This window comes from Plectropomus leopardus, chromosome 1 (assembly GCF_008729295.1).
Source record: "Plectropomus leopardus isolate mb chromosome 1, YSFRI_Pleo_2.0, whole genome shotgun sequence".
Lineage (NCBI taxonomy): Eukaryota > Metazoa > Chordata > Actinopteri > Perciformes > Serranidae > Plectropomus > Plectropomus leopardus.
In genome coordinates this window covers 41,453,154-41,525,242 of record NC_056463.1, presented here as the reverse complement: position 1 = coordinate 41,525,242, position 72,089 = coordinate 41,453,154, and the positions used below count along the sequence as shown (strand labels likewise).

At 41.4% G+C, this 72,089-nt stretch overlaps 1 pseudogene; it reads right to left on the bottom strand.

Annotated features, from left to right (window-relative positions):
* Positions 1-31,094: 31,094 nt before the first annotated feature.
* LOC121942458 lies at positions 31,095-31,948 on the bottom strand (annotated as a pseudogene).
* Positions 31,949-72,089: the final 40,141 nt, after the last annotated feature.

Below are 72,089 nucleotides of genomic sequence, written 5' to 3'. Positions count from 1 at the left end.
GCAAAAAGCTTCATCCTGATGTTTGTGATGTTCTGTTTTTTATATATGCTTTGATTAGCTTTTTTATGTATACCCTGGGAAGAACAGCTGCTTTGTGATGGAGATCTAACATAAAACTACAAAGATTGGTGCACTGCGTTTATTCGCTTGGGATATCCTGCTGATGGTTCATCTGATCAGCAGTTGGTGGAGGTAACAACTGTGAGAAATTCTAACAAACAAACATGGATGTAAACAGTTCAAGTTTCAGGTTCTGCAAATGTTTTATGGGACTAGAAATGCATTCAACATGTCTATAAGGTTTGTTTTTTTGTCATGGTGGACACCGTGACAGCAGGTTTTTGTATTTGTATTTTCCCTGTTATCTTTCCTACCTGTCTCTCTCCCTCCCTTTTTCCTTTCACCTTTCTCCTGCCCCGTGTGTGTGTATGTGAGTGGGCATGCCCTTTCCGCTGCAGGAGGGAGACGCACCTGTTTTTCATCAACTCATCAACCAGCAGATACTTAAGCCTGCTCTCTCCACCACTCCGGTGCCACATTATTCCGACGTCTTCAGTGAATCTCTGCTCTCAGTTTGTGTATTCACGTTGCCGATCTTTTTCTGGTATTTTGGCTCAACCTGTTCTCTTTGTTCACTGCCACGTGTAGCCATCTCTAGCGTCTCCATGCTCAGCTACCACTCAGTCTCCCGATTCCATTCACCTGTTTGCTTCCACCTTTCATGGAGGAACTCAGTGGGACCAGAACACTCAGCCAGCTCCACTCCCTCGTCTCACTCTCCATGTGTTGAATAAATCCTTTTCCTTAATCTCAACTCCCTCGTTTGTCTCTGCTTTTGGGTCTGCCAGCACAGCAAATGTAACAGAATAATCTGGCCAGGATGGACCCAGCACACAATGAGCAGTTGCTTCAAGCTCTCTCCTCCCAAGGACTCATGGTGGGCCGCTATGAACAAGCTCACTCTCCCGCCAGTTCAACCTCAGTAAGGAAGACACTTCCGCTGAGCCCATTCTTCCACCTACCTGAATCATAGCGGCTACTGGCTGGGAGATTGAACACATGATCCAGGAGGCCCAGCACACTCAACCTTCCCCAACAGATTGTCCCCTTGGTCATCTGTTCGCACCTGTCTCCATCAGAGCCCAAGTGCTTCAGTGGGGGCACTCCTCCAAGTTGGCCTGTCACCTGGGATTCAATAAAACCCTTTCCCTCATTCGGCAGCGTTTCTGGTGGCCCACTATCCGCCAGGACAGGAAGGAATTTGTCTCCCCTCTTCCCTATCTTTCCCCCTCCCTTTTTCCCTTCACCTCGCTCCAGCCCCATGTGTGTGTCAGTGGGCGTGCCCTTTCCTCTGCAGTAGAAATCTACCTACAAATACTTCTGCCTGCTCTCTCCACCACTCCGGTGCCAGATTATTCTAACATCTTTGGTGAAAGTCAACACTCTCAGTTTGTATATTCGTGTTGTCGATCTTGTTATGCTTTTTCTGGTATTTTGGCTTAACCTGTTCTCTTTGTTCTCTGCCACGTGTAGCCATCTCCAGCATCTCCCTGCTCGGCTACCACTCAATCTCCCAATTCCATTCACCTGTTTGCCATCACCTTTCACGGAGGAACTCAGTGGGACTAGAACACTCAGCTAGCTCCACACCCTTGTCCCACCTGCCTGCCCTCATCTAAATCTCATTCTCCACATATTAAATAAATCCTTTTCCTTAGTCTCAACTCCCTCGTTTACCTCTACATTTGGGTCCGCCAGCATAGCAAGCGCAACAGTTTTTGCTCCCATTTTCACACCTTTAAAGATTTAAAACTTTTCAGTGCACTTTTAGATTTATTTATCTCAAGTTGTGGTCACAAAATTGTTTGAAATGATAACTTCTTCAAGATTATCCATCTACCTGACAGGAGGGAAATACCAACATGCTGATTAAACAGCATCATTACTACACAGGTGTGCCTCAGGATGATCACAATAAAAGGACACTCTTAAATGTGCAGTTCGATCACACAACACAATGCCACAGGTGTCAAAAGTTTTTAGGGAGTATGTCATTGGCATTCTGAGTGCAAGGATGTTCACCATAGCTGTTGCCTGTAAATTAAGCCATCCTCAAAGCTTTTTCCATTAATTTGTGAATACATTGCAGACCATGTCTAACCACACCAGCCCAAGACCTCCACATGGACGTGCTTCGATGGGGGGGGGGGCGTTGACAGGGCCTTGACCTGACAGCAGTTCATCATCGAAGCCAAGGAAGTGATACTGGAGAAGTCTTTTCACAGGCAACAGGTCTTTTCACATCGCTTGTGTGGCACACCTAAAGGAATGTGACCACATTTATGAGATTTGAGAGTGATTTTGTGCCAATTATTTGGGTTAATTTGCATGTTTATATTTGCATTTAATTTATATTTATTATGTGAATATAGTATGGTTGCAGTGGGGCGGAACGTTTGTGTTCGCTCCTGTTGCTCTGGGGGGGTCGACGAGAGAGCACCCCTCCCGCTGCTTCCTCAGAGGCAATTTGGAGGGAAACAGATCGCACCTTGTCCTCATTGCTCCTGCTTTTACCTGCTTTATACAGGTTGGTAAATTGTCAAACCCTAACTATCTTGTTGAGAAAGCTAAGCTTAACTTTTGTGACTGTTTGTTTACAGTTTAATGTGTGTGTGAGACGACTCTTTAATGAGTTAACGAGCGAGAGAAAAGTCGGACTTACAGGAGTTTTCAGTGATGACGTCATACGACGCATGTGATTATCCCGACGTTATAGTTCGAGTGGTAATGTGTAAAGGGCTCCTGCACACTAAATGTTTGGCTAATTGTGTTCATTCTGACGAGTTTTAATGCATATGCACTGTTCAAAGTAAAGCCTGTAAATGTAATGTTGAATATAGTAGCTGTTTGGAGGTAGTTTCTGTCAAAAGAAATGGTTAACATGTAATACAGCACTTTCTGATCAATATGCCTTACAGGTCTGTGAAAAGGGTGCAGCTTAATGTCAGGGTTGACACATATAAAGGAGCGATTCGCCTTATTTTGATTTAGACTAAGTATGAACAAGAGTGTTGATACCAGTTGTATACTGTGAGCAAGAGCGATTTATTTGCTCATGTTTGTTGAAATGGATGCCAATTGAAATGTGTTTACAATAACAGGGACTGGTTACCGGGGAAAAATGTGTGTTTTATGGAAACTGAATGTTGTGAATGTCACACAAGAAGAAGATGTATTGATTAGAAATGTTTGTGTATATGATTTGAATTTGTTAATTAAAACAGCCAGAGAGGCAATTTGGAGGGAAACAGATTGCACCTTGTCCTCATTGCTCCTGCTTTTACCTGCTTTATACAGGTCACATAATTGTTACTGTGGTCTTCATTCCTGAGACGCGTAACACTTGCATAACATGCCTATGTGGCCTTGGATTGGAAATAATGATGGCTAGCGCGATAGCTGCAATATAAATCAACCTGCTGATGTTTTAAACATCCATTGCCATGCTTCTTGGGATGTTATCACCAGAGGAGAAGTTGCAGAACATCACTCAATGGAAACGCAGTCATCTCACAATTTTGTCACTCACCTAATCACTTAAGTTTTGTGCTTATCTGTAATGGAAACCTGCCTAATGACATGCTCCCTCAAAACACAGGACGTCTGTGGCATTGTGTTGTTTAATTAAACTAAGTGGCCTTTAATCAGTCTCTCAAGGATTTTTTTAATGTTTGGTCAATCCCTGTGAATACAACACAACCTTGCAATTTTGTCTAACCACTGCAATTTTATCACAAATTTGACTCATTGCATTGTGCAGTTGCGCACAGTGTATTGATCTGCTCAGCCTTCTCCTTCTTGCTGTTTATCATGGGACCACTGCACATGTGACAGAGACGTACACAGTGACAGGGAGAACTTTTAGCAGCACAAGGTTAATGTTACTCAGTGATTATTAATGTTTTGCTAAGTCGAGACATCTCAGTGTCAGTGTGAGCTGCACGGAAACGCAAAGGCATAAGCCTCCCCACAGCTAACCCTGAGTGGGGTCGTTTCGTGCAGCACAGAGCAGATGAACTTCTTTGATAGTGATGACCTATCACTTCAGACCCACAACAACACTGAGAACAGTGGACACAGGTTATTGTATTGACCTTGCTGTTTCTAAATTTTTCTCGATTGGCTCTGACATTTATGACAAAAAAACTTTGGACCAACTGAGATTTGTTTAAATATTCATTTATATATTTCATTTTTTGCCAGTATTATCTCTGAAAATGTAGCATATTATGATGTGATTAAGGTTACAATGCCTTAATAAATTAGTACTCTTATAATAATAATAAAAATAAATTGAAAAAAAGCCTAAAACTATCACATCTTGCATCAAGCTGCAATGATCACAAAGAAGCCCACAAAATCCTGGAGGGACTGTTTAAGTGTAATCATCCCAAGGCAAACCTGCATAGTAATGATGCTGTTTAACAACATCTTGATGTGCCACACCTGCCAGGCAGATAGATTATCCTCAAAAAGGAGAAGTGCTCATTGACTTGGATTTTAACAAATGCCAAAACTTGAGAGAAATACATACACTACATGAAAGAAAATCTTTAGGTAAAACCTGCAGGAAATGGGAGCAAACACAAAAGTGTTTAAATTTGTCTTCAGTGTATATATACACGAGGAGGCTGTAGATAAGTCATATTCAGAGATTTATAGCATTGGATTTAAACATTTTGTTGGAAATAACTTGCATTTAAAAGGGTTTTTTTTTTTTTACTTTCTCATTGAAATTCCTTTTAGAAATATCCAAAAATGTGTATTACTGTTTATTATCTTAATTGGTTCATGCATTTATTCAGATTTTCTGGATGAGATTCAGTCACCGAAACAAATGTACAAAGTGGTTTAATATGCAGCATATGGAGGTAAATTATGTTGTAAATCCACAAAATCATCTGCTAACTCTGATGTCGAATGCCTGCTACAGTGAATGAGATCATAATGCTTGACCATATTGTGTGTGTGTGTGTGTGTGTGTGTGTGAGGCTTATGTAGCTCAGATTAATGCTGGTTTAAAATTCAGCCTTGGATGTTGATAATGCTGGAAAAGGGTGCTTCAGGGAGCAATTGTTTGTTGTTTGAGAGGATTTCCATAATCTAAAGGCTAATTATGATGTTGTTGTGGATTCATCTGTGTCTGACTGCTTAATACGGCTGATGGAAGGAAAGCGCTAAGGTATTGATCTGGGACTGTGAAGGTTTCCACCATCAATCAGGTGGTGCGCTGCTCCCTGTTCCTGTGCCAACCGGTCCATTTAACCAAAGCTTGTGTCCACTTTGGCTGCAACTCAAGGCTTCCTTTTCTTTTTAAATGCACTCAGGGATTACTCTACCTCCCCTCCGCATCTCCTGCAGAGAGCACAGCAAGACAAGGTGAGGCCTATTCTGGTGCCTCCTGGGACTCCCTGCCTGGCACTGCTCCACACCTTCCCTCAGGGACTAAAGATCTGGAGCCAGCCCACGAGAAAATTCAACTGTTAACCCTGGGAATACTACAGGCTGTAGGCTAATGGAGACACCTTGGGGATCTCAAGGTCCATCTAGTCCCAGAGGAGGAGGACTTAATGCAAGGAATGTCAAGAACATGCTCTCACAGGCTCAGCCCCCGCAGTCCTGTAGTTACAGGATTAACTCACAAACTGGGACACCTTGTGGTAAAAAATAAAAAATTAAAAATAAAAAAAAAAAAAATATATATATAATATATATATATATATATATATATATATATATATATATATATATATATATATATATATTAGTGCTGGGCATAGATTAATTTTTTTAATCTAGATTAATCTCACTGCAATCCTGTAGTTAATCTAGATTAATCTAGATTAAAATTATAGATTTGAATTTTGCCAAAGACATTCAAAATAATATCTATCTATCTAAATGATGAAAATGCATCACAAAATGCTTGAGAAAGCTGTTCTACTATAATATTTGGTAAAGAAAAATAATGTTCCATAAGATTTACTTTGGTGTTTAACTTTTTTTATTTTGTTAAAAACACAGACATTTAGGAACACAGGCTCTGTCTCCATGTGGAAAAAGCTTTTTCCTGCTAACTGGAATGAACAGCAGAGGGCGCAGCCTCTGATAACATGACCCTAACTGAACTGTGGGCCTACATTAGAGGTCATGAAGAAGACCATTAACAGTCAGTAGCTTTGTGACACGGCTTGAGCCAATCACTCCAGTCATTCAGGCAGACCAGCTTCCGCCTTGTTCACGCCCCCTCCACGTAATTCGACCAGGTATACATCCGCGCTTAAACAACAAAGTGAAATTGGTGCCTTGCTCACTGTATAGACCCAACTTAGTGAATAGTTTATCGCGCGATAATTTTCTTATCGCGCGATAAGAATCCCGCGTTAACGCAGCACGTTAACGCCGTTAACGGCCCAGCTAATATATATATTTAGGCTGGAAGAATCTAGCAAGGTGTTGCTGTGCATCTCTACCTCTTTCTCTCCCTCCCTCTCTTTCCTATGTGTAATTCTGTCATTTGCCTTTGTATTTTGATTGTTCTTTACGGCATCTCTTGCATGTCTGTCTGTTGTGGAAGAGAGATCCCTCATCAGTTGCTCTTCCTGAGGTTTCTACCATTTTTCCCCCGTTAAAGTTTTTTTTTCAGGGGGTTTTGGAGAATACCTTAAAAGTATGGACATATTGTGACATCTGTGGCAATGTGCTTTGTTCTGTTGCGGCCTTTTATTGTGAACATCCAGCACATTCTCATTCCAAAGTTGTCAAATACTGCTGATTTGCAGTGATTTGGTGTAGGATACCAACGCCAAAAGCCACCTCTTGTGTCTGTATGATACTCCATACAGGGGTCAGGTTGAAACGCTGCTAGTAATGATGTTATGTAAGGAGCACAAAGGTCCCTATAGGGCACGGACACACCGTGTGTGTGTGTGTGTAAGTGTGCATGTTTAAGTGTGTGTTTACATGGCTCTGTGTGTTTCCAGAGGCAAATGGCTGCGGGGGATGCTAATGCAACATTCGTACCTATTGCATGTATGCGTGTCAACATGCGTGTGTGCCTTGGGATCATTGGCAGGGAAGTTTGCAGAGGCGTAAAGGGAGGTTCTGTCTGTTTGTTTGATAATGGAGTGACAGGAAGCTCAGGAGAGTTGTGCCTCGCTAGTTCAGATGGCGCCACAGGGCTTCAAGGTTGACAGGATTAGCATTTTAAAACCTCTGCTGAGGCAGTGGAGTGGCAGCAACCTAGCTGATTCAAAATCGGATTTTCTTCTGACTTTCAGCTCCTACTCATCCCTTTGAAATGTGTGGTGTAGATCCAGAGCGTAAGTTTACCTGTCTCATTACATCACATCACACAGTGGATACAGGATAGCTCCCACTAACAGGAAGCAGTTACGTTCTGGAGTCTTCTCTGCTACACCTTGCTAGATTCTTCCAGCCTAAGCAGGGAAGCCCAGACTTCCTTTTCACCGGCCACTTCGTCTAGCTTTTCCCAGGGGATCCCGAGGCATTCCTAGGCCAGCTGACAGACATAGTCTCTCTCCAGCGTGTCCTGGGTCTCATACCGGTGGGACGTGCCCTGAAAACCTCACCAGAGAGGCGTCCGGGAGGCATCCTAATTAGATGCCCAAGCCACCTCATCTGATGCATAGTCCGCATTACTGTAGATGCTGCACCGATCCGCCTGTCGATCTCCTGCTCCATCCTTCCCTCACTCGTGAACAAGACGCCGAGATACTTAAACTCCTCCACTTGGGGCAGGATCTCATCCCCGATCTAGAGAGGGCACTCCACCCTTTTCTGGCTGAGAACTATGGCCTTGGATTTGGAGGTGCTGATTCGCATCCTGGCTGCGTCATACTTGGCTGTGAACCAATCCAGTGAGAGCTGGAGTTCACGGCCTGCTGAAGCCAACAGGACCACATCAACTGCAAAAAGCAGGGACCCAATCCTGAGGTTGCCAAACCGGACCCTCTCAACACCCTGGCTGTGCCTAGAAATTCTGTCCATAAAAATTATGAACAGAATCAGTGACAAAGGGAAGCCCTGGCAGAGTCCAACCCTCACCAGAAACGAGCCCGACTTACTGCCGGCAATGCATACCAAGCTCTGGCTCCGGTTGTACAAGGAACAGACGGCCCGTATCATGGGGTCTGATACCCCATATTCTCAGAGTACCCCCCACAGGATTCCCCAAGGGACATGGTCGAATGCCTTCTCCCAGTCCACAAAGCACATGTGGACTGGTTGGGCAAACTCCCATGCACCCTCAAGGATCCTGCCGAGGGTCCAGAGCTGGTCCACAGTTCCACGACCAGAACAAAAAAATGCATTGCTTCTCCTGAATCAGGGATTCGACTGTCAGGGGACCCTCCTTTCCAGTACCCCTGAATAGACCTTACCAGGGAGGCTGTGGCGTGTGATCCCCCTATAGTTGGAACACACCCTTTGGTCCCCATTCTTAAAAAGAAGGACTACCCCCCCAGTCTGCTAATCCAGAGGCACTGTCCCCGATGTCCATGCAATGTTGCAGAGTCGTGTCAACCATGACAGCCCCACAACATCCAGGGCCCTAAGGAGCTCCGGGTGGACCTCATCCACCCCGGGACCCTGCCACCGAGGAGCTTGTTGATCACCTTGGCAATCTTAGCCCCAGAGATGGAAGAACCCACCCCCGAGTCCCCAGGCCCTGCTTCCTCACTGGAAGGCTTGTCTATGGGATTGTGGAGGTCTTCCAAGTGTTCCTTCCACTGATCCACAACGTCCTGAGTTGAGGTCAGCAATGGCCCATTCCGACCATACACAGTGTTGACAGAGCACCGCTTACCCCTCAGATGCCGGATGGCCTCACTGAACTCCCCCCATGCCCGGGTTTTTGCCTTGGCGACTGCTGTAGCTGCACTCTGTTTGGACTGCCGGTACCTGTCTGCTGCCTCCGGAGTCCCGCAGGCCAAGAAGGCCCGATAGGACCTTTCTTCAGCTTGACGGCATCCCTCACAGCCGGTGTCCACCAACGGGTTCGGGTGTTGCCACCCCGCCAGGGCAGCCACTGGCCACAGCACTGGTCGGCCGCTTCAACAATGGAGGCACGGAAGATGGCCCACTCTGACTTAATGTCTCCGCCCCTCTCTTTATCCGAGTGTCCAAGACATGCAGCCGCAAGACATGACTACAAAGTCAATCATCGAACTGCAGCCTAGGGTGTCCTGATGCCAAGTGCGCATATGGACATCCTTATGCTTGAACATGGTGTTTGTTATGGACAATCTGTGGCGAGCATAGAAGTACAATAACAAAACACCACTCTAGTTCAGATCAGGGGGGCCATTCCTCCCGATCACACCCCTCCAGGTCTCACTGTCATTGCCAACGTGAGTGTCGAAGTCCCCCAGCAGAACGAGGGAGTCCCCAGAAGGAGCACTCTCCAGCACCCCCTCTAAGGACGCCAAAAAGGGTGGATACTCTGAACTGCCGTTTGGACCATAGGCACAAACAACAGTCAGGATCCCCGCCTTCGGCTGCCGCCCAACTCACACAGCACCCCCTTTGGCCCCTCCTGTGGGTGGTGAGCCCACGGGAAAGAGGTCCCAAGTCGCCTCTTCAGGCTGTGCCCAGCCGGGCCCCATGAGTAAAGGCCCGGCCATCAGGCACTCGCCATCAAGTTTTTAATATTTGCTTAAATTGTCACTATATTCACACAGCACTAACTGAGAGGGCTAAGTTAAGGACAAGTAAGTAGTAAGTATCTGCTGCCGAACCACCAAACTATGGAGTAGCTTCTTCCCCCAGGCTGTGAGACTTCTCAACTCCTCCTTCGGCGCCAAAAAGATGTGGCAGGATTAAGGATCAACTTTAATTTATTTTTTTCTTAAACCATGTTAAAGAAAAATGACAATAAATCTACCTTGTACTTGTACCTTGTACCTTGTACCTTGTCAACTGTGAAAAAATAAAATCATATCCCTCACCGACTCTATTGTCATAGCATTTCCAACACATTCTCATCCCAAGTCATGACTTGTTGCTGCTTTGTCAGTGGACATCTGTGTCTACATATTACGCTCTAGATATCCTTCTGGATCTGCTGTTGATGTTCTGGGATGCTGCTACCATGATGTCAACACAAGCACATGGTGGGATTGTGCTACAAATGGGCTACAAAAGCGCATGTTCATGGGATTAAGCAACAAGGGCACAGATGGTTAGGTTTAGGTGAAAGAGCGTGTGGAAAGATGTGGAATAAAAAAACATCACATTCGGACTGAAGCGAACACCAGATTCCCACATAAGAATCAGGGGTTTGTTGGATCCATCCACCACCCCTCCCACCCGCCCTTTTGAAACCTTCATGCTCTTCATATTACATCTTTACCAACAGTGTTTCAACCTGATGCCTGACGCCACCTGTCCTTGTATCATGCTGCCTTGGCTGTTACCATCCAGCAGCATATTGTATGACTGCAACCGGTTATGTGTGGCTGCATTCTCAGCTGATGCCTACTGGCAGCCCCTCTGTGTGGAGTTTGCATATTCTCCCCATGTCTGCATGGTTCTCTGGGTTCTCCAGCTTCCCCCAACATTCCAAAGACATGCAGGTCAGGTTAACTGGTGACTCTAAATTGCCTGTAGGTGTGAATGCTGGCGTGAATTGTTGTCTGTCTCTATGTGTCAGCCCTGCGATAGTCTGATGACCTGTCTAGGGTGTACCCTGCCTCACACACACACAGCCACACAGCAAGCGAGCTCTGGACATCCACACAAAAGTCAGTTGTATGTGGGAACCATCCACCTCCCCACCTGCCCACCACCTGACATTGTTGGTCTGTTTATTGCACCCCCCCCCCCCCCCCCAGCTTTTCATAGCCAACTAACTGTACTTTTAATATAACAGAGAAAGGCGGTTGATTTTTCAAAATTCTTTCAGGGGTTGTTTTGATCAGATAGAGAGCGATGCTGTACAACCAAGGTGCCGGACACCAAAAGGTGAGTATCAGAGTAATTTATGACAAATGTTTAGAGTTCTATGTTTATCACAGTCTGATAAAACCACTGAAAACCCAGGAACACTTGCCCTTAACCCTCTACAAATAAGAGGAATATTTAAAATGTCAGTGTTCCAAATATATCCTAAATCAGTCTATGTTTAAATTAATTTAAAGTTTAAAGACATTAAAATCTCCTTAAATAGACAAGGTGAAACAGTCTTACAAATAATACAAAATTAAAGTCCTCATTTGTGAGGTGCTCAAGAGACGTGGCTGTGACACCGAGCCTCAGTGGCCAAGCTTGTGTATATAACAGCTTAACTCATCGAGTGCCAGCCCTATTATATAATGGAAAGTGGCTTGTGCCAGCTTTTCTGGCCATTTTGAGTCATCTTTCAAGACCAACACAATATTTTGTACTAAGACTCTGAAAACACTGAATAGCTCAAATGAAAGAAGAAACTCTCCTTTTCGTCATGGAAAAAAACATTTGTTTGCGCCTTGTTCCATTCTTGATTTATCTGAAGTTGAATAGAGGCTAGTTTCATCAAAAATACCACTTTTTTCAAGAAAAAAGTTCAAAAAATGCATTTCTGTGAAAGGGAGTCTCTCAAGCAAAACACTGATTTGAGTGTTATAATTTTGCCTTCAATGACATAAAAGACATCAGAAAATTGTATTACAAGTGTGTGTAAAAGTGTAAATATGGAAAGTACAGCACAATGCAACAAACTATGGCCCCAGTTCAGAGAGAGAAAACCCACAAAATAGAACCGGAGTCCTATACCATAATCCTACCTGCAGTATTCGGGCGACTGGGCCTGCTTTGAACGCTCTAATTTTTTTAAAGTTATGCCGATATTAAATTGATTTAGCTTCGTTGCTGTAGTTTCGAATCACCTCCGTACAGATCACTCTGCTCTCTGATCCCGGCTTTTGTACTACAACTATGAATCCCAGCAGCCCCAAAATTACACACAGGGAGCGTGACAGCGCCCCCTTGTGCCACCTGCCAAAAACACACTTTGGTGTATATGGCACTCAAGTGTAGGTTTTTGAATGACGTATATATATGTCAATGGCACTCAATGAGTTAAGAAGCGGCACACAGCTAAGTAAACAGCTTCATGTTGACATGATTGTATTTGAAGTTGTTGCGGCTCATATAGACTGCTGACGTGTTAACGAAATAAAATAGTTCTCTAAAGAACGGCCGTTGTGGCATGGCACGCTGCTAAATCTTGCCGCAGCAAGGAATTCTCTCCTCCTCTGGTAAAGATGGTCCAGTGTATCCTCTGCTACAGGGGATTGTAAAGGAAGCATTGAAGCATCTTTCCTTAATATTAGGAGAATTTGAACAGCTCTTATAATGGCAGCTGGGTCATTTCTCTGAGTTAGGAACCTTCCTAAGCAAAAAGGAATATTAAATAGTAGCTTATGTTCTATTTCTCTCCCTTAGTGTTTCCCACCTCCCTCTGTTCCTGCTGCTGTCTACTGTTTTCCTGTTGTCCAGCCTATCCAGTGATGTCATAAGGACACACCAACTAAACAACCCTCATACACACACACACACACACACACAAACACACAAGTTGACAGAGAAGCAGACTCATCTACTGCAGTGCTGTGTTTACAGGTCTGCTACTGACAGAGAGAATGCAGTCTATTACCTATATTGAGCTGGTTTACCCATTTTAGCTGTTTGGAAAAATGCATGTGTGCACTAATTTTGGTGGGAAAGGAGTTTCAAGATGTTTCACCTCTTATCCAAGAGGTTTCTTCTGTTCTAGCTGACTGGTGGGGTGTCTCAGGCTTTAAATCCTGTGTGGGTGTGAACCCTTACAGAATCGTTAAGGTCACATGTGAGTCATTGTCCTACCTGACCATCGTGTGGGTCATGAGGGTGAGATGGGTTCCTGTGTGACTGTCTGTTGTTAGACTAACTGACTTTGGCGATCCTCTGATTTTTTTTTCTTTTGCCACTGTTCCACATTTGAACTGTTAAATAGTAAATTCATTGCACTGAATAGCATCTTTGTCCAAAAGCAAACAAGTCCTGCAGCAAGTTAATTTGAAAGAAATCATTTTCTCTCAGGGTTAAAAAAAAAAAAAACAACTTTTTTTTATCACGTGCAATAAAAAATATCAATAGGCAGGCAGGAGACAGGCCTGAGCAGACAGACAGAGAGGAGGAGGATGCTAGTTATCACCATTGGCAATCAAGTGATATAATAAAACAAAACATGAGTGATTGTGGTCTCTGCGATGCTTGGCGCTCTTGTCACCCCAGGCTCAAAGAATACACCTTCATCTCACCAGTCCACCACTCTTATTCCCGTTTAGACTACTTTTTAACAAGTAACTCAATTATGATGGACATCTCTGACACACAGATTCACCCTATCACCATCAGCGACCACGCGCCAGTCACTCTGACGATCATTAAAAAAACAGTCACACCACCATTTAGACATTGGCAATTTAATTAATTTAATCATTGCTTAAGGACCCAGATTTTATTAAATTCTCTAAAAAAGAGTGGGCAATATTCTCTGAAACAAATGACCTGCCTGACATCTCCTCATGTGTTCTTTGGGAGGCGGCAAAAGCAGTCATGCGAGGTAAAATAATTTCTTATTCCACATACAAGAAAAAAAAGCAGAAAGCACTTGAAATAGAATTAGAACAGAAACTGAAAGCTTTGGAGACAGCTCATGCCGCTTCCCAAGATAACCATTTGTTGAGTGAATTGAGAAAATTAAAACTAAAATGAAATGGATTACTTGACATAAAAACACAATTTCAGCTACAGAGATTACGCCTGGAGAACTTTGAACACAGCAACAAATCCAGTAGACTCAGACTTAGCAAATAAACTAAAACAGAATAGAGAAAAAGTAACAATTTCCACAGTAAAGGACTCTGCTGGGAAAACAACCCGTATTCCAGAAGAAATAAATAATACATTTAGGGATTTTTATAAAAACTTGTATTCATCACAAATGAATCCATCAAACTCTAGCATAGATGCATTTTTAAGTGCAGTTGAACTACCAAAATTAAATAATGAACAGATCATAGCTTTGAAGTCACCTAGTTCAATAGAGGAATTTCATGAAGCCCTCCAGCATATGCCAAACAAGAAAGCCCCAGGACCCGATGGTTTTCCAGCAGAATTCTACGAAGAATTCTGGCCAATGCTCGCACCAATATTCAACAGAATGGTTGCTGAAATTAAGGAAACTTCCATACTCCCTCCTAACATGAACCGTGCAAACATTAGCCTCCTCCTTAAACCAGATAAAGAGCCATCACTCCCATCTAGCTATTGTCCAATATCACTTATAAATGCAGACCTAAAAATCATTTGCAAAGCGCTGGCTATAAGACTTGAAAAAATAACACCTCACATAATACATCCTCACCAAACTGGATTTATCAAGGGCAGACACTCTACAAATACCACACGCAGACTAATCAATTTGATAGACTACTGTAATATTCAGCATAAGGAAGCCATAATAGTCTCACTAGATGCTGAAAAAGCTTTTGACCGGGTGAATTGGAAATTTCTCTTTGCTACATTACAAAAATTTGGGTTCAGGGATAATTTTTTATTCTGGATCAAAATATTATACAGTTCACCCAGTGCTTGTGTCAGAACAAATGATTGAACTTTTCCAAGCTTCAATCTCCAAAGGGGCACCAGGCAGGGTTGCCCACTCTCTCCATCCCTTTTTGCCATATTTATCGAACCACTCGCAGCTGCAATTCGGCAAAATAATAATATCAAAGGGATTCAAACAGCAAATGTGAACCATAAGATAAGCCTTTATGCTGATGATGTACTACTTTTCCTTCAAAATGCACAATCTTCTCTCTCTGAGACAACAGCACTTATAGACAATTATCCTCTATTTCAGACTATTCTATTAACTGGAATAAATCAACAGTCCTACCTATAAACTCTGACTTCAAGAGTAGGTCAACCGCCCCACTACAATCGGGAAACATACTTAGGTATCAACATTTCTGCTAGGCTGTCTGACCTGACACGGCTAAATCACATTCCCCTAATTAAAACAATAGAGGATGACCTCATTGGTGGAGGAATCTGCCAATATCGCTTATGGGAAGAGTGGCAACAGTTAATATGATGGTCCTGCCAAAAATAAATTATATTTTCTCAATGGTTCCATCTCAACCTCCCCTGACTTGGTCCAAATCATTAGACTCGAGCATTTCCAAATTTCTATGGAAAACTAAACCACCACGTATAAGTTTAAAAATTCTTCAAAAGGCTAAAGATCATGGTGGTTTGGAGCTACCAGATTTTTATAATTACTACCTTGCCAATAGACTACAATATATCTTAAAGTGGATTACAAAAAGACCATTAGATCAAGCATGGTTAGATACTGAACAGACATTTTGTAAAGAAACCCAAATCCCTGACCTGCCATTTATCAGTCCCATTATCAAAAGACATAGCTGCTTTAAGAGCATTAATTTTAGCACTTCCCTAACAGCCTGCTGGGAATTTCTTAAACTAAATAGGTCTTCACCCATGCCATGCAGACACACGCCCATCTGGAACATTCCTGATATCCTGCGAAATAAAAAATCGCTAAACTTCACAACATGGTACGACAAAGGGATAAGCATATCCTCCAAGGCAGTAACTTCATTCCATTTAATGAGCTGGTAGCACTATATGGTATTAACAAGAACAAATTTCTGGAATATCTTCAACTTAAATCCATAATTCAGGCAAGGTTTAACCTTAGCCAATTGAACTTAGAGCTACCACCAATAATAACAGATTTTCTAAAGCTTTCACCTCCAAAATTACTTTCCAAAATTACTTTATTATTATTTAAAACAGATCTAACAGTCTCTCTCCCAATCTCCAAATGGGAGAAAGATTTATCCATTAACACAGACCCAAATTTTTGGATGCAAATTTGTTCAAATACCTTCAGAATGACCCAAAGCGCCAACATACAACTCATACAGTACAAGGTTCTTCACAGAACACACTACACAGGACAAAGGATGTTCAAGATGGGTCTTACACATAGAAACATCTGTTTGAACTGCATGGGTGGCTTATTAGATAGTTATATGCATGCTGTTTGGCTTTGTACACCTGTCAACAAATTTTGGCAAAAGATTTGTGAATACCTATCGACATGTCTAGGTCTCCGACTGCCTCTGTCCCTGGCCCTGCAGGGCTGGATAGAGGGTCTGCGGTCTGGGGGAGGGGCGTCAGTTCTGCTGCGGGGGTGTCGCCGGTGGCTCTGGGTTGGTGGTCGGCCTTTCTGTGCGGGACTGGGCTGGGTGGTTGCTTGGACCCTGCTGCTGTGTGGCGGTCTCCCTGCTGGTGGTTTGGGTAGCTCTGGGATGCTCTGGGCTCTGTCTGCGCCTGTGTAGGGTTTGGCCTCTGGCTTGGCTGGAGGCCGGGGGGTGTTCCTTTGCTTGTTCTCCCTTGGGTGGGGCGCGTGGTTGTCTCTGGGGCACGTGGCGCTGGATCTGTCATGTTCTAGGGGGCTGTTGGGTGCTCTGGTGGCTTGGGTCTTGGCCTGCTTGCCCCTGGGAGTTGGGGGGTGTTGTTGCGGCCCCCCTGTCAACTACAAACTACATCCAATGACAAACCCTCACACACACACGCACACACACACACACACACACACACACACACACACACAGCACACAACTGATATACAATCACACACATACAACAACTCCAGTTGTTGATGTTATCCATGTCAAGGTTATTTTGGGTAAGTATTTATGCAATCTGTTTTTTTTTATAATTAATTTATTTTTTTCTCTTTTTTACATTCATTTTCTTCCTGCTTCCACTGTTAATACTGTTGTAAATATTTGTAGCTATCATTATTGTAGTTAGCATTGTTGTCATCGTTTTCATTGTTGTTGTTGTTGTTGTTGTTTTTGTTGTCTCTTGTGTCTTCCCCTCCCTTCTGTGTCCCCCAGACTCTCTTTTTTCTCTCTCCCTATCCACTCAAACGTCGTACTGTCTGGTAGCCTTGCCAATAAATCTCAGTACGGATTGCAACAGGAAGAAGTATGTCAGACTCCTCCTTTGCAGAGCAAATCTGTTATGGCACCTCAAGGCACCCAGACTTCTCATACTGCTGCCGAACAGGACAGGTTAAAAAAAAAAAAAAAAAAAAAAATCAGTAGGACACAGCAATTTATTAAGCCTTGTTTCAGACAGACCCTCAGGAGGCATCATTTTTGTAGGATGAAAATTTTATTTGTTAAGTATTTCAGCCACCTTGGGGTTTTTTTCATGTTGTTTAAAAGGAAGTCAAGTTTCATAAAACATTTTGGGGGATTCAACACAATACAGTAAATACAAGGAGATTGTTAAATAGACCTATGTCCACAAATATTGGTAATGAAATATGATGCTGAGGCTGCTGAAACAGTTAGTAAAAGTTTCTGATTCAAACTGAAGATCTCACACAATCCAGCCCGTTCTCAACTTGCACTCACCAAATAGCGTTTTTGGTGGACTTTGGTGGCATATGGAATAAACCCTTTTTTGCTTATCAAAACCTGCTTTGAAATTTCTGCTTCCCAGTCTCAGGATCAGCTGGTTGTGGTTTTATTACACACACAATTTCACATGTTTCTACACCTCTGGAGTGAAGAGGAGCAAACACTTCTGGAGTAAATGCATGTGACAGCAGCTTTTTCTTGTTATAATAAAACCATTGGAGGAATGCTCATTCCAACTTTTCACTCCCCCTCAGCTCAACAGTGCTTTTCAGCATATTTTCAGCATTTTCTTCTGCAGATCTTATGGAAGTGCAGTAAAAAAATTGCTCTACACTTGGATGGAAACCTGGCATTTCTCCCTGCTCGTGAAAACATAACGTTTTTTCATTTATTTATCTATTTTTAATAACTGTTAGGAAAAAAAATCTCCATCCTGATGCCAAACAGCAAGTCATACACCACTTTTCTGCTTCATTCATTATCTCTGGTGCCAGAACTGCAACTGGACATTGCTTTCACAAATAGGCCACTAATGGCCTAAAACAAAAAAGAGATTTTATTTCTAAGAGAAATGATTCTGAGATAAAGAATTACAAAGCAAAAAGAACATTTTGACAGTTAAGCCTGACAAAATATCTGTGGCAGCATGTTTAACATTCCTTTATTTCTACTCGGGGACTGAATGGTGTTATGTTCTACAGAATTTGCCATAACCTGTTACAGACACATCAGAAATTCAATCTGCTTTAACTTTAAATGAACAAAAGTTAAGAAAGGCACTTTAGTTTCACTGCAGCTGCTGGAAATATGTTACCTCATTTCCACTGAGCAATTTTCAGTCAAACTACTTCCTGTCTCCTCCTTCTAATCCTAAACCAAACACATTTCCTTTCACTTTTGTCTTCTCATTTGCATTTTCACACACCGTGCTGATTTCACAGCATTTCATCAGACCAGGTTGGTTTTTCCAGTGCAGTTCACACACTGCCGAGGTCTTAAAATGGACAGGTATGTGTGTGTTTCCTTCTGAGACTGAACTCAGGATATGAGGAAATGATAAAAGAAAACTGAGAATCAGAACAGAACGGGTAATAGGTGAACAATTAAGCTGTCAGGATGACGTGCTTACTTGCCATTGCTGCTCAGGTACATATCTCAGACAGAGAGCGGAATAAAGCAATCATTTCCAAGACAATGGAAAGTCAGGTGAAGTTTTACAGTCCCCCAAAACACTGTCAGAGTTTAAATAAAGCCTGTAACTCTTAGTATGGGGGCTGCAGTCTACAGAGAAAGACTTGTGGACTTAGCAGCAAGCAACAAGTCCATTAAAACTACTGTGTGTGGGGAAGGCTACTGCAAGCTTTCCTTCGTCTTTTGTGAGCACACATTCATGGAGGTGGCTCTCACACAAGGCTGAAAACATGGCGCCAATGGCATTTTTCAAAACAACTTGGCACGTTAGGGCTTCACACTTGGATTACTTTGGATGAGCAGTATTGAGACATTTTGTGGTTTTAAACATTTGAATCCTAGTCACTATTTGCGACAATTGTTTGGGAGATGAGTGCAGTGCCTTTTCCTCCGACAGTGTTTTTTGGACTATTAAACTCCAAATGACTTTTCTATAAGCATGAGGGCGAGATGATGATGACTGAATTTTCATTTTTGGGTTAACCATACCTTTAAACAATAAATCTGTTAGCAAAATGTTTGGTGATTAAGTAATTCATTGACAAAACATTTCAGCTCTAGTTAAAGTTCAGTTTGCCTTTGGTGCTGAAAATAATATCTAAAAGAAATGCCCATGGTGTAGGTCAGTAATCTGTAGTTAAATAACTATGTTCTTCTTTGTAATCAGTTAGAAGAGGCTGAAAAGCTCCATAGAGCTGCAGAAGTAGAGATAAAGTAAGTAAAGCTTTGAGTAACCCCTCTCACAGTTAATCTTTTGATGCAAGTTTTATCATTTACATTATGTTAAAGATCAAGGACTGCAGCCTAAATTTACCTCTTGTTGAGCCCAAAGCTGCTCTCTTCTATTCATCTTCATGCACTCCACTCCGTCCTCTGTCTCCACAGTAACCACTGCACACAATTTAACAGCATCTCAGCACACACATATTGTAAACAACAGAATAGAACACAATACACTGCAGTCTGAGCACATTCTAACTCTCAATGAGAGGCTCAGAGTTGACCACGCGGCCCGCACACAAACACTGCCATGTAATTTGCATTTAAACATATTTATTTAAATGCTGGACAAAATGTCCCCTGTACCACTTTTTGGTTTTTCAATTGGAAATATGTGCTGAAAGCATTGATTTGAAATAATAAAAAGGCATGCAATTCAACAGATATTTATCTCTGTTTGGTCACTGTCCTTTCAATGTCAAAGAAGTAACATTTTCAAAATGCGTCTCTTTTCATCACAGCTAGGATTTTACTGTCTGCAGCAGTTCGGGGCCAGACAGACAGTTTGTCTCAAATAATCCCATCATGCTCAGCTAGACTGACAGTCCATTAAACAAAAGAAATAAACTGCTGGTGAATCTGTGATCTGTGCTGTAGCTCAACCATGTGACAGACCGCTCCTCCAGGCACACAGCACATTTCAACATTTGCTGTTTGTTGCATGTGCTTATGTCAATAATATTAAAGGATTTTTTGTTTTTGTTATTGTGAAAGAGAAATGCAAGTAACTCAGCTAATGAATACAAACACAAAAGAACATGACACAAAGCAACACCTAATGACCCGTTACATGTGACATCAGGCTCATTCGAGCTGAACTGTGCCTCGCCTAGACAGCGGATGAGAGCAGGTGGCCGCAGCAGGAGGTGGTAACAAAGAGCTGCTTTCAAGTCGGACAGATTTCAGACTTTTCCAATAGCCTTCAGTCTGCACAGGAAGTCAAAGAAGCACCCATACCCTGTTAGATTTGATTCCTTTTCATTCAGATCCTATCAGATCCCTATATCAGTTTGTTTAAAGCCTCCAATTATTGTAATGATGACAATGTAAACTTTTAAAACATTACACAGGTGATCTGTAATTTCTGATCATGATTTAACCTCAATTTACATCACCTCTCATGTAAATCAACATTATATCAGTTTGCTGCTGTATAGAAATCCCCTGAGCGCATCTGTGACCCTTATACTACATCAATATATCAAAACCATCACAACAGCTTTTGTGCAGATCAGTCAGACAGCCAACAGTCGGGGCGTCATATTTATAAAGATGATATATAATTAATCCTCACATCCCACTAAGGCTACTGACCACAAGTCTTTGTCTTGTTTAATATTCCTTAAAATAATTAAAACTGTCCAGAGTAAATATACAATAAACTCTGTATGGTTCATTGTGAATGTATTTAGTCTGTCTGACTGCAAAACATCACCACCAGCCACAACACACCTGACACGTCACATCCTTCAGTCAACATCTAAACCAATCAGCTGTTCTATCAACTGAGAGCCAGGTGTTTGCAGTCTGTGGAGAGCCACTGTGGCACCGGCTCTAAAATCTGTGGCTACCGCAATGTTGTGAGCTTATGGCTGTCCACTTTTGCATGATGTCAGAGCAGGTCGGGCTAGGCTCGGACAAAAATCTAACCAAAAACCATCTGGGATGCTGCTAACATGATGTCAACACAAGCACATGGTGGCACCACAGACTGTATATAAAGATAGACGATGGGTCCATACTTACTCCCCGCTATGCTTAAGTGAAGCTTAAATATCCTGGATACGGACATTGCTATTTTGCACTGGTGATGTAATTCGGAGCCAGAGTCTGCTCAGTAGCTATCTCTGTGGTGGGAGAGTTTGCACTGAAACCCAAATGTGACCAATTGTGAGCAGCCCCATTGAATGCCAGTGCATGGATTGGCTGTCACAGCTGTCAATCATGGCAGAAAATCCCCTTGTTAAAGAATTGCAAAACTCATTGAAACCAAAATTATCATTAAAAAGCGATCGCTTGAACAAACATCAGGGTGATGAGAACTACTTTCAGTTAAAGAAACCTTCCTGGAAAAATTTCTTTGGGGATTGCTTAGAGTTTTTAGTTTGGCCTATGTCCCATTCACTAACATGAAGGGGCGGGTAATTTATGACCTATACTGCAGTCAGAAACCAGGGGGTGAGCCATATAGAAAAGCTTCACTTTGGGGGAACCGTCATGTTGTCCATCTTTATATGCAGCCTATGGCTGTAACAGATGATTTGGATTGGACTGAGCTGTCCATGTAGCTGTTTTTTATGGTGCCTGCTTTAGGACTAAGGATAAAATTTAGCACGTGCGCTAATTCTGGCATATTTACATTGATGCTTACTGCTGATATGTTAATTAATGTGCACTGTCCTAACTCAATAAACTGAATAAATTAAAGTAATTATACAAAAGAGGCACATGGTAAGGAATGGGAAAAAAAAAACATATAATTCAAAATATCCCACATATTTTCAAAGGCTGCCATTATGCGAACAATGCACTGGTGGAATTAAAGAAGAAAGATAAAATCCGGACTTTCCCCCAGAACTTTCCCCTGCAAGGGGGTTTGGAGCTGTGTGAACTTTGAGTGAACTTTTAGTCATTTTAAGGTACAAACTCATCGTATTTCTTTTTCTAAACCTAACCACAGTGACTTTACTTGCCTAAAACTAAAGAAAACCAAACATTTCTTTTCCTAAACCTAACCATAGTAACTTTTTTTGCCTAAACCTGTAACTGAAGGTTAAGGACCAGTACATTCTCATCCCAACTTGTCACATAGCGCTGCTCTGTCAGTGACTTTCTGCATCTACTTATGACATTTTAGGTATCCTTCTGCGTCAGCTGTTTACACTTGGGAATTCTGCTACCGTAATGTCAACAAATGCACATGGTCGAACATGGCAACAAAGGCAGACTTTAATGATGGTTGGGGTTAGGTAATAAAGTCACAGACGTTTACGTTTAAGCAAAAGATGCACATGCTTAAGTATAGAAAACAAAAAAAAAACACACATCCACATGGTAAGTGAACTTCAGACTCTCGCATGAAAGTCAGTTGTTTGTAGGCTGCTTTTCCGGTTAGTTGTGAAAGGCGGCTTATGGCGTGCATGCAAGCACTTACAGAGAAGAGCTATTAGACAAGTTCAGAGTGAGAACGGACTGTAAGGCTGTAACATACTGTAACTCAAGGTGGGCTAATGAGCATGATGTACAAACTGCTGTGTGTGCATTTTGTGGGATATCATACATTCCATAAGAATACATAGAGCTGGCAGATGAAAATGACTTGTGTACACAAAGTGTTTCCAGGTCATTATTGAGAGCCATCAGATCACACCTGAACAACAGCACAAAACAAAAGAGAAAGCACTAAAAACTTCCCTTCTTGTCCTCTTTTCAGTTGGCAGTCGACAAAACTGCATCACAGCCATTATCCTGTGGGGAGTGAGCCAGACAGCCCAAGTCAGTATAACCATAGCATGGTCTGATCAAATTAAGTTAATGAACAGATTGTGATTGTTTTATTCAGATTTTGGTGAGTGACTGCAGACTAAGTTAGGGATAACACATCCTTCTTTATTTTACTGACCCCGAAGATGTTACCCCTCATGGCAGCAGCTCATGCTATTGTTTTGTCAAAGTTCACCATTCAAACTGAAAGAGAGAGCTAGTGTTAGAAAATTTTGCCCAGAGAACATTGAGGAGAAGCTCTGTTTTGGGGTCAGAGAGATGAAAGAGAGAAAAATAATGTGTTTATGAATTTTAACAGCATTGTGTGGAAAAACTCTAAGTTGCCTTAGTCATTAATGGATTCCAATTTTTAACAATGAAGCCATCAACTGCTGCTCATGTTGACTGGAAGCACTGTAGACTTGGGACTTGGCTTTAAATTGGACAAAACTCCTAAAAAAAAATAATTTGACTTTGGTGACACTGCCAACATAAAACAATTAATATGTTTTATTTCATAGCACTGAATCTTTCTTGACAGCAGATTAATACACATTCTCTATTGTGAGAATCTCTATCTATCTCAATAGTGCTCTACTGAGTATTTGGGGCAGCAGGTCTATGCGGGATTGAATAAAATTAAAATGTGTGTTCGGGGTGATGAAGGAACATGTCACTCAGCGCAACAGTGTAGCTCACTGATATGTTTTTAGAGGCAGCAGTGAGTTTTCTTCTGCAGGCGGTTGGTCCTTATGGCTGACTACAGAATCTGCTGACAATGACAACACCCACCAGACTTGTGTTCCTGTTGCTGACAGGCACTTTGCCCAACAGCCTGAAGGTGGGAGAGGGAGCTGCTGTCTGATACTTCTTCCAGCCAGAAGAGAGAAATGGTCTGATATAAACACGGACACAGCACCAGTTGTGCCCAAAAGTCTGCCACTCTGCATGTGGTCGTCTCACAGCCAGCAGAAAGATGCAGAAATGCAAATGTGATTATTATTGTACATCTGGCAACACTGCATAGAAGTGCAAAAAACTGCAATTCATTGACTGGCCACTTGAGGCTGGCTTCAATAGTGAGTCAACCATGTTAAAACGCACAACTTTACAGCAGCAATAAACATGTTTACAGCATAGTTTTATATAATTACCATCTATCTAGGAGTGAAATATTTCTTTAACATCATATTACATAGTGTTGAAATTAAGTGCAGGCACCATGGAAACTGCAAATGAAGAGCCAATTAGGAAAATTAGGGGAAACTGCAAATGAAAAGCCAATTAGGATCATTGTTGTGGTGGATACAGAAATTCAATGGTTCAATGGCATCATGCAATGAGCTGTGATCAATGTTACAACCCCATTGGACATAGAAAGTGGTGGACGGGTCATCTGAGCTTGGAACTTTGAGAGACCTAACCAACCTAACCAAAAGATTTGGTACCTAAACCCAAAGGTGATGCCGATGTAGCGGTTTAAATAGGGGATTTATTAATTAATTAGCAATTAATTAAAATAATTAATTAATCAATAAATCAATACCAAAATACATAACTATAATTCACAATGCTAAATTATGACTCAGCAACATGAATTGGTATAAAGATGGAGTGGAGTAATAGGACTCAACTTTGGCTATCAGGAACAATAAGTTTACATTGAAAATAAAAAAAACCTTGGCGCACCACCCATTAAAATAGAAAGAATGATAGCCCATTTTGCCTTATAAATTAATTTAGTCTCATAATTTGAAGTTTGCTTCAGAGTTCTTTTTTCCAGGTGTACAAGGACCTGACATTACATACACACATCACAAGATCAAGTGTGATGAAAGTTTTATTAAACTACTCACTACACATCAAAACTACTCCTAGAAAACTACAAATGAATGAGTTTAAGAATCAGTAGGGATAAATGATGAAACAGTGAATACAGCAAAGACACAAAGTGAATAAAATGACTAAATTAACAACAAACTCATAAATGAAGCAACAATAAAAATGAGGGGATGAAAACCAGCGAGGAACTGAATTAGGTGTGACATCTGGACTTGATCCGGTGCACTGAAATAGTGCAAGATGATCAAGCAGATAAAAAGTTAAGATTAAAGAAAAGTCAATGTCAAGCATCAATCAACAGTAGAGAGGCAACCTATCCCATAAAACATTGAAGGAAAAGATAAAAGGGGGCCTGATCTGAGAATAAACCATAATTGTATTACTGGGAAATCCTAACCTAGGTCTAACAGTTCCTATGTGTCCCTATCATTTAAGAGCATCAACCCCATAAAGGCACAGGCAAGATTGTTTCACCTTCCTCAGAAGTCTCAAGGCCAGGGAAACAGTTTGCTCTGGAAAGTTGCAGTGTGGCCTTTGTGAGGACCCTGTATGGGCAGCTCAGTTACACTCGTGTGGTCCCAGTAGCTGGCCTCAGTCGGTTTGAACCTTGCAAACTCAGCATGAGTTTGATTCCTCCATCTCTCTCTATCTCTACATGAATAGCTGGGTCGTCTTCTGACACCTTATGTGGCTGAGATGAGATCATGATGACAGCTTATCAGGCTTCATCTCATTCAAAGTCTTTCTTTGTCTCACAGTCTCTCTCGTGCAAAGTCCTCTGGTTCTAAATCATCATTTAGAACATGTGTATTACGGGCTGTTTCCAAGGTTCTCTCTTTCAAGGTAGATAAACAGCAGCTCACAGCATCTCAGCAGCACAAGCAGGCATCCCCCCCCCATCCTTCTTTGAGTAGGGGGAGGAGAAGCAAAAGCCCAAAGTCCAACAGCTCAAAACCCAAAAAGCCAAAGAGCCAAAAGACAAATTCCTTCAACTTCACTTGAGTTATAACTCCTGTGAAAAAAAGGGGTGTGGTGCTTGACCGTCAAAGTGGGAAAAAAACACTCCTTCCTTTATTACTCCTACTGTTTTCTTCCTAAAGTGTTGATAAAGTTCACTACAGGCCTTCAAATCTTCAATATCTGAAACCATGACACAGTACTAAACAGTATTAACTACATTTAACAAACATAATTAATATGTATGAAAATAAGTAAGTGTAATACTACAGTGTGTAACGGGTGAGGTGTAGACCCAGATGCAGTACACCGATTAACAGTTCTAGTTGGTAATGACGTTTATTTAAACCAACACAGAAAATGCACCAATGATGGTGAAACAGTACTGGTAATTGTCCGTTCTTTGAGCGGAACGCCCAAACAAAGTCTCTGGTGAATGGATGGTGGGAAGAAACGGAGCTTGCTGCACTCGACGCCGTCGAGGAGGAAATCCCGTCGTCCGCTGGATCGGCGACACGTGTGGAGGTACCGTCGAGGAGAGAGCAGAAGAGTGGTCGGGGACAGGCGGAGATTTCGTAGCCAGCGGAGCAGTCCGTGAATGCAGCGGTGCCGATGGGGAGCAGGCAGATGGATCGTCGGGGACAGGCGGAGGTTTCGTAACCAGCGGAGCAGTCCGTGAATGCAGCAGTGCCGATGAGGATCAGGCAGAAGGATCGTCGGGGACAGGCGGAAGGTTCGTTACCAGTGGAGCAGATCAGGAACGCCGAAGCAGAGCACGTGGTCAGGAACAAAAGGCAGGTAGGTTCTCCAGGGAGCAGGCGAGCAGAGCAGGTCGGGGACAGGCAAGGTCGGCTTCGTGTGATCAGGCAGGTAAACGCTGGAAAGTCTTGCATGCTGCGAAAGAACGATCTGGCGACGAGTGTGTGTGCTGAGAGGGCTTTTATCAGGTACTGATTGCTGATGGGCTGCAGCTGAGAGGTGAGTGAGACGAGGTGGCAGAGGAGGTAGGCGTGGCTAGCAGGTAGAGAGGGTGAGTGGAAAAACACTGGCAGAGTGGCAGGAGGTGGATGAGAGGCAGGAACCGTGACACAGTGTCAAGACACTGATATAATTAAAGCTATTTAAAGATCCTATTTGAGTAAAGGTATGCAAGTACTAGCATCAAAATTTAACAAAGTATGAAAATACTTAATATGACCAAAGGTCTATCAACAAAACCTATAATTAGAAAATCACCAATTGCATGATTAAGTCAAGTCAAGTCAAGTCAATTTTATTTATAGAGCCCATTATCACAAAACATGGTTTGCCTCAGTTTACAGCACAGTTTACGACATCCCTCTGCCCTTAGACCCTCACATCACCCAAGGAAAAACTCCCAAAAAAGAACCTCTGTAACGGGGAAACAAAAAAGGTAGAAACCTCAGGAAGAGCGGTAGTGGATGATGAGGGATCCCTCTTCCAGGATGGACAGATGTGCAATAGATGCCGTAAATAACAAATGAAATACAATCATGGCAAAAAGGAAAGAGAAAGACAGAGGGAGGAGAGGGGGAGAGAGGCACAGCAATAGTAGAAACAGATGCATGTCATATTACAATAATGATAGGTGTGAAATCATTAATTGCACTCTATGATGATGTTGAGGGTAATGAGAAGAGTCTCATGCACGTTGATAGGAGGTGTCCAAAGGCAAGATCACAGCATCGGCGCAACCAGGACCAGACCACGATCAGGGCGAGCGGGAGTATCAGTACAGCCACAGCATGAGCACAACCAAAGGCAGGGTCGCAGCATCAGCACAGCTATCACCACAGTCAGGCACAGTCAAGGTTACGGCCAGGATCCAGGAAAACTAGGAAACAAGGGAGCAGGAATGCTCCCGAGAGGCAACAGGATTAGCGTAGTGCAGTTCAACAGACCCAGGCTCTGTAATCGCGAGCCCAGGTAGTGAGAGTACCACATGGCTATTACAAATGTAAGGCTAAGCTAAACTTCTGAGGCTAAGCTAAGCTTGCAAATGGCAATGCAGTTAACAGACAGGCATGATTTTCCGATGGCGGCATTGAGAGAAGGAAAAGAAGCTCGACGTATCAAAGGAAGTCCTCCGGCAGGTTAAACCTATGTCAGCCTAACTAGGGGCTGGTCCAGACAACCTGAGCCAGCCCTAATTATAAGCTTTATCAAAGAGGAAAGTCTTAAGTCTACCCTTAAAAGTTGAAACGGTGTCTGCCTCCCTGACCGAAACTGGAAGATGGCTCCGTAGGAGAGGAGCATGGTAGCTGAAGGCCCTGGTTCCTATCCTACTTTTGGAAACTTTGGGAACCACAAGTAATCCTGCATTTTCAGAGCACAGAGATCTTGAGGGTTGGTAAGGAACTATGAGCTGCGACAGATAGGATGGAGCCTGACCATTTAGAGCTTTGTAAGTAAGGAGGAGGATTTTAAATTCATTCTTGGATTTCACAGGGAGCCAGTGCAAAGAAGCTAAAACAGGAGAAATATGATCCCTTTTCTTGCTTCCCGTTAGAAGCGGCGTTCTGCACCAGTTGGAGAGACCTAAGAGGTTTGTTGGGGCAACCAAATAATAGGGAGTTACAGTAATCCAGCCTAGAGGTGACAAATGCATGTACTAATTTTTCAGCATCTGTTTGGGATAGGATATGTCTAATTTTTGCGATGTTACGCAAGTGAAAGAAAGCCGTCCTTGAAGTTTGTTTTATATGGGAGGCAAAGGATAAATCCTGGTCAAATAAAACTCAGAGGTTCCTTACAGTTGTGCTAGAGGCCAAGGTAATGCCATCTAGAGAAATTACATTGTTGGAAAAGGAGCTTCTGAGGTGTTTTGGGCCAAGAACAATAACTTCAGTTTTGTCTGAATTCAACATCAGGAAATTACGGCTCATCCAGGCTTTTACATCCTTAAGACATGTTTGAAGTCTAGATAGCTGATCAGTTTCATCTGGTTTCATAGATAGATATAATTGCGTATCATCAGCATAACAATGGAAATTTAAGGAATGTTTTCTAATTATGTTGCCTAGAGGAAGCATATATAAAGTGAAAAGGATTGGTCCAAGCACCGAACCTTGTGGCACTCCAAAGCAGACCTTTGTATGTGCGGAGGGTTGATCATTGATGTGAACAAATTGGGAACAATCTGATAAGTATGACTTAAACCAGGCTAGTGACGTTCCTTTAAGGCCAATTAAGTTTTCCGGTCTGTGCAGTAAGATTTGATGGTCAATGGTGTCAAATGCGGTACTGAGATCTAATAGGATTAAAACAGAGACCAGACCCGTGTCAGAAGCGATAAATAAGCCGTTATTAATATTTGCAAGTACCGTCTCTGTACTATGATGAACTCTGAAGCCTGACTGAAAGTCCTCGAATAAACTATTATCTTGGAGAAAGTCACAGACTTGATGAGCAACCACTCTCTCAAGGATTTTAGAAATAAAGGGGAGATTAGATATCGGTCTATAGTTAGCTAAAATCTCAGGATCAAGAGTGGGCTTCTTTAGAAGAGGTTTAATGACAGCTACTTTACAAGACTGTGGTACATAGCCTGTTAATAAAGACACTGATTATATCTAATAAAAGTTGTCTAATAAGGGCAAAACTTCCTTAAGGAGCTTAGTTGGGATGGGGTCTATCAGGCATGTTGATGGCTTAGATGCAGAAATCAGAGTGTAGAGTCAATGAAGGTCAATGGGAGAGAAACGGTCCAAATAAATTTCAGGCCTTGCTGCCATATCCAGGCTATCTGTGTCTGGGGTCAGGTCAGGTAAGGGCAAGAGGGGATGGATTTTATCTCGAACAGTTATAATTTTATCATTAAAGAAAGTCATAAAGTCGTCACTGCTTAGGTCCAAAGGAATACAAGGCTCTATGGAGCTGTGACTCTGAGTCAACCTGGCTACAGTGTTGAAAAGAAACCTGGGATTGTTTTTGTTTTCCTCAATTAATGATGAGTAATAGTTTACCCTGGCATGGCGGAGGGCCTTCTTATACACTTGAAGACTATCCAGCCAGACTAAACGGGACACTTCCGGGTTGGTTCAATGCCAGTGTCTTTCAAATTTTCGCGATGTTTGTTTCAATTTGCGGATCTGGAGGTTAAATCAAGGAGCTAGCTTTCTTTGTTTCATTATTTTCTTCTTGAAGGGTGCAACAGTGTCGAGAGCTGATTGCAGTGAACCAGTAGCACTATCAACGAGATAGTCAATTTGAGAATGACTTAAGTTAGTAGGAGTATTCTCAGTCGCTGTAAGACATGGTAATGATGTCAGTGCAGAAGGAATCAGTTTCTTAAATTTAGCCACTGCTGAATCAGATAGACATCTAGAACAGTAACTCTTACTGAGAGGCTTGTAGTCGAGTAATAAAAAATTGAAAGTCATTAAATAATGGTCTGACAAAGCAGAAATCTCAGGAAAGACTAATAAATCTTCAATATCAATGCCGTATGCAAGGACTAGATCGAGGGTGTGATTGTAGCGGTGGGTGGGTTTATGTACACACTGACTGAAGCCAATTGAATCCAAAAGCGTGGAGAAAGCAGAACTAAGGCTGTCACTATTAATATCCATGTGAATGTTAAAATCCCCTACGATAATAATTTTGTCTGATTTAAGCACTAAACTTGATATAAGCTCAGAGAATCCAGATAGAATTCTCTGAGAAAATTAGAGTATGGGCCGGGGGCGCGGTACACTATGACAAATAGAATTGGCTGTAGAGTTTTCCAGGATGGGTGAGAAAGACTAAGACAAAGGCTTTCAAATGAACTATAGTTTAGCTTGGCCTTAGTGAGAATTGCTAAGCTTGAATCAAAAATAGCAGCGACTCCCCCTCCTCAGCCAGTGTCCCGGGCAACGTGACTATTTATATGACCAGGAAGAGTGGATTCATTCAGGCAAACGTACTCAGGACTCGGGATAAAGTCAGATCTCAGTGAGGCAGAGTAAATCTATATGGTTATCCAATATTAAATCAGTGACTAAATGAGCCTTGGTTGATAAGGATCTAACGTTCAAGAGTCTGCATTTAATTCTCCTGTTATGATGTTGTCTGACAGGAGATGAGTTAATTTTTATGAGATTTTCTTGTACAACTCCCTTTTTGTTTATTTTAGCTTAAAACAAATGAAGTGGTCGGGGGACAGACACCGTTTTTATGACATTTACATTATGGTGACTGTGCTAGAGGAAGCTCAGAGAAGCGTGCAAGACTGCGACTCTGCACCCTGGTCCCAACCCTGGGATGTCATGGCTTTGGGCGTCTAATAAACTCGGCCAGATTCCTAGAGAGTAGAGCAGCTCCATCCAAAGTGGGATGGATGCCGTTCCTCCAGATAAGACCAGGTGTGTGCCAAGCCCACATCATTTGCTGGACACCACCACGACAACCAGCGGTTGAGCGATGACATGCAGTTAAACATGTCATCACTGGTCACATTGGGGAGGGGTGCAGAGAAGATTACGGTGTCCGACATCGTCTTTGCGTATTCACACACCGACTCTGTTAATTTTAGTGACCTCAGATTGGCGTAACCGGGTGTCATTACCACCGATGTGAATAATCTTACTGTATTTACATTTAGCCTTAGCCAGCAGCTTCAAATTTGACTCGACGTCACCCGCTCTGGCCCCAGGGATACATTTGACTATGGCCATGGGTGTCACTACCTTCACGTTTCGCAAAATAGAGCTACCAATGACCAGGGTTGTGCCCTCGGCCGGTGTGTTGCTGAGCGGGGAGTACTTATTTGAATCGTGAAGGGGGGGTGGGAGGTGTACCGTGGGCTTCGGCTTATTATGCTTCGCTCGGACAGTCACACAGCCTCCAGGCTGCACGGGGGTTGCCGGGGGACGGCTAGCAGAGGTTATGCTATGTCGGTCCGCACCGGCCATAGGGGGCTTGCTAACTATCGCAGCTAAAGAGGGATTATCCACGGTGCGGAGCCGCGCTTCCAGGTCGCTAAGCCTCGCCTCCAGCACAGCAAATAAACTACACTTGTTACAGGTACCACTGTCACTGAAGGAGGTAGAGGAGTAACTAAACATCTGACACACTTAGCAGGAGAGAGCAGAAGAGGGAGAAGAGCAGGGAGAAGCCATCGCTAACCAGAGCTAATACTAAAGAAGCTAACGGGCTAACAGTGAGTGAGTGGCTGTGTGAATAAACAGGAAAAACAGCTGAGAGGAGAAGACAGCTGTGAGTGATTAAGTAAAACTTCTGTGAGTTTTCAGTCACAGACAAATAAAAAGCAGTCAAAGTAAGGAACAAGTTAAAAGATTAGCTGGGAATCGCTTGTTACAAAACAACATAGCATCTGCACACAATAGTGTAAAAGAAGAATAATTAGGAAACAGACAGAGGAGATGCATATCAAACTGTAAGTCTGAATTAAGAGTCTTTCCATTCAGTGTGTAGCACGCTGCTGTTAAGGGGTTAAGAAAGGTCACATCCCTCCACACACACACATACACACAGGCACAGCTTGTGTTTGTGAGTTTGGCCCCAAAATCGGCATGTAAACAAAGTGCCAGTTCAGTAGGTATGAGATCTCCACGCAACATTTCAAAGTACGTTTTGCTTTGCATACGAACATCAGTTAATGTGGTCCTCTCTTACAGTCTTGAGATGTGCGGGAATGTCACGTGTTGGTTGTGGAACAAAGGCATAAATTATCGGTTTCTATGATGTAGGGATCTCCTGATGTCTCCTCGAGTCTTTGCAGGAGCTCAGTTGACAGCTGCTTGCCCCAAATAAGTCGTAAGTTAACTCAAACTGTCGGTCAGGCAATAAATTCTGTCGTAATTTAGTTCTGCTTACAAGAGTCAGAATTTCAACAAGGCAGTTAGGTCCATTAGCTGACCCTGAGGTTCATCTAAGGAATCTCCAAAAGAAGTTTCGGTTTTGGGTAGGCATTTGAATATCTTCTCATCAAGTGTCCTCATCATCCACTACACAGACATAAAATGTGTTGCGAGGTCGTGGTCATTTCATATATTTCTTTGATATAACAATGACAATGAAGTTCTATGGCACAGAGAGTTTAGGTGTATCAGACTTTGAGAAACTCTACATATTGAATCATTTAGTCTTGTCATGAAAAATTAAAGTATAGAATATTGACAGCTTTAGGCAGTGAAAAGATTTGGTCAGACTTGTAACTAGGCCTTCATTTATAGTGTGTATAGTGAGACAGTTGGTAAAAGAGCTTCTGCTTTGACCTCTGTGGACATGTTTTTATTCAACCTTCTGTAAAATTGTAATCAAATGCAAAAAGCAGCATAACCTTTCAAAATACGTGGGGTATGTACGGATTTTGATGCATTACCCTTTGTGGGTATGAGAGAAAATGTTCCCAGAATAATTACTTCCTCAAACTAACATGCTAACTCTCTGGCTGGACTCTCATCTAACACTGGCCATCCGTGTATCATGCTGAGACATCATCAGGCAGGTGTTATTTGGCCATCCAAAGGCATTGAATAATTTCGCAAAAGGTTGGTCTGGCGTCAAGATCGTTCATCGAAATCACTGCGTAAGCAGTGGTTGTTTGACGACTTTGGAATGAGAATAACCTGGTTGGGTATAGTGAATTTAGAGAAAGGTCCTAGAACAATACACATTTGTTTTCAGAATACTGGGCTATTGGAACAATGGTCGATGCAATGGTACATTTTTTGTACTATTGGGGTTTCAAAATTATAAACAATGTCATGGCACCACAAATACTTAGTCATAATAATAGCTGCCACATGTTGAGAAGTCCCACCTATTGGATTTTCATGATAAACCTGTGTTTGAGCTGAGATATTTCCTCAGTATTAAGCTGCAAACACAGCTAATGAATTGAATTGCCTGTAAAACTTATTTCATCTGCTTCTCTTGATCAATGCATTCCTTCCTTCCAGCACAATGCTTTGATTATCTCTGCTTTATCTCAAACAACAAACTGTCTTGATCCAAAGCTTCACTCAAAGCATGTAATTTACTTCTCCAGAATGAGTACTCTCTCCAGGAGAAAACAATACAGCGACACAGACTTTTAATCTAGTCAATTCATCGTTAAAGCTTTAAGCGCAATACAAAAGCTTGAATATATTATGATTTTTGTGTTTAGCATGAAGGCCTGTAATTAGGTTTGGCTGGCTCCATTTTGTATCCAGGAATAAGTTTGTAAAAACCAAATTCATTGAGATTTGAATAAACTTCTAATTGAATCTTTTATCCATCATATCTTTTAAGGCAAAGCATGCAGGCATTCAGATGAATAGCAAATACTTAAATCTGATAAAAGAAAATTTGTATTCATGAGAAAGACTGTTTTTCAAACTTCAAACATTTATTGATGGATTTCAAAAGATATGATTGACAGATTGTTTGATTTTTTTTCGCTGAGATTTAAATATTTCAGCTGCAACTATAAAACCAAGCTAAATATGATTCATGGAAATTTTGAGTTATGATGTTCAGATTTAAATAAAAGCAGCTGTGGGTATTTCATTGAGATTTCTTCTGAACTGTGATTTTAAGTGCACAGTGTTGGGAGGGTTACTTTTACAACATTTTTCACTACAGATTATTAAATACATGCCCTAAAATCTTATTTGTAAAAATGCATGTGATAAAAAATCAAAAATAAGCACCATAGTCTGGATTACTTTTGGAATACTTCAAAATCGTCTTGTTAAACTCATTTCTCTGGGTCTTTCCAAAACATTTCAAAACACTACAGTGTCCTGGCTATGCTTCTCCTCCGCCAATGTTATGTGGTTGTGTAGTCAACAATTTCTCCTTGTGGATCAAGTAAATAAAGATAAAGTATTTCTGATTCTTATTCTGATAGATGCACATCACAAACCTTTTTTTTTTTTTCAATTTTAAATTATATTGATTCCCTCAGACAGAATAAGCAGCAACATTCATAATTTTAGATAAATCACTTACTTCCTCTGGAGAATAACAAAATTACAGGGCTAACATAAAATTGTATAGGTGGAAACATTAACTCAATCCAGGTAATAGACAATACAGAATGAACAGGACAGTTACATACCAGGTCATGTGCAAAAATAATAAAAGATGAAATAAGCGAAGAAAATTTATAAAATGAAATTTAAATAATACTAATAACAATAACAATAGTAGACTATCAGGGAAAAGTCAAAATTAAAAAAAACAATAATAATAATAATAATTGAAAAGGATAAAAATAAATAAATGAATACGTAAATAAATAAATATTAAGAAATAAACAAAAACGAAGAAGGAAAGAAAACAGAAGTGCTACTGATAATAACAGCCATTATATTCAAAACCTCATGACAGCAATAATAATAATAATAATGGTTTGAATTTGAATTGAAGAATAAGAATAACAATTAGCAAGTTGAGTGTTTAGTCTGGAAGGAAACAATTTCATATTTTGCTCCCTGGTCTCAACGAACAAGGAGCACTGCAAATGGTAATAGATGTATCTTGGTTTAGGTTTCCTTAATCTGTTAGAGAGGGTTCCCACAATTCTGTGTAAGTGCCCAGATTCCCATTTATTTTGTAGATCAACCGGAGGAGGCAGTTTCTGATAAGGCTAAGAACCATTCAGAGTAGGTGGGATTATTTTGCCCCCACCAATGGCTCAATACGGCCCTTTTAGCTGTAGTGAGGGCAGCCTTAAGCCAGTTTCCCCCCAAATTCTCTCATTGCCTTTAAGGCTATTCGAAAGGCATAGGGCAGGTGTGAGTGCAGCATCTATTCTAAGACACACACAAATCTTTTCCATCACCCTCTGCCAGTAGGTGTTTAATCTGGGGCAAGTGAGAAACATAGGAGTGATGTCACCTGGTTCCACTTTACATTGCCAACACAGATTTGAGAGGCACACCCCTGCTCTATACAACTTAACAGGAGTCCAGTAGAGTCTATTGAGTATTTTGAATTGGGCAAGTTTGGATCTGATATCATTCATAGGTTTCAGCATCTCTTTCAGAAGTGTGGTCCATTCATCTACTTGATAAGTTTAAGTTCTTCAAATGTTCTGAAGTTATTATTATTATCATAGAGGCGTTTAATGTCTTCAATCACCTTAGAGGGCCACTCTTTCCAGAAGAATGTCTTTCCTCCTATTTTCAGTTTAGAATTATTCTGTATTGAAGCTGGTCCTGTGTGGAAGGGAGAGGAAGTTTCTCTCTTGTGAAATGATGGCAGGTGTTCCTGGTATGAGTGATTATTGGGTTCTAAACCAAACTCTGTTTTGGCCTGGAGTCTTTTAAGTTTCATCCTTGCCCTTTTTCCAGCCCAAACCCCTAAACTCTTCTCCCTAACAGGTACAGTGAGGTGCAACCCCCACCATTTTACATAATCAAAATCAAGATGTTAGCTGCTCTCAAGGTTTTATCATGTATAAAAATTGGAGCTGATAGAAACTGCTGGAATGAAAAAGATGATTAAAAGATTTAACTCTACAAAGTTGGTTAGATCCCTCTTAGCGACATTAGTGGATGAGCCTTATAGCAGCATCTGTGTAGTCCTTCAAAACTGTCACTGTTCACATTCAGCAAAATGTTCTTCGGAAGCTAACCCATTAAATATAATAATTTGGCAATAATAAAATTGATTCAAAAATTACAGCGGTCTTGCTTACTTAAAAAAGTAAAGAGCAATATTAAAGGAGCAGATTTAGTGGCATCTAGTAGTAGGGACTGCAAATTGCAACCAGCTGAAACTTCTCCCATGTGCCAAGTGTGAACTCCTCGTGGCGATTCCAAATCAAACAAATCAAATGCACCCGGTGGTTTAAACCAGTGAAAACACTTAATAAAGCTGTTTAACTTTACAATCAGTGTTTCTCTGATGCTATTCGTTTTTCACAGACAGGCTGCTCACCTCATGCCGGCCTATGTCAGCTCACCTTTTGTCTTAAGATTTATACATTCAGGAGATTTTTAACATGAGCCGACTTATCTATAAAGGTCTTTTCCTCTCCAAAACAAACAAACAAACCAGGTAAATTGAACCAGTGAAAACACTGAATTAAGGCACCAGATTCAGGCAGCCAAGAGGGAGAAAAGAGAACTGCATGTAGTATTTTTGGATCTGGCTAACGCGTTTGGTTCAGTGCCACATAGCCTTATTTGGAGTGCTTTTGAGTATTTTAGGGTGGCAGGAATAGTTGTTATGAAAGCATATTTTCTGTCTGCTCCTCTGCAGCCTCTTCTCACACAACTCTCTCCTAATCAACCTGATTTCTTCCACCTGCAGTGCTTCCCTCTCTCTCTCCCTCTGCCTGGCTGCACCCTCGTCAGCAGTAACCACCTCCACCTGTTGCTCATTTCCTGTCCCCGCCTATATAACCTGCCCTGTGTCTCACCCTCAGTGCCAGATTGTTCTGCCTGATGAGAGACTTTCCAGCCAGCCAGCCAGCCAGCCAGCCAGCCAGCCAGCCAGCCTGCCTGCCTGCCTGCCTGTCTGCCCGCCTGCCCGCCTGCCCGCTTGCCCGCTTGCCTGCCCCGGCTCTGCCCGTCCCCGACTAACCTGCCCGGGCTTTGCCCGTCCACGACTAACCTGCCCCGGCTCTGCCCGTCCCCGACTAACCTGCCCCGGCTCTGCCCCGGTGATCCGACCTGCCTTCTCATTCTCGACACCGAGTTTGATCTGGGCCTTCCACCTTCCTGCTCCCTGAGGAGAAAAGGTACTCAGTGAGCTTGCTCTCCAGAGAGTTCCGCAATTGCTGGAGTGAATTCATCTGTGCTGCTCAACTCACCAGCTCTGCTCTCCCGGTGGGTCCCCTGCCCGAACCATGTCATTGGTTTGGCCCGTTCTGAGGTTCAGCTCGGTGGGTCACCGAAGTGGACTTTCTTCCCTTTGGACATTGTTGTGACTGTGAACTCTCGCTTTTGTGAATAAAGCCTCTGAAAGACTCTGTCAAGCCTGTGTGTTGCATTTGGGTCCAGTCACTAGCCCTGACATTTGCAGGACATTAGGTTATGTATAAGTACAGCAGATTTCACAACAGACTGGCAGAGGCTAGAGATAGGTATTATGGCAGGATGTACAATTTCATCATTGGCATTTACAATGGCGATGGAAGTAATTATCAGGACATCCAAGTGGGTTGTAGGTGGAGAGGGACATCAAAATGGGATGTGTCTTCCACCAATTAGTGGTGTATGGTTGACATGATGCTAGTTACTAGAATGGTGCCATGTACAAAGAGGCTATTAGAGAAGATAAATAAGAACCTCAAGTGGGCCAGCATGAAAATCAAGCCAAGTAAGTCTTAAAGTATCTCATTATGTAGAGAGAATGTAAATGATAGGAAATGTATCATAGATGATGAGGAAATTCCAACAATTGGGAAAAGTCAGTGAAGAGCCTAGGTCGGTGGTACAATGTGGATTTGAATGATGTTGAGCACGTTGTGCAATTTAGAAAAGATGTCGCTGAAGGACTGGATAGAATAGATGAGTCAGGGCTCCCAGGAAAGTTGAAAGTGTGGTGTTTGCAGCTTGGGTTATTTCCTTGGTTAATGTGGCCACTGTCAATCTATGAAGTCCCAGTATCTGTTGTGGAGAGAATGGAAAGGCTGGTTAGCTCATATATTAGTGGTTAGGCGCTCCCAGGTGTCTGAGTAGTGTGGCATTGTATGGGAAAGGGATACTTCAGCTGCCAGTATCTAGCTTAACAGAGGAGTTTAAGTGCACCAAGTTTACCACAAGACCGGTGTACGTGGTGAGGTGTATTATGCTCTGTTTGTATGGGTCTTATCTTGAGGTCAGAGGTCTAGGGATGATTACGTCTCTGAGTTAGATGAGTAGAATATTGATACTAGGCTTACATGACATGGACTGTGGCCCTTGGGGGTTATTTTTGTGATTAAAATACAATAGGTGAGGAATGTTCACTAATGAATGTGTAGATGCTTGTACCTATATAAGAGACATGCATGAGTTGTAAGAGAGAGATTCACATTGGTCCCGAATCTTCTCCCAGGCAGACCATGGTGCCTGGTGGATGCTGAACTTTGTTGTAATAAATTAATTCTTATGCAACCAAGTCGGTGTCAGCGGCGGTTCCTTCATCAACTACACATCATTGCTACTTAAGAAACAACGACAGTGGCGACATAATCAGGTGTTGAGAAGCTTAGCTGCAGGTATTGAGGGGAGAAGACGACACATAAATTCAGGAGGTTTTAAAAAAGAGAGTCTAGATATCCAGTTTGTACATGAGGGGGAGAAACATAGAGGCACTAAGTTAGGGAGGAGGCAGGGGTGTGGTCGCCTAGAGGGAGCTTGTGACTGGGAAATGCAGGTAGCTTTAGGAGGAAAGCTTGTTGTTCCACAGGAAATAGTCTGTACTACTTTGAGGCCTGACATAGTACTTTAGTCGGTGAGTCAATGGATCATTTATTTTATTGAGCTTACAGTTCCTTGGGAAACTTCAGTGACAGAAGCCTATGAAAGTGTGGCAAGGCGTCCGGTTGAACCGCTCACACTGACCATTTCCTTGTGGGTGGTATGGGGTAGTGCGCGATTTTACAACGCCATACAAGTTGCACAACTGCTGGAGGAGAGAGCTTTCAAAGTTACGGCCCTGGTCAGAATGTAAACGAGCGGGGACACCAAACCTGTAAAACCACTCCGACACCAAGACCTTCGCCACAGTGGCAGCAAGCTGATCCCGGGTAGGGACAGCAATGGTGTATTTACTAAAAACATCTGTCAAGACCAAGACATTCTCCATGCCATTCTGGGCAGGCTCTAGAGTGGTGTAATCGATGGCAAGGATTTCATTAGGGCGTGAAGCCAACAAATGTCCCATGAAGCCATGAGCCCTAGGATGGACATCTTTGGCCACTTGACACCTCTCACACGTCTGACAACATTGGGCCACATCAGCGGACATACCAGGCCAGTAGCAGCGGGACCGTAGGAGCGCCAGCGTTCGCGCCACTCCCTGGTGACCATGCTCCTGGTGAACTTGGGTCAAAACCTCACTTATCAACGCACTAGGCAACAACAACTGGAACACAGCTGCAGCACCATCTGAGCGAAGCACCTTACGATACAAGACACCATCTTTCTCAATGAGGCGGTCCCACTGCCGAAGCAGAACAAGTGTGGACAGGAACAGTCGTGCCCACTCCTCACGGCTGGGACGCCGCTTCTTCTTCCAAAACTCAAGCAATTCCTGTATAACAGGGTCAGTCTGTTCAGAGGCACGAAGCTCAGAGGTGGTATGCTGAGGTATAACTGCAATGGAAGCTTGGGTCACCTCAGCCTTCCTCAACCCCAAAGCTTGCTGCAACGGCTTGGGCATGGCAGTACCTGGAAGCATAGCCTCTACATCCTGGGGACCAGGTGGATGTTGACGAGAAAGAGCATCTGCATTGGCGTTACTCCTCCCCGACCGGTACTTGATCTCAAAATCAAAAGAGGCTAGCTGGGCTGCCCACCTCTGCTCAGTGGCGGCCAATTTAGCAGAGGACAAATGACTGAGGGGGTTGTTATCAGTATATACAACACACTTATTACCCAACAAGTACTCTCTAAATTTCTCCGTCATGGCCCACTTAAGGGCCAAGAACTCAAGCTTCATGGAGCTGTAGTTTACCATGTTCCTTTCTGAGGGTCTCAGGCCCCGGCTAGCATAGGCGATTGGCCTCACCTTGCCTGCCTGCACCTGAGAAAGGACTGCTCCCAAGCCACCGTGGCTTGCATCAACTTCCAGAATGAATGGGAGAGCAAAGTCTGCATATGCCAACACTGGTGCGGTGGTGAGCTTAGCCTTAAGCGTTTCAAAACTCTGCTGGCATTCATCAGTCCAACAGAAAATTATAGACAAGCATGTTAAAGGTAAAGGCTGTAAGACCATCTCCAAGCAGCTTGATGTTCCTGTGACTACAGTTGCACATATTATTCAGAAATTTAAGATCCATGGGACTGTAGCCAACCTCCCTGGACGTGGCCGCAGGAGGAAAATTGATGACAAATCAAAGAGACGGATAATACGAATGGTAACAACAGAGCCCAAACTTCTAAAGAGATTAAAGGTGAACTCCAAGCTCAAGGAACATCAGTGTCAGATTGCACCATCCGTTGTTGTTTGAGCCAAAGTGGACTTAATGGGAGACGACCAAGGAGGACACCATTGTTGAAAACAAAGCCTAAAAAAGCCAGACTGAAATTTGCCAAACTACATGTTGACAAGCCACAAAGCTTCTGGGAGAATGTCCTATGGACAGATGAGACAAAAATGGAACTTTTTGCCAAGGCACATCAGCTCTATCTTCACAGACGGAAAAATGAAGCATATCAAGAAAAGAACACTGTCCCTACTGTGAAACATGGAGGAGGCTCTGTTATATTCTGGGGCTGCTTTGCTGCATCTGGCACAGGGTGTCTTGAATCTGTGCAGGGTACAATGACATCTCAAGACTATCAAGGGATTCAAGAGAGAAATGTGCTGGCCAGTGTCAGAAAGCTTGGTCTCAGTCGCAGGTCATGGGTCTTGCAACAGGACTATGACCCAAAACACACAGCTAAAAACACCCAAGAATGGCTAAGAGGAAAACATTGGACTATTCTAAAGAGGCCTTCTATGAGCCCTGACCTAAATCCTATTGAACATCTTTGGAAGGAGCTGAAACATGCCGTCTGGAAAAGGCACCCTTCAAACCTGAGACAACTGGAGCAGTTTGCTCATGAGGAGTGGACCAAAATACCTGCTGAGAGGTGCAGAAGTCTCATTGACAGATACAGGAATCGTTTGATTGCAGTGATTGCCTCAAAAGGTTGTGCAACAAAATATTAAAAAAGTTAAGGGTACCATCATTTTTGTCCAGGCCTGTTTCATGAGTTTATTTTTTAAAATAATTCTGTTGAAGCATGGTTGAAAAGCAATGTCTGACTTTCATTGGTTAAATTTCATATAATTTTTATTTATTATTACTTTTGCCAGATTCAAGTTATTTCTGTGACCATTGTGAGTTTTTCTTTCATTAACCGAAGGGTACCAACAATTTTGTCCACGTGTGTAACTCCCATTTAACCCAAAAGGAACCAACAATAACTGAAACCAAAATAAGAGAGGGAACACTACCTCCTCTCCTGAAACAACCTAAACTTTGAACCTGCGGCACAGTGATTACAGTACAGGGTTTTTAAGCTTCAGCCATACAGTGGCATTCCTCCTCCATCTCCACCTCCTCCTTCTCCTCTTTATCCTCCTTCACTTGGAATCCTGGCTGAAGTGGCAGAGGAAAGCTCGATAATCTGCCAATTTCTGCAGACATTACCTCTTCTGGCCGGAAGGCAGGTGCCTTAATTTCCAGTAACAGGCAGTTATTACTGAACAGAGCTTCTTCAGATGGAGTACGTAATGGCCCATGGTGCTTTGGGTACTCGTCTAAGCTGCCTATTAGAGCTTAATGTGATGTACACTGCAGAGGTACAGCAGAGGAGAGGGGAGCTAAATTGGGAAGACGAAAGTGCTGCTATCTGTGTGGATTTGAGTGTGTTTAAAATTTGAGGTGGACTGAATCCATGAAGAAATTTAAATTGAATGTGATCTGCTTTTCCGCACCTCTGCCAGACATAAGGAGTGCTCATACAGGAGAGAGGAACCAAATCATGACTTGTGTACAGTTGTGTGAGGATTTCTGTTTGTAGGATTTGTGTGTATATGCATGTGTGTGTGTGTGTGTGTGTGTGTGTGTGTGTGTGTGTGTGTGTGTGTGTGTGTGCTTCAGTCTGAAATGTGAGCTAAGATTAATCCCTGAAGTCAATTTTATGACTTGCGACAAAAAAGCTTCTCTGCATAATCTGTAAGAGAAGCAGGAAGTTGTGTCATTGAGAGATCGGTTGGGGATCCTTGGTGTGGTAACAGAGCTCAGCTCCAGTTTAACCTCAAAGTACATGATGGCACACATGGTGACAAGTGTTAACAGCCAGCCAGTGAGCCACATCTACACCTCCATTTAATGCTTGGCTTTATGTGCCCGGTGTTGACTCTTTATTCACAGGCACACATCAGTAGTTTCTCATAGTTTCTTTGCACCAATATTCAAGTGTCTTGTATCTATCCAGCTCATGAAAATCCAGCCCATTCTCATTCCAAACTTGGAAAATAACAGTGGTGTATAATTGTGATGTCAAAAGCCACCTTACACGTGTAATGCCACTGGAAAACATCAGATGAAAACGCAGCTGGACAGAGCCGGTCACAGTGTTACTTAACACCGGCAAACAGCTGGACAGAACCTGTTCCTTGAACATGATATGCACATGGATGGCATCAGGTTGAAACACTGCAGGTAACAATATAAGCAGGCAACACATTCTCATCGCAATTTATCACATGGTGCCACTGATGTCAATGACCTTCTGTGTCTACTTATGCCATTGTAGGGATCCTGCTGTTTATGCTCCAGGATGCCATTACTTGGATGTCAACAACTGCACATGGTGGGATGACACATCACAGTCTGTATGTTTACATAACAGCACATGGCAACCAATGCGGGCTGTCACAATGGTTAGGGTTAGGCAACAAAGAAAGGAAGAAAGGGAAGGAAGAAACCTCAGGAAGAGCGGTAGAGGATGATGAAGGATCCCTCTTCCAGGACGGACAGACGTGCAATAGATGTCGTAAACAACAAATGGTATACAATCATGGCAAAAAGGAAAGAGAAAGAGAGAGGGGAGGAGAAGGGGCGAGAGGGGGAGAGAGGCACAGCAATAATAGAAACAGATGCATGTCATATTACAATAACGATAGGTGTGAAATTCACTACACTATCACTACAGATACCAACAACACAAAAAAATGAAAGAGACTGCCTATGATAATATCAATAAAATTACACATACCATTTCAGTGAGATGACTGTTGGGATTGGCAAAGCCTTGCACCTTTGACATATGTTGCACAGCTCTTGATGGTTGTCTTTCATTGATGTAATTAATTTTCTCTGATAAAAATCTGATGGTCTGTTCTTTAGATAAGCATCTTTTGTGAGCACATGGCATTTCAAATGAGACGGCTTCACGCACGTTGCTGTAACTGCAGCCTGATGGATATACAGAGGCATTATCCCTTGGTAATTCTAGTTTTTATGTATTTTTTGTAATAGCTGTCTACTTTGACTCAGAGTCACAGCTCTATAGAGCCCTGTATTCCTTCGGCCCTAAGCAGTGACGACTTTATGAATTTCTTTAATAATAAAATCATAACTAGAACATTAAGGTCTGCAAGAACATTAAGGTCTGCATCCAGAGGTGACTGCAATGTCCCAAGAAGAAGGTCTACCTTCTCCCAATCGGCCTTCTCCAACAAAGCCACGAAGGAATGGAATAGACTTCCGGACAATTTTAAAAACATTACAAAACATCACAGCTTCTCATGCGCAGTCAAGGACTGGATACTGAGCAATCAGACATGTCTGCACTGATGTCTCTGATATCAGGGTTGTATGCATTTTGGAGGTCTGACGTATTATTTTATACTTGTACATGTTATTTATTTTTTTATTCTGTATATTTATCTATTGTAATAATTTTTAGATTTGTACTATGTTGTCTGTCTTTTATGTGAGGACTACAGATGGAAATTAGCGCTACGCTAAATCTGGTGCAGCCATCTTTATATTCTACGAGAATATTCAATGTCTCTGCACACTGTCCTGCTAAATAAATAAATACAAATACAAATACAAATAACTATTCGAGATAAAATCCATCACCTCTTACCCTCAACTGACCTGACCCCGAACTCAGATAGCCTGAATATGGCAGCAAGGCCCGAAATTTATCTAGACCATTTCTCCCCCATTGACCTTCATCAACTCAATACTTTGGTTTCTGCATCTAAGCCATCAACATGCCTGCTAGACCCCATCCCAACTAAGCTCCTTAAGGAAGTTTTACCTTTATTAGACAACTTTTTATTAGATGTAATCAACGCGTCTTTATTGACAGGTTATGTACCCCAGTCTTTTAAAGTAGCTGTCATTAAACCTCTTCTAAAGAAGCCCACTCTCGATCCTGAGATTTTAGCTAACTATAGACCGATATCTAATCTCCCCTTTATTTCTAAAATCCTTGAGAGAGTGGTTGCTCATCAGCTCTGTGACTTTCTCCGAGACAACAGTTTATTCGAGGACTTTCAGTCAGGCTTTAGAGTTCATCATAGCACAGAGACGGCACCAGTAAAAATTAATAACGACTTATTTATCGCCTCTGACACAGGTCTGGTCTCTGTTTTAATCCTATTAGATCTCAGTGCTGCTTTTGACACCATTGACCATCAAATCTTACTGCACAGACTTGAAACCTCAATTGGCCTTAAAGGAACGTCACTAGCCTGGTTTAAGTCATACTTATCAGATTGTTCCCAATTTGTTCACATCAATGATCAACCCTCCGCACATACAAAGGTCTGCTTTGGAGTGCCACAAGGTTCGGTGCTTGGACCAATCCTTTTCACTTTATATATGCTTCCTCTAGGCAACATAATTAGAAAACATTCCTTAAATTTCCATTGTTATGCTGATGATACGCAATTATATCTATCTATGAAACCAGATGAAACTGATCAGCTATCTAGACTTCAAACATGTCTTAAAGATGTAAAATCCTGGATGAGCCATAATTTCCTGATGTTGAATTCAGACAAAACTGAAGTTATTGTTCTTGGCCCAAAACACCTCAGAAGCTCCTTTTCCGACAATGTAATTTCTCTAGATGGCATTACCCTGGCCTCTAGCACAACTGTAAGGAACCTCGGAGTTTTATTTGACCAGGATTTATCCTTTGCCTCCCATATAAAACAAACTTCAAGGATGGCTTTCTTTCACTTGCGTAACATCGCAAAAATTAGACATATCCTATCACAAACAGATGCTGAAAAATTAGCACATGCATTTGTCACCTCTAGGCTGGATTACTGTAATTCCCTATTATTTGGTTGCCCCAACAAATCTCTTAGGTCTCTCCAACTGGTGCAGAACGCTGCTGCTCGTGTTTTAACGGGAAGCAAGAAAAGGGATCATATTTCTCCTGTTTTAGCTTCTCTGCACTGGCTCCCTGTGAAATCCAGGATTGAATTTAAAATCCTCCTCCTTACTTACAAAGCTCTAAATAGTCAGGCTCCGTCTTATCTGTCACAGCTCATAGTTCCTTACCAACCCTCAAGATCACTGCGCTCTGAAAACGCAGGGTTACTTGTGGTTCCCAAAATTTCCAAAAGTAGGTTAGGAACCAGAGCCTTCAGCTACCATGCTCCTCTCCGATGGAACCATCTTCCATTTTCGGTCAGGGAGGCAGACACCGTTTCAACTTTTAAGGGTAGACTTAAGACCTTCCTCTTTGATAAAGCTTATAATTAGGGCTGGCTCAGGCTGCCTGGACCAGCCCATAGTTAGGCTGACATAAGTTTAACCTGCCGGGGGACTTCCCCTGATACGCTGAGCTCCTTTCCTTCTCTCAATGCCGCCATCAGAAATCATGCATGTCTGTTAACTGCATTGCCATGTGCAAGCTTAGCTTAGCTCTGTGATAGCCATGTGGTACTCTCACTACCTGGGGCTCGCGATTACAGAGCCCGGGTCTGTTGAACTGCACTACGCTAATCCTGTTGCCTCTCGGGAGCATTCCTGCTCCCTTGTTTCCTAGTTTCCCTGGATCCTGGCCGTAACCTTGACTGTGCCTGACCGTGGTGATAGCTGTGCTGATGCTGCAACCCTGCCTTTGGTTGTGCTCGTGCTGTGGCTGTACTGATTCTATGCCCCCCGCTCGCCCTGATCGTGGTCTGGTCCTGGTTGCGCCGATGCTGTGATCTTGCCTTTGGACAACACCCTTTCAACATATGCATGAGACTGTTATCATCTCTCTCAACATCATCATAGAGAGCAATTACTAATTTCTAATTCTCTCCCCCACCCTCTCTCCCCCTCTCTCTTTCTCTTTCCTTTTTTGCCATGATTGTATTTCATTTGCTATTTACGACATCTATTGCTCGTCTGTCCGTCCTGGAAGAGGGATCCCTCACTATCCTCTACCGCTCTTCCTGAGGTTTCTTCCTCTTTTTTTTTCCCCATTACAGGGGTTCTTTTTGGGGAGTTTTTCCTTGGGTGATGTGAGGGTCTAAGGGCAGAGGGATGTCGTACACTGTAAAGCCCTCTGAGGCAAACCATGTTTTGTGATAATGGGCTATATAAATAAAACTGACTTGACTTGACTTGACTTGACTTTACTTTATTTTTAATCTTTTGTTAATCCTATTTATATTGTGCCTGGTTATTTTCACACAGTTAAAACACACCACAAGGTCAAGATTAATGTCCCAAAAATCTCCAAGCTTCTTCTTCTTCACTTTATTGACTCTCATATTTTCACAATCCGCCCCAGAGAATTAACATAGAAATCTGAAGTTGGTCTACGTGGATCAACTTCCTGCAGTGATAGAGAGTCCGCCCGTAGCTTTTCCTCGGCCCCATTACTAATCCACTGTTAATTAACTACAATCTGCTCGTTAGCCAAATATTCCATCAAATAGCCAATGAGGTTTAGGAGAACACGCTAAAGGGAAATGCAGTGCAAATCACCTTTTCTCAACTATCACATTCAGGTGGTTTTAGAGCGGTAGCACTTTCTCTGACGTCCATTGAGTTTTATGTGACAGGTGAACAAACACATGTAAGAGCTCTTTAATGGTGTCTGTAAAATTCACTGTGATGTATGTTATGTCCAACTATGTCCACGTACTTCAGTTTAATTTAATGCTCCATTTTTAAAAACATTTTTTTTTAAACCTTCATTTATTCAGAGATAGTCCCATTGAGATTCAACATCTCTTTCTCAGGGGAGTCCTGGCCAAGACAGCAGCATGAAGAATTTCACAACGAAGAACAAAAAGACCAAGAACACAACAGCAAAAAATTTTAAACAGCAAAAACTTTAAAAAACAGTGCTGGTTCGAACAACATACAGAAGATATCCATGTGACCAAACATTGCAGCTTCTGACAGTTTTAGGTGTCAGTAGAGAAAATAAATATGAAATTTATGTAAAATGGGCTTATAAAGAAAAGTGTGCCAGTGTTCCATTCTACAGGTATGTAGAAAAGACAAACCTCTTTCTCATACAGACTGCAATGATGTATGCAGAAACCCAACAACCTGAGCTTTTTTTGTATGACAGTCAATATGATGATTAAAAGACAAATTGTTATCCAGAAAAAAAAAAAAAACAAAAACAACTGGTATTTGTAAGTTGAAACAATTCAGTCATCTTATAATTTAAAGTAACAATTTGAGTTACATCATTGGTTGTCTACCTCAACCTTGAAAAGTAATTTTGGTTTTGTTAGGGTTTAGTACAAGTCTCAATTTACAAAGATTGGTCTGAACAATATTAAAAGCAAACTGCAGCTCTGTCATGACACATGCACAAGATGAGGCAGAACTATATATAATAGTGTCATCCACATTAAAATGAATTTTTTGCATGTTTCCTTCGTTCCTGTGTCAGATCGGCACAGGAACGAAGGAAACATGCAAGTGGCCGTTTGAAAACGAAAAGAGAAAAGACAGTGGTATTTATGCAGTTGTCATGACGTAGATGGTTGGGATCAAATTCTAACATGTCAGGAAGTAAGGTTCTTCTGAAAAGTGAGTAATATGTTTGTGTTACTGCATTTGCTGGCACTGGGCCATATCAGGTATCTATGGTCAACTTACAGGCACGAAGACTTCACTATATATAGGTAGCTCTTTACTTGAGGTAGACATAGAGTCTCACACTAACTATAGAGGATGCATAATCCTAAAAAAATGCTAACAACCCTTTTTCTTTTTATCTTTTTTTTTATTTAATTTATTATTTTTGATTATTTTTTTTTTTCCTGTTTCTATTTTTATCTTTTTTAGAATTATTTTATCATGATACCTTTCTTCTACATGAACCATTAACAGAGTAACTATTAGCAACTCCTAAATTGGCAACATACAACATACACTAGACACACGTAAAATGTGACATTACACATAACATTAAGCTAATCAAATGTCTGAACAAATTGTTGTGCAGTCCACATTACTAATAGCTTTAGCAGAAAAATTAGATAACATTGATAATGATGAGCTGAAAATAGGTGTTGATGTTCTTGATCGGATCCCATTTGTACAGCTTTGCTGGTGTTGTTGGTTCCTCTTCTAGGGTTGAGTGTCCCTCAGGCTCACTATGCTCAGGTCACTTGCATGTTCTCTGAGTTGACCATCTGCTTGGACATAGAAATACGCCACCAGTACAGTGTTCACGCAACACTGGAAAAGGAATAGCTGTACTCATGGTGCAGAGTGTCACTATTGTTCTTAAGGAATAATCACACCACAGGCAGAGTTCCCCACTCTGCCTGTGTATTTTGCGTTGTAACACTCTGGATTTTTCTCTGTAGATGGTTGACACTGAGTCTGTCACTTCTCTGTTGGTAGTTGATCTCGCCATGGTCTCACCGTGTGGTTTCATACCAATGCCATAAAGTTCCTCCTCTTTTCTCTGTATAGGCCTTTCTTAGTTTCTTCTTACTTGTCTTTTTGGATTTGGGGGTTCAGCTGCCGATTGGGCACAGCTGCTACAGTCTGGATTTCTCATTGGATGTGAAAATGTCAGTGACTCAAAAAGCAGAATTACACAGATGCAGATGATTCTGCATTATTAGTTACACTAAATGCATTACATCACCTTTCCCCTTGAAAACATACATGGAATCAAAGACAATAATGAAACTATAGCATTGATCAAAGGATGGCCCATTTTAAAGACTAAATTAGAGATGAATAAATCATAGCATAAACAAATTAAATAAAAAATTAAATTTTTCCATAATAACTGTAAAATGTAAGAATTATCATAAAAATAGGCCTTAAATTCACATTTGTTATCATTGTCATTGAAGGTACTAGATGTGCTGCAACACTGCCTTGGCTGACTGTCTTTCATACAGACAGAATATTGCACTTATTATGGACTTTTAATGTTGGCTGACATAGCTGCCAGCCTCTTCAGCACTGGGCTATATTTATAAAGATTGCACAGGGATTGGGTAATCTGTGGGGTTAGTTTTTATATAAGTTCAATGATATGATTTAGTGTCCATATGGATATTATTTAGTTTCTTTCTTTTCATTTTTCTTTAACTTTTCTTTGAATTAGTGATTATTTCTTTTGTGGGTTATCTCTTTGAACCATTTCTTTGAACTGGTTATTGTTTTTTTTTTGTTGGTTATTTCTTTGAATTAGTTGAGGTGACTATCTACTCCCCTAAATTAATTTTGATTATTTTTGTTACAATTTGGTCCTTGTGTTAACCTGTTTATTTGAAAATATTGAATAATTGTGTTTCTTTGGTTTATGCTGACATTTAATAATTGCCTTTTGGTTTGGTTAAATTTGTAATTTGCTTGCTGTTAACCACAGTTAAATATATCTTTTATTTTGTCTATTTATCATTATTTCCATTGTTTTTTTTTGTTTATTTTGAATTTGACCCATCTAATTTCCCTTTTCCTTTCCTTGTCATTCAGTTGCTTAGAGCCACGGGTGGAGGTGTTGGTGATCTGGGTAGCATTGTCCTTTTCCGGTTTGCTGTTCTTCCCCCTTGATTCGTGTCCTCTCATGACCGTGTGTGTGTGTGTGCGATTGACACGTGTGGTTGGGATGATTTATCCCTTTTTTTGGGGGGGGGTGGGGTCCTGGGATTACCCCTCAACCTGCGTCAACTCCTCTCACTACCAGTAAGCCTCAGCGACTGACTGGCTTCCCCTCTTCCCCTCACATGCCCTTTTAAGGGTTTTATAAATTGATCTGCTTTTGTAATAACATTTCTTATACCCTTTTTTTTTTTTACTGGAACCGTGTCTCCTGCTTTTCAGTTGAATGGACCTGAGTGCCTGTTTGACATACTTTTAACTCTAATTCTTTGGGTGTCATTCCCAAGGTGGCATTGTTGTGCTATTTGAACATAAATTTAAGAAAAGGGGTGTTACCTCTATTAAATTGTCACATAAACTAGTGCTGCCACACTTGGAAGGTCGAAGTCTTTTCCTCTGCCAAGCACCAGCTGATGATAATTTCATCCACTCAAAAGGGTATTTGGAGCATGGAAGGTACAATAACTTTTTTTAAAATCCAGGTTCCGGAGAGTCACGTGGGTACGGCGAACAAGATGGCGGCTGTCTAAGGACTCTTCACTCCCCGACATGTAAAGTTGTAAATTATTTTAAAATAGAGGCTCACATTTGACTAAGATTTATCTCCGTGCTGAAGAGGATAGTGTTGGTGTTGGTTATTGGGAAGAAGCAGCAGAAAATAGGTGAAATGTCGTCATCGAAGTACTTTAAAAGTACAGGCCGCATGTCGACCTGGAAAAGCCCCCAGCGTGAAGAGGAAAACTCGGCAGGTGACCCACCTCCCTCCCTCGATAGTTTGTTCACAGAAATTGCTAAAATGAGCACCACATTGTCGAACGTCGCGACGGATGTCTCGACTATTAAGGAGACAACAACTGAGTTGAAAACAACCGTGACGGCTATGCAGGAGAGACTGTCGGAAGCTGAGACACGTATCATGCGCCTGGAGGAAGCCACAGAGCGGTCTCTCACTGACGAGGATAAGAAAAGTAAGCTAATGGAGGCAATGTGGGCGCATATTCAAGCCATGGAAAATCACAGCAAAAGGAACAATGTGAGGCTGGTGGGTCTGAAGGAGACGTTTGGCACCAATGGGACATTGTTGAGCTGTGTTCAAAAAATTTTGGAAGACGGATTGGGGGTCCGGGCTGGTGCTGCCGAGTTTGAAATTGTGCGAGTACATCGGCTGCTCGCACCGGTGCCGGACCCAGAACGACCACCGAGACCGGTACTCATCAGGTTCCTGAGACAGTCTGCGAGAGATAAAGTGATAAATGCTGCTAAAGAAAAACGAGGCTTCGTATGGGAAGGATGTCGGCTGTCGGTATTCCCCGATATGACTAAAGAGCTGGCAGAAAAGAGGAAATCCTTCACATCGGTAAAGCGCAAGCTGCAAGAGATGGAGGTGAAGTACACACTGGCCTACCCGGCCACACTGCGGTTTAAGTGGCAGGGAAAAAACGTGAGTTTCACCACAGCAAAGGCGGCAGACAAATACATCAAAGACAATGACCAGGAGGAATGCTGAATATCCAACCATGGAGGAGAGCTGATTAATGTTTTTATTCAAGAGCCCATTGACTACATGCTGTAAAGACTATGTCGTGTCGGGGAGAGGACACACTGCTGCCACCAAGGGAACACAGGCGGGAGGAGCGGTAACCCACGGACCAGATAAGTTTTTGGTCTTTTTTTTTTGGACATTTAAAGCTGCACAGGATAGCTTCAGGACTGTCAGGCGTTGTCTGGCTTGAATTTTTGTTTTTTTCTCAATTATTCTGTCTTTTTCTTTCTTTTCTGCATTGTATTGGAAATGTTCTTTTTCCAGTCTATGTGTTCATGTTTTGCAAAGTACAGGATTTCAAAGAATGATACAAGTAGGTGTGGACATCTTGAACATGCACAGTGTTGTAGACATGGTTATGAAAAAAAAACGGAATAATTATGACAAGGAGATGTATTAAGTATATGTCTTGGAATATTAATGGTAGTGGGAATCCAGTCAAAAGACGTTAAGTTCTTTCATATTTGAAGACTAATAGGGCAGATGTAGTTTTCATACAGGAAACTAAAACGGGATGGGTCAGGCATATTTTTCATAGCTCACTTTCAAGTTCATGTAAGGGGGTAATGATTCTGATCAATAAAACCATACATTTTGTGTTGCTTAAAGAGGTTAAAGATACAGAGGGACGAATGATATGTGTGCAGGCAATAATAGAGGGTCTACAAGTGATACTGTGCAACATTTATGCACCAAATAAAGGGGACCCACAATTTTTTCATGAGGTGAATAAGGTTCTAGGAGAAATGGAGGGGCAAATAATACTGGCAGGAGACTTCAATCAAGTGATGGACCCTATTTTAGATAAAAGTCGCTTTAAGGCCCCACTGATGACTAAAGACAGGGAGGCAATACACATGTTGAAAGAGGACATGGCACTTGTAGATGTCTGGAGACTTATTAATCCCTGAGAGAGGGAATATACGTTTTTTTCCCATTGCCATAGATCATACTCCAGAATAGATATCTTTTTAATTGCAAGTCCCTTAATTGATAGTGTAATTAGCTGCAATATACGAACTATTGCTATTACAGATCATGCAGCGGTAGAATTATGCAGGATTGGATACGGGTAAGAGTACTAGATGGAGAATGAACACATCCTTACTACAAGATAAAGGCTTTAGGACATTGCTAGGTGAAGATTTGAAATCTTTCTTTGAACTAAATATGGGCAGTACAGAGAATATTGCAACAGTTTGGGAAGCCTCAAAAGCCTATATAAGAGGAAAATTGATAGCGCACTCATCTTTGAAGAAAAAAGAAGAAGAAATAAGATTACAAAATTGGAAGGTGAAATTAAATTAAAGGAAAAAGATTTGGCACAAACTTTTTCAGAATCTAAATATCAAGAACTTTGTAAGCTTAAGTTTCAGCTACATGAAATCTATAATAAAAAAGTAGAATACTCCTTATATAGATTAAGAACTAATTTCTATGAGGGGGGGGGGGGACCGGGAAGATATTAGCCAGACAAGTGAAAGGAAAAGACTCCTCAAGCATAATCTCAGCAATTAAACAAGGGGATAAATTGGTAACCTCAGCAACAGACATAAACAAGACATTTCAACAGTATTATGAGAAACTATATACATCAACAATATCTTGTAATGATAACGAAAGGGAGCAGGAATTGTTCTTTTCGAATCTTGATATGCCTAAACTCGACATAGAACAAGCAAAGAAGTTAGAGACAACTATAACGGAAAGGGAAATTAGGAATGCTGTATCACTGATGAATACTGGGAAATCACCAGGTAATGATGGATTTCCTGCAGAGTATTATAAAGAATATATAGACATTCTGGCCCCAGTATTAGTGAAGGTGTACCAGGAGGCTTTTGAGAAAGGCCATATACCACCAACATTTAATGAAGCCCTAATATCTCTTATTCCGAAGAAGGATAGAGACATAACAGACCCAGCTAATTTTAGACCAATCAGCTTGCTTAATGTGGATTGTAAAATATTGACCAAAGTGTTGGCAATGCGTTTTCAACAGATCTTACCTATTATCATACATGGAAACCAAGCAGGCTTCATGAAGAATAGATCTTCCACAGATAATATGAGGAAATTAATACATTTAATGTGGCTCGCCCAATCTAAAAATGTTCCTATAGCTGCCATCTCATTAGATGCAGAGAAGGCGTTCGATAAGGTAGAATGGGGCTTTCTCTTTTCTGCTCTATCACATTTTGGGTTTGGTCCCTGTTTTTCTCAGTGGGTAAAGATATTATATAAGGAACCAAAAGCAGCAGTAATAACCAACGGTGTAACATCACCCTTTTTCTGCCTTTCTAGAGGGACCCGTCAAGGGTGCTCTTTAAGTCCTTTACTGTTCATAATTTTTTTAGAAACTCTGGCTGTCAGTATTAGGACGAATACAGGAATCAGGGGAGTTGAATGTGGAGGCCAGCAACACAAATTGTTGTTATTCGCAGACGATATCCTAGCTGTGGTGACAGACCCTGAGACGTCACTGCCATATTTGATGAAAACTATCCAGTCTTACTCTGAACTGTCAGGTTACACAATCAGTTGGAAAAAATCGGAGACAATGCCTTTGACTCCAGAATGCCTCCCTTACATGGTAGAAAAGTTTAAATTTAAGTGGGTACCTAAAGGCATCAAGTATCTTGGTGTTAAACTTAGTCAAGATTTGGGAGAACTTCCTTGGTTAAACTTTAATCCTCTGTTACAAAAAATCACAACCAATCTGGACAAGTGGGTAAAGATTAAACTTACGCTATGGGGGAAAATCAACATTATTAAAATGATAATAGCTCCTCAGTTTAATTATCTATTGATGATGTTGCCAACCACGATACCACCTGCTATTTTTAAGAAATATGACGATGTGGTTAAACAATTTCTATGGGAGGGGAAAAAACCTCGGATCAAACTAAGCAAACTTGTTCTCCCAAGGAAAAGGGGGGATTAGGTTTACCAGACCTAAGGTTATATTCCATATCTTTTGAAATGGCTAAATTGGCCAAATATTGGAAAATGACAGATAACAGGCTAGACTGGATGGGTATTGAGAACGAGTTATGTTCACCATTTAGTACAAAGGAGACATTGTCTCAGCGCAGGGACATAACAAATCCAGTGCTTGTCCACTCCAAGGAAGTATGGGCCAAAGTACATCAAATGTATAGGTTGTCACTCTATGTACAGCCATATGCATCATTATGGTTTAATACTGCCATTCATATTGGTAAAGAACCAGTGTACTGGAAACAGTGGCATTCGAGAGGTATATGTACAATAGGAGATCTATACAAAAACGGGCAATTTATGTCTTATGAGGAACTAATTAGTCAATTTAAACTTGAGGGGAAACAACATTTTTGGAGATATTTACAAATCAGGGATTGTGTAAAATTTCGAATTGGTAACTCTTTAGAGAATTATATTATGGACTATATGAATATGCCACTGGAGCGCTGCACAGCTTCACAGTTTTATAAATCAACAAATTTTTCAGTAAATGGGGAGTCCACTAATGTGAAGTTGTTGTGGCAGAGGGACCTGAGAATGAACATAGTGCAGGAGAAATGGTTGGATATGCTGGCAGGTTGTGGGAAGTATGTAAAAGAAGCGTGAGGGAAGTTCACACAGTACAAGATTATTCACAGATATTACCATACCCCTGTGAGATTACACAGAATGAAATTGTTGAATGATAACAAGTGTTGGAAATGTAAAACAAGTCTGGGAACTTTTTTGCACTGTATATGGTAGTGTACATTAGTGGCTCCATTCTGGGTAGAAATTGTGGACTTCCTGAGTGAATGGTCTGGTTCAGCGATCCCCTTGACTCCTGTTGTGTGTCTTCTAGGGGACAGGTCTCAACTGCCAAATGTGTCTAAAGGAACATTTTCTGTTATCATGGTGGGCCTGATTACAGCTGCCAGAGTGATTCTAAGACAGTGGAAAACGGCTGTGTCTCCAACTCTGAGGGAGTGGCTGGACGCAATGGGGGAAACGGCATCCTATGAAGTTATGCTCTGTCGATTGAAAGGCAAAGAGGAAAACGGGAGGAACTCTTGGGAACTTTTTTGGAGTCATACAAAGCAGACCAGAGACTGAAAGTAGCACCTTATATCATTTATTAGGTGGACTTCATATGTGTCATAATTGTCTGGATTTCATAATCTCCTTTTTGTATGTGAGAAGATGTCAACACCAAAATCAAAATTTGTGCTTCAATCTTGAACTTGTACTTGCATATGTGTTTTAAAAAATCAAAATTCAATAAAAAATTTAAATGAAAAAAAAATAAAATAAAATCCAGGTTCCAAGGTCGGTGTTCTCGCGAGCAGGCATCACCGCTCGAACCTTTCAACTGCTTGTATTTAGAAAGAGTGCCACAGGCTGCCTTTTCCATCCTGTCCTGCCAAACAGTCCAAATGGGGAATCAGGCAGCAATTAGTCTCCTCTGAGCCGCACATGAAGGACGTTCCACTAGGCTTGTCCTCATTAAGTCTCCATTAGTAGGAGTGTAATGGATTTTTAATGAAGGAGGGAGACAAACACAAAGACGAGCTCAACTCGACCCCGAGATCAGCAGGGAGCCATGCTAATCATCACCCTAAAACCTCCTCCTCCTCGCCTCCTGCTACTATGCTAAGAGCCACACACAAATATCCAAGAATTTAAATGTCATATTTTATGAAGGTTTTGGGTCACATTTAAATATGTTTGCTTTGCTTTCAGTCAATTCAGACTCCTAATGGCTTATTACTTTCTTTAAAGAAAAGAAGTTGCAGCAAAAAAACAAAAAAACAAAAACAAAAAAATCCCAGTGACATATTATTTCTTACATAAAAGCTGTTTTATGACCTTTTAATCTTTTATGAGCAGTTTTGTTTTCTCACTCTACACCAATGAGCAAATTATTTTGTTGTGGATTGGACAGCACTGATGAGAACTCTTGAGAACCACAAGCGATCAAGTCCTCTTTTTAGCAGGAGTGTTGTTCGTCCCCGAATGTGTCAAGTCCCATTACACCATTCTGACAAACACCATTAAGATCCTTTTTTTGTCAGCCTGGGTGGAAAGTCATCCACAACGGTGGCAATCACAGTAAGGAGTATAATTGGTTAAGGCAAATCACAAACTCATCAATATTTCATTTAAAATCCTTCAATGTCTCAGACACAGATTTACATTGTTTTTTGTTTTTTTTTCATCTCAATCCAAAGCTCATACTGAATGTCTAGGTTATAAGACAGAGGTAAAATTTCTTGAAAGCAAAACTATTCTTCTCTCTCATAAAAGATCCAGAATGTATAAATATGCAGATATTGCTTATTTCAAATGTTAAACTCCTGAACACAAGATGTGACTGAGAAGTTTATACTCAGTGTTTTTGGCCTGCTGACTTCAAGTTTCCTCATCGCACTAATCAGGACTTAAAGGAGGAAAGGGTTATAACCAGCCAGCTTATTATTTTGTTAATGTAAAAACCTTTTACGTTTACCATCATGCGTCAATTTATTATTTTTAGTAAATTTAAAATCTTTTTTGAACGAAAATATGTTTTTATCTCTAATACATTGCGATTTTTTTCTTTTCAAGAAAAACTAGGCTACAGCTGCAAGTCTGGTAGATCATTTTTTCAGTTTCAATTTTATCAATTTTTAAAATTTTGAAGTTATAAACTGATAAAGGTTTTATAGCCACCCCCTTGACATTATTTTGTCAAAGTACTTTGTAATAAATAAATAAATACACATTGATTTTTATTCTTCAGAAATTGTCAAATATATGCAGAACAGCATATTTTAATTTTCTCTAGAAAAATTATGTATCAAGGATGGATAAGAGGTAACTGTGATGTGTTCTGATGGATTTATAGATAAATAGATTTGTGAATTGTCAGCATAAAAATGAAAAGAATTGCAGAAGTTTGGGATAACTTGACCCAGTGGTAGCATGTAGATACGGAACAATAAAGGGCTAATAACTGCCCCTTGAGGAATGCCGCAGGTGATATTTCATCACATTTTCATCTCAAGTTGTCAGATGTTGCCGCTTTGCAGTGGACTTCCACATCTACATATTACACTCTATGTATCCTTCAACATGTGTGGATCATTATATATACAGAGGGCAGAGCAGCAAGTCATTGTGGAACCTTTTGAAGTGAAAGGTCATCAGGCAGTAGCTTCTTCCAGAGATGAAAGGCTTTAGATAATTGGAGCAGGTTCAGAGACGAGACTGGACAAATGCTCCTGAAGCACAAAGAGCGACTACTAAGAGCCAAAGAGAAACAGCAAAGGGCAGGAGAGAGCAGAGAGCTTGTACTGCAGGCGTAATTACCACTCATTTTTTCATTATTTTCAATTTGACTTGCTGGAGAGCTGTACATGCTGTAATAACAGCATGGTAGCAACAATTTTCTCATCAGATTTGTACAGACTGCACACTTCCATCCCTGCACACAAAAGCACTTTACACCCGTCTCCTACCGTCTGCGGCGGCGATAAAGACGCGAGGGTGCAGCCGCCGTCTGCTCCAAGTCAGAACATTTCCCTGGAGATCTCGCAAACTTTATGAAGAGTGACGAGCAGCTTGCGAAAGCCCATCCTATTTTTCTTTTTATTGCACTGCCACACAGCTGCTGTTGAATCATGTCAGAGAGATATTAAATGTGCATGAAAGAAATGCTGGTAGCTGGTAGCAAAAGTTATTAGACTTAAAAAATGAAAATAAAAAAAAATGTATACGGACTTTGTTTTTTCCTTTATTGAGAGACCTCAGAGTCCTACACATTGACATGCTTTATGTGAGTACTCTGGAGGGTAAGATTAGATGAGGACCTTGAAGATGTCCCTGAGTCCCATGATAAATAGTCTGGACCAAGGGTTACACGATGTTGTTTTGACTTTCCCTACAAGCCTGAATCTGTATGACATTGGACATGCTATCTGAAGCTGAATGAATGTAATGTTTTTGGTATGACTGTGTGCATGCATATGTGCAGTCCCAAGATCTTCTCTGGCGTCAGATTTGTGTTGTAATAGCCTAAAAATATATCTTCAGATAAGGACAACTGAGGATGTTATTCCTTTTTTTATCGAAGTGAAAAATTACTTGAAGTACTGGTTTTTCATATTAATGCCACATCTGTCCATTTAATATGAAGTCCCAGCAAAAAGACTTAGCTCACAGGAAGGACTGACCAAAGCCAGTAAAATGCCACGTCAGCATATAGCAACTCAAAAAAATAATACCAAACAAAATAGACAAACTATATATAGATACTGTATAAATGTATTGTGTTTTCCAAATGAAACTGGAGATAGGAAGGAGGCAGAGCACATGTGCTCTGTAGAAAAAAACGCAGCAGAGAAACTTTGAAACTTTCTATGAGCACTGTGTCCGGAGTATATAAGACACCCTGTTTAATTTCCTTTTCATCATATTTTGGGAGTGAGACCAGAGGACTGATTTGCCGTTGATGTGCCTGTTTGAGGATTATGATGTGAATTGACAAGACTGAACAGAAATGAACCTAAATGCACAACACCAGGTATCAAAAAGTCCAAAAACACTTCATTATATAAAGGCAGCAGAAAGTCTTTTCAAAGGCAGAAGCAAAACTCAAAATCACTCCGAAGAGGAAAAGTAACAACAAAAATCTCTCAGATAAGGAAACAAAGTATCAACAAAAAGTCACTCAAACGAGATAGCAAGAAAAGTAGAATCCAACAAAGTATCAAAATAAAACAGGTTTCAAACCTGAACAATACAAAGACTTGGGCACAACAAGATTTGGCATGGGCATGAATACGGCACTGGTTCACTGGCTGAAGAGACAAGACAAACTGGCGCAGGACAAAGGGAGACGCAGGCTATATATACACAAGGTAAGGGGAAACAGGTGGAGACAATCAGAGCGGGGCTGACAATCACAACAGCGGGAAAACACACAAAGGGAGGAAGTAAGGTGACCTGAAACGAGAGGAGAGTTAGGATTTCAAAATAAAACAGGAACTCACAAGACAACATGGACACAAGACAAAAAAACAACTTAACACAATGTCCTTGACATGACAGTGAATCTCCAGTGAGTTGACCTACTGAGTTAGCATGGTAAGCTAGCGGTTAGCCATGTGTAAACGTCAATATAGTGTTGCCAGTTTGGGCCACTACTTTATTTTGTGTTATGTTTCTTTGCCTTAAAAGTACCATAAACCCATCGGAGATATTTGTAAGCAAGTTTAAAAATGATTTTTAGACTACATACCACAGACTCAATTATTTTCCATGTGTAATGGCAAGGCAGATTTCTAACATTTTAGTGAGAAATCTTTTACTGTGGCTGTTGTTACTGAAGATGAACAGTGAATGTAAGATTTAATGCATTTAAATTCATATCTGATGAACTCCAAACTGTTCTTGTCTGTGTTGTGTAGGCAACAGGTAATTCACATTATAAGTTGTTGAATTTAGTCACTGTGAACTGATAGAGTGAGAGAAATATGGTTACTAATGGTAACAAAATTATTGTTCAATAGCAATGAAAGATATTTTCCCTGGTGTGTGCAGGTTGTTTTTTTTGAGTCTGAGATAATTTTGGCGGAGACATGATCCAGTTTGATGAGCCAGGACCCATTCCACGGGAGCAAGAAGATGATTCTGTGTAGTTTCCACGATACCAGGAGTGACATCAACCTTACTTCAGGACAGATAAGCATATGAGATCTCTAAAAAATCCACACTACCTAGGTGGTAACGACAATTCACACATTTTACACTTGAACTGACTAGAACTGAAAACTGAAGACTGAACTACAGACTGACAAACTAAGGACAGAGAAAACAGCATTTGTGCTGCAACGGACAATTTGGGGTTTACATATTGTTATTGTTTTCTTGTGCTGTAATTTGCTGTGCACTTAAACCACACATGGGCATTTTATGGCCGTCTCAGTCCGACTTCCATAAAAGAGAAAATAACCTGGTAATAATAAATAAGTTGATTCTGAATGCTGTGTTTTTAACAAAGAGTGGACTTCTAAATATTTTGTCACTTGCGTGGGTTCAAAGGCTGTATGCCTGATATGCCAAAACACAATTTCTGTTTTCAAAGAATATAATATTAAGAGACATTTTTCTACCAAGCATGCGAACTATGCCACATACCTATTGTCGCGGGAGAGAGAAAAAAGGGCCCTGAAATTGTCCTCCAATTTAACTGCCCAACAGAATATTTTTACGAAGCAGACGACCATACAAGAGACAGTAACAAAAGTTAGCTACGCTGGCTCATAAGCTAGCCAAACACAGCAGGTCGTTTTCAGAGGGTAAGTTTTTGAAAGACTGTATGGTTGAGGCTGCTAGCATCCTCTGCCCTGATAATAAAAGTAAATTTGAAAATATCAATCTGTCTTGTCGAACCGTTACCAGGCGTGTGGAAGTGATTGATGAAGACTTGTCTGATGAACAGCTAAAGAGAGCAGCTGACTTCACAAATTTTTTCATTGCTCTGGATGAGAGCACAGATATCAAAGACACCGCCCAGCTACTTATTTTCATAAGAGGGATCAATGAGGTCTTCGAAATCGTGGAGGAATTTCTTGCCATGGAATCGATGAGCGGGACAACGCCAGGGTGTGACCTCTACAAAAGAGTGTCAGGATGTTTGGAGAGATTCAACCTGCCATGGACTAAATTACTGAACGTGACCACTGATGGATCTCACCGGTAAAAGTGTCGGGCTTTTGCGAAGGATACAGGACCCAACAACCACCCACCAAGAAGTATGTACGGTGCTGGTCTGAGGAGACAAGCATGGCACTGAGGGACTGCTTCAACACCACGGACTGGGATGTGCTGTGTGAACCTCACGGTTACGACATCGACAGCCTGACCACATGCATCACAGACTACATCAACTTCTGTGTGGAAAACACTGTGCCTACCAGGAGGGTACGGTGTTTTCCCAACAGCAAACCATGGGTGACACCAGAACTGAGAGCCCTGCTGAACCAGAAGAGGAGGGTTTTCAAATCCGGTGACAGAGAAGAGCTGAGGAGGGTGCAGAGGGAGCTGAAGAGGGAGATAAGGAGGGGCAAGGACAGCTACAGGAGGAAGCTGGAGGAGCGCCTCGAGGGGGGCAACACCAGAGAGGTCTGGAGGGGCCCTGAAAACCATTTCTGGCCACTCCAAGGACAGTGGAGGCCAGAACCTGGAGACCAGAACTGGGCCAACGAGTTGAATTTGTTTTTCAACAGATTTGACTCCACCACCTCACCCTCCCCCACCCACCAAAGCCCTGACCTGTCTGGGCTTTCACACCTCCACCCCCCCCCCCCCCCCGCTGTGACAAGTTAATTTCCCACAAGTGGGATAAATAAACGTGTCTAAGTCTAAGTGTCTCTTTCTTTTGCATTTCTTCGTGGTCTTTTTGTATCCTTTGTAGTCACTTTAAGTCTTGTTTGTCAGTATGCACTGATTCAAGTGACGTTTTGCATGTTAAGGCCAGGGGAACCCTTGGCACTTTTGGCCCCTACTGGGTCATTCAGTAATGTATCCACGATGCACTATGCAGCCACTGCCTGTACTTACACTAAGGATAATTATAATAGATAAATATGAGAGAAGCTCCACTCTTTAACTCCACTGAACACTCAGAGTCAGGACTCAGTGTTTGTAGTTTTTGAATCAGGACTCTCAAGGTTCAGGTTCATTTTTCACAGAAGCCTGTGAAGAATAAACTATATCTGTGGGCCCCCATGTCAGGGGGAGGCAGTTGGGCAGATTCTAGTGGTCAGCTGCCGTCTAAATGGTCTCCGTGGCAACCCTCTAGACTGGGTGGGGACAAAAAACTCTTTGTCGTCATTATTCGGCTCCATGCTACGACGCAGGTTTCATTAGCCGCCTGATTGGCCTCGAGTTCAGCAGTTCTGATGTCTCTGTTTTGTCATACTCAGTCATTACTGGGCGCAACAGTCACAACTTGACACACACACACACACACACACATATGTTGATATCCCATTGTAATATCAGACACATCAAAATTAAATTCGCCATGATGACATTAACCATAAGCATCAGTTTGGTTGTCATACTCAAGCATCAGTTTGGTTGTCATACTCAGTCATTACTGTGCGCAACAGTCACAACTTGACACACACACACACACACACACACACGTTGATATCCCATTGTAATATCAGACACATCGAAATTAAATTCACCATGATGACATTAACTGTAAGCATCAGTTTGGTTGACATTCGGTTCACTGACTAATAAACGCAAGACAGAGGCATGGAACAGCTTAACTGCAAACACACTTTTCAGGAGTTCCAGTTTAGTTGATTTGTCTGATACATACAGGTACTGCATGTTTGAATCCATTGTTCCATATATAAATATCTATATATAGGGTTTTCAAAATAGCGCATTAATTTCAATTATTTTATCACAGTTTTTTTTAATGCTGACTAATCGCGTTCCGTGGTGTGCTTTGACCTGATGCATCATTGAAGGCCGCAGTAGCTCTGTAATATGAGCTTTTGTACCATCAGAGTACTTCAAGCCTGAAATATAACCTCAAAGAAAAACATGTAGCAGCAGCCCCCATGTTAACAGGTTAGAGCATCCACACTGCCTGTATGAGCAGCACTGGTCAGGCACGTCTCAGTCAGCCATCTAGAGAAATGGTGGCTTGCCAATTTTTTCTGCGTCTCGTGCATGGTTGTTAGCAGAAATAGACTGTGAAAATGGTCTTTTGATGATTATATTGACTCTGTACCATCTTCTTCTTCAGTTTAAAAGTCTCTCACAGAGATGAGGAAATACAAAGAAGTCTGTTTTACTCAAACTTCCCTGCTTCCATTTCAAATTAAAAGTCCTCTGACAATGTTTTCTGTCGACAGAATCCCATCAGTTCATCACTCATAAATGAGTTGAATTTGTTCTTATAAATGTGAATTGAATTTTTATGCAATGGTGCAATGAGAAAGTAATATAATGAGTAGTGTACAAATTGGGAGTAATATGAAAAGAGTAACAAGCAATGAGTAATAAATTACATTTAAAGGGTCCAACGCTGCCTACAGTCAATGCAGATACAATTCTGGAGGACTCACTGAATGCGCTGTTTTGCAAGTAATGTAAATACAGCTACACATTATAGATATTGTCTGTAATCACAGCAACAATATGCACCCATCTGGTGCTCAACTGTGTGTTTATAACTTCTTTTTACTTATTTAACCTTATTTTGTGTTGACAAATAAGAAAAAAAAATCTTACTTCCAAAAAGCCTGCAGGAGGGCAGCCAGCAAAAATCTTAAAGCATCAAACTGGCAGAGAAAGTGTTTGTTGTGTTTGTGTGTGTGTGTGTGTGTGTGTGTGTGTGTGTGTGTGTGTGTGTTAGAAGCAGTGGGGCGTAGTGTTTGTGTGGGGAATCCAGACAAAAACAACACAGTTTTAATGTAAGAAATATAACCATGGGGGAGGAAGGAAGCAGCTCTAAATAAATGTCTTTGGGGGGAAAAAAGCAGAAAACTGGGACTGATAAAGCAGCAGATTTGAAACATTATGAATAGTTTTGGTAAGAATTTGTTTTACAAAGTGAAAAGAGAGGGAGCAATGGGTTGCTTTCTAGAGCCCCTTTCAGACATGGAATCTAAAACAGTGTTAGGTTCATTATTTTTCTAGGCTTGTTATTTGCAGGGTTTTGTTGTGTTGATTGTTAAACAAGACAGGAGCTTGCTGTGAAGCTTGGTTTTATTTTGCTCCAACTGAGTTGTCTTGTGCTAAGCCAACATGTTCTTATCCCAACTCATCAAATGTTGCCATTCTGGAGTAGATTTCCATGTCTACATATAATGTTTTAGGTATCCTTCTGCATCTGCTGTTTACGTTCTGGGATGGCTCCACCGTGATGTCAACAAAAGTACATGGAGTATTGAGAAGGTACGTGGTTATGTTTAGACAGCATAAGCACATGGCAACCAACGCCAGGATGTCAACAAACACACATGCTGCCACGGATGATTAGGATTAGGGTAAGGGAACACGTGGTAAGGTGTAGAAAGAAAAACATCAGATTCAGACAGGAAATTAACACAAGACCCCTGCATGAAATATGTAGAAACTGAAGCCATTGCAAAGTGGCTATATGTGACAACTTGGCATGAGACCGTGATTTGCTACTTTTTAAGGTGTGAATGATGATAAAACTCTATTTGATCTGTGATCTGTTCAATTAATGTCAGTGAACACATACACATGAATTATCTCTGCTGACCAGCAGAAAACTGTCTTGGGGGTGATCGATGTAAGAGGTAATGAAGAGTTCAAAATAAGCACTGGAGAGATACTGGTTTGCGATGGAGGGTCCCTTCTCATTGTCAAGAGAAGGGACCTTCTGCAGTTCAGGGCGCAGCTCTTTGAGAGATTCACTTCTTGCAGTTCAATATTGAAATTTTCTCCTCCATAATTCTAATCCTTTCTTTCTCTCTTTCTGTGTGCACAGGTAAGGGTATAATAGCTGCTATTTAGAAGGATATATTTTTAAGGAAGAAATCCATAGGTATTTAAAAGAGGCTTTGAGGAAGACCAACATCTGCCGTCATCTTTCTTTTTCATCTTCGACCGTCCTCCTTTCATCCTCCCACATCTATCCTCTCTTTTTAAAAGCACCAGGTCCAGCCCAAAAGAGCAGATGTGAGGTTTTAAGTATATTTATTTTTTATTTTTAAGTGTTTTATGTATTATTTTATAATAAGTGATTTAGGTTTTATATTTACTTCTGGCCGTGATGGTTATAATGTTTAGTTTGTAGTTTTACAAACTACTTTTTATTTTAAACCGTCACTGCTTCTGTTTTAAAACGTACCTGGCTGTACTTTAAACCCCTACTTCTCTTTGGTTTTAACAGCAATGCTCACAGCTTGATTTGAAAGAACCAACACTATAACCTGGTTTTAATTCATTTTAATATCACACCCCTCACAGATCCATCTGCCATAGTAATGTCTCTGTCATTGGCTGGGGCATCTTTCAATTAGAAATGTTCAATAAAAAGTGGCCAGCCCAGATGACTGTGTCTGTGAACACTCAAAGCAAATTTTTTTTTAAGTTTCCTGTCACCTTCTTCAGTGTTGAGCCTTGACAGCCACAGAGTTGCTGCAAAGTGATTGCAGTTTGTGCTGACACCCACGCTGCGAGCAAGCCAACTGTGAAGAAGCGTAAAGAAATACACATCAGCAGGCAGACTGAATAAATTATTCAATGTAAGTGCACCAATTGGTGAAGTGAGCGGAGCTGCTTTGTGTTCAATAAAGTTCAAGCTTCAGGAGTTTTTTAAAGCCTAATTTCACATGTTTTGCTGCCAAAGATGAAATATATTTCATCCAAGTGGAAAATGAGTCCAGACTTCTGTAACCCAGATCAAAGTGTAACAAGGCAACACCAGTGTTTCCACTGGGTCGGCTGCTTGAACCTCTCTTCACATCGGCATGAACAAGATCCACCACACATCTAGTTTTAAAACTGGTTCGCCAGTTAGTCTCACTATTTTCTTCTCACTAAACAGTGGTGAAGAACAGCAGGAACTGAGTTTTCTTCATCATAAATAAAATCAAGACTGGTGTGTAAACAGCATGCGAAATTAATCAGAGCACACAGATCCACAATATTACCAGTCGCAAATGAGCAATGCGATTTTTCAAAGGCTATTTTTTTAATGGTCTGGCAGCGTTCTAACTTCACATAAAACACACTCCAGCCAAAACTTATTGCTTCCTGCACTTTCTGCCAACAATTGTTTTTACCTGTTCAACGGACCTATAAAATTCTAGGGGAAAACATCTCAAACAAGACCTGAAAGCAGTGTGGCCAGCTGTGTCAACTGTGCAAAATTGATTTGCATAAAAATGCCACATGAGGAATAGTCCTCACACACCAACGTATCCTCATAGCCCGTTCTAACTCTGAACTCATCAAATAGCATCACTTTGTCTTGGCTTTCGGCGTATGAGCGTGACGCCAACTGGAATGCGGCTGGATGGGATTCGATAAGACACTTGGACAGACACGGTGGTATTGTTTTCATGCACTGGCAGACAGTTTATACCACATCAGCTGCTCCAGACCACTCTCATTCTGAACTTGTTGAATAGCGCCGCTCTGTCAGTGCTTTTGGCATAAGTGTGCAAAACAAAAAAGGCACCTTTTGCATGTTCATGGAATGCTACCAGATTGCATCAGCTAAGATTGCGGCTGGACAGAACCATTTGCAGTGTTATTGTATGCCAACGGGGGACCGAATGGCGCCTGGCACATTCTCCTGATAAGCGCATGGGCAGCGTCAGTTTGTAATGCTTCCAGTAACGATGTAATATAAGGAGCACAAGATGATGCTTGAAGAGTCCAGTGTTTGCTTATTATTTGAATGTGATATTTTGTCCTACACCTTACCATGTGCCTCCTTGCCCCAAACCTGATCATCCATGTTGTAGTTATCTAAACACAACCACATTCCACGTGACTCCACCATGTGCATTTGTTGACATTGCGGTAGCGGCATCCCAGAGTGTAAATAACAGATGCAAACAGGGCTGGAGTTGGACTCATTTTCAGCCCGGGACTTCATGGCTCAGACCAGCCTACTTTAGTTTACAACTTTTTAATCTGTAGATATAGTATATAAAATATAGTTTAAGCCTTACCAGTATGCAAGCCCAAAATAGTTCACTATTCTCTACAACCTTTTCATTCATTGTATAGTCAAAATTTTAATTTCCAATTCAATGCAAGTATTAGTTCAAGTCTCCCCTACTTACATGTTTATTTATTTATTTTTTTAAATCTTAAAGTCAGTTATATTTGTAAAGTCAAATCATTTAGTTTTTTCTGGGCACTTTTCATACAGAATGAGTCTAGCCTGTACTCTCTTTATAATGTTAACACTGATTAAATATTACCTGCTTGCTCTGGAGTTATGGGCTCATGGCTTGTACTTGGTAGTGGCTCTTCCTAGCTGTTACTGTCAGCAGCAAAGTGGCTGAGGGGCTGCTGCTGCTGAGGGGCTACAAGGCAGTGTGTCACACTTAGTTTTTGTTTTAACATACTATTTACAAAGAACTTGTTTGTATCGTATAAAATAGGCTACATCACCACACAATTCATAAACTTGAATGGTTGTTTGCAGGCAACGTGAGGATCTCAGTGATGGCAGTAATTTATTAACAAGTTCAGAATGTGCAGGGAGGGGGTGAGCGAAGCTGAACTGCTCTCCGGAGCATGGTGTGAGGGGAAGTCTTCAGTGTGGTCTCCACGTGGTCCAAACAAAGGCAAGAGTTTAAAACGAAGTGGTGGAAATCCGTGAGGTGAGGAAACCTCGGCTAGTGAGAGGTGAAGCAGGTGGGCAAGCGGGCAGGCAGGTACTCGATCTGACGAGGCATACGAAAAGCTAGAAGCTTTAGGCAGATCTGAGGCAAAAAGACAGACCAAGTAAGCCACACAGGCAGGCAAAACATGAAGCAAACAACTATATACAGGAGGCTGTGAATAACATCTACCACTGATGTAGAACTAATGCTCTGGCACGAGAAATCCTTACTACTCCTTCAGCTCATCAGCAGATTTCAGACACCTGGCCCAGCCTGCAGGAAAAACCAAGGCCCCTCTCACACACACAAGTAGTGACACAGAAAGGAAGGCAGACAGGAAGAAACCAACAACACGCAGAAATGGAAGAAGGGAGGCTGCAAAGCAACCAATCATGACATCTTGCAAGCTTACCTGTGTCATCATCTCCATCTGGCGCTTTTTCACAGACAATGCTATCACTGTCAAGACACAAGCTTGGTTTAACTAAAAACTTGCTAAATTTGGCATGTTTAACAGCATCAGTTTGTAGGGATTTCTGTTTTTTTTTTTTGTTTTTTTTAATCTGGCCTTATCAGCGCCGCCTTTGCGCCTTTTATTGTCTATCTTGTAGAATACATTTTATGTCTCACATCTTTTACCACCCACACCCCTCACTGTAGTGACTTTTTTGGGGGGAGAGCGATAATCTGAAGTCAAGTATCAAACATTATTACATCATCAATAAGGTGACCTATTGTTGTTTGTGAGGGAAATTTTAGGGGCTAGTTCATGTAAGATTTAAGCAGTAAACATGATGGGGTGTCGGTCAGGACACTCTGTTGACAATGAGGAGGCGCAATGTCTTCTTAGAATGGAGCTGGATTCCAGAATATTTTTTTCAGCAGGTCAAATCAGTAGCCTACTGCCATTAGTCTGTAATCCTTATTAGACACTGGAATATTAACAGTAACAGGAAATAAACTACTGTAAACATGAATAAAGAAATGCCTTCATATAAACAGTATGAATAAATGTATACGTTAAATTAACCAACCAATGCTAAAACATGAATATCAGCATAAATACTCGTTTCAACAGAAATAGACATGTAAGTTACAAATGAACAAGAAATATACCTTGGGGAATATCTTTCCCTTCTTATCCTGGTCAAAGGTCTGATGGCGACACCTGGTGGTCACATAAAGATACTACAGCAGTGTCACACTCAAAGGAAATGTCCGACTAAATCGCCGCCTAACATATTAATATAAACAAGGCAGAAACAGATGCCTACTTTTGGTCATTGACTCAATACTGAAGTGACAAATACTGGATCCTTCAGGAACAAGAAGAAAACATCCACAAACGAATGTGACCCAAACTCAATGCAGGAACGCTCCACTGAACCTCTCGCTAATCTCCACAATCTTCATAATCAACGCGCTAACTATGTCATGTCCGGGCCCAGCGGATACAGCTAAAACATAGTGCACATTTCAAAACAGTCGAAGCCTTTTAATTGTAATTGTTCAATTCTAACCTCCTGGGCTCCTCTGAGTGCAACCTGCATGATCGATTATATATTATATACTGTGACTGTACACCGGTCCCTGCAGCAGCCCCACAACCATCCGGTCCCCCCAGGAATTTTCCTGGTTCTCCAGATTAGCCATTCCAGGCCTGGATGCATAAGGATACCTAACTTGTAACATGTAGACGTGGAAGTCCACTTGCAGAGCTGCAATATGTGACAAGTTGGGATGATTGTGTTTACTGCTCCAGGAGTCAAATATTGCCGCTGATTGGTTCACATTGGACTTAGCTAAAAGCCTGGTGCATTTCGTATAGAAACATTGTCACAACACATTCTCATCCAACATGTTCCCATCCCAAGTCATTACATATGTCAGCTTTACAGTGGATTTTTGCATCTACATATTACGGTCTAGGTGTCCTTCTGCATCTGGTCTTTATGTTCCAGGATACCACTACCACAATGTCACCAAATGCGCATGGTGGAATAATGCATGTGGTTGTAGTTAAACAAAACAAGCCCATGGCAACCAATGCTGTGATGTCAGTTAATGCAAATGCTGACATATAGTGCACTAGAATAAACAGAGTAATGACAACAGAGGTTCAAAATGCTCGGGCACCACGAGACTCATGGAGGCTTTGAATAGTTCCTGGAAGTGTCTGGCGGACCACCTAAATACATTATACGGAGTGACAAAACTCAGATTTTTGCTAAATAGCGGTCAATAACCGCACTGATTTACAATATACACGGAGCGCACTGTCTTTAGTTTCATTATTAAATGTTTTTTGAAGTAAAATGTGCTTATATTTGAAGATTAACGTTAACAGCTAGGGTTAGATTAGACTGATTAATCTCACACTCGGGAGATTCACACATTTCAGCAGCTCAAGAGTCAGAGGCAATAGAAAGAAGCGACTGAGTGCTAAATAAGGGTTAAAATATGATTAAAATACAAAAAATTAAATATATTGTTATCAGCAGCTCAAGAATATATATATATATATATATATATATATATACACATACATATATAAATACATACATATATAAATACATACATATATAAATACATACATATATAGTACTTTTATGTATAAAATGTATAATTACATAGTATAAATATGAGTGATGTGGATATGACATTATTATTGCTTATATATATATAAACATATATTTTATTTATCTTTGTCTTTCTACTGACTTACTTACTGCAATTAATTAATTTAATTAATATCTAATAAACGCAGAAACATAAACAGTACATCAAGCAGTTGGTATGTGTCCTTTCTTTTGTGGTGTACTCTCATGATTTGCTGTGCTGCGTGGGGATGATCCAGGCATGTAGAGAGAGGGGGTCTGTGTGCACATTTTCTCCACTGTCAGGCAGACGAGGAAAATGTTGTTAAGTAATGCCAGCAGAAGTAGTCTTACATTAACCACAGATTACAACTAGAAAAAATATGTGAGGTTATCATTTTCAAAAACTGAATTAGAACATTTTACCCCAAACAAAGAGCACACCATTGGGAAGCCTTATATATGGTTTAATAAAAATAAGGAACAGCGAAAGGCTTGCAGAAGACAGGGAGTTGACACTCGGGGTTAAGGGTGCTGTCTTAGTGCAGGGAGTCTCCAGGCTCCATTGAATCCTGTAAGCTCTTCTGCTGAAAGAGGGAGGGAGAAAAGGACAGGAGAGAGGGTTAAACATTCCTGGGTGGAAAACTGCTTTGGGAGATGAGGCGTGTTTGTTTCCCAACTTCAATGAAACTTTGTTAGTTGTGTTAAGTTTGCGCTTCTCATAGTGAATTACCCGTTTGGAAATTAGTTTTTGCTGTACTAACCTCAGCATTTGTCTATAGCTTTTCATATGACAGGCCTACAAATACTGATCCTTTTTTAATAATTTATCAGACTTTGATCCTTTGTCAATCTGCCTGTCCATGTGTCCAAGCTTTTTCATTTGTTTAAAAAGGTCTAGGCTACTTCATTGTTCTATGTCATCACAATGCTGTTCATATAAGAGAGTGATTTTAATACAAAGAGTAAACCACTGTATGAGAATGCATGAATTAGTCAGATCTGCGCTACAGAGGAGAACCTTCATCA